General features: G+C 36.0%; 4 protein-coding genes and 1 long non-coding RNA gene across 5 annotated transcripts in view; 3 read left to right on the top strand and 2 right to left on the bottom strand.

Moving 5' to 3' along the window:
- The window catches only part of LOC120070534 (protein CHROMATIN REMODELING 25), a 17274-nt gene extending 9658 nt beyond the window's left edge, over positions 1 to 7616 (bottom strand). Inside the window, exons 1-18 of the mRNA XM_039022320.1 lie at positions 7200 to 7616; positions 6166 to 6546; positions 5742 to 5828; positions 5403 to 5643; positions 5185 to 5310; positions 5054 to 5110; positions 4800 to 4886; positions 4334 to 4429; positions 4160 to 4210; positions 3365 to 3439; positions 3177 to 3263; positions 2790 to 2881; positions 2544 to 2676; positions 2082 to 2201; positions 1816 to 1929; positions 1613 to 1696; positions 1426 to 1503; positions 1249 to 1307 (exon numbers count right to left, since the gene is read on the bottom strand). Of these exons, the coding sequence (XP_038878248.1) occupies positions 1249 to 1307; positions 1426 to 1503; positions 1613 to 1696; positions 1816 to 1929; positions 2082 to 2201; positions 2544 to 2676; positions 2790 to 2881; positions 3177 to 3263; positions 3365 to 3439; positions 4160 to 4210; positions 4334 to 4429; positions 4800 to 4886; positions 5054 to 5110; positions 5185 to 5310; positions 5403 to 5643; positions 5742 to 5828; positions 6166 to 6546; positions 7200 to 7375 (2144 nt within the window). The 5' untranslated portion in view covers positions 7376 to 7616. The remainder of the gene's footprint in view (positions 1 to 1248; positions 1308 to 1425; positions 1504 to 1612; positions 1697 to 1815; positions 1930 to 2081; positions 2202 to 2543; positions 2677 to 2789; positions 2882 to 3176; positions 3264 to 3364; positions 3440 to 4159; positions 4211 to 4333; positions 4430 to 4799; positions 4887 to 5053; positions 5111 to 5184; positions 5311 to 5402; positions 5644 to 5741; positions 5829 to 6165; positions 6547 to 7199) is intronic.
- Positions 7617 to 8579: 963 nt separating this feature from the next.
- On the bottom strand, positions 8580 to 11022 carry LOC120086663 (protein disulfide-isomerase SCO2). The gene is made up of 3 exons (XM_039043410.1): positions 10415 to 11022; positions 9902 to 10028; positions 8580 to 8837 (listed from the first exon to the last, which is right to left on the bottom strand). The coding sequence occupies exons 1-3, from the start codon at positions 10841 to 10843 to the stop codon at positions 8761 to 8763; spliced, it is 633 nt and encodes a 210-aa protein (XP_038899338.1). The 5' UTR covers positions 10844 to 11022; the 3' UTR covers positions 8580 to 8760.
- Positions 11023 to 42900: 31878 nt separating this feature from the next.
- LOC120086394 (EKC/KEOPS complex subunit TPRKB) lies at positions 42901 to 45564 on the top strand. The gene is made up of 6 exons (XM_039043024.1): positions 42901 to 43217; positions 43738 to 43804; positions 43946 to 44068; positions 44158 to 44241; positions 44363 to 44449; positions 45216 to 45564. Exons 1-6 carry the CDS (start codon positions 43150 to 43152, stop codon positions 45300 to 45302), a joined length of 516 nt encoding a protein of 171 aa, XP_038898952.1. The 5' UTR covers positions 42901 to 43149; the 3' UTR covers positions 45303 to 45564.
- Positions 45565 to 51392: 5828 nt separating this feature from the next.
- On the top strand, positions 51393 to 54354 carry LOC120084115 (protein CYPRO4). Its single transcript, XM_039040017.1, has 2 exons — positions 51393 to 53244; positions 53784 to 54354. The coding sequence occupies exons 1-2, from the start codon at positions 51562 to 51564 to the stop codon at positions 54063 to 54065; spliced, it is 1965 nt and encodes a 654-aa protein (XP_038895945.1). The 5' UTR covers positions 51393 to 51561; the 3' UTR covers positions 54066 to 54354.
- Positions 54355 to 55908: 1554 nt separating this feature from the next.
- Positions 55909 to 57207, top strand: LOC120089779. Its single transcript, XR_005485324.1, has 2 exons — positions 55909 to 56178; positions 56912 to 57207. It is a non-coding gene; the product is annotated as an uncharacterized LOC120089779 (long non-coding RNA).
- The last annotated feature ends 14882 nt before the right edge of the window (positions 57208 to 72089 follow it).

Below are 72089 nucleotides of genomic sequence, written 5' to 3'. Positions count from 1 at the left end.
TTACAAAAGGACTTCCCAGAGAGACCTTTGACTCATGTATTAGCAAGTTGGGCCTCATTGATATCTACCCCCAACTTGAGGGGGAGTATTGAAAGTAGGGTTTAAGCCCTAGAGGCATTTTTGTCCTTTCACTGTACTCTAGGGTTTCCTATTTTTCTATTTAAACGTGTAGCCTCTATGTATCCAATGTATCAATTCTAATAAAAAAAATTCTATATCGTGGTTTTTTCTCCCTATACTAGAGCTTTCCATGTATTCCTGTGTGTGCCCTATTTTCCTTCTCTCTCTACTTTTTCATCATCCCCTACTTCCAAAGAGTGTTTTCAAGCCAAGATTTGAAAACTTAAAAAAGTAGACCCCATCTAACAACGATTTTATTTCTAGTTTTCTATTTTTGAAATTTATGATTGTTTCGTTTTCAATTCCTTTACTATGGTTTTCCCCTTTCTTAACGAGACATTTGAATTCTTCGTCAAATACCAAAAACAAAATTGAGTCTTTGAAAAACACAGTTTTGTTTTGATAATTGTTATGTTTTTTATTTTTTGCTTTTGAAATTTATGATTGTTTCCTCATTATTTGTTGGCAAGCTTTTTACCCTCCTTAAAAACACATTTGAATTTTAAGCCAAATTTCAAAAACAAAATCAAGTTTTAAAAAACTACTTTCTTTTTGTGTTTTCAAAATCTAGTTTTCTTTTTGAAAACGTGTTTAAAAAGTAGATAATAAAGCAAGAAAACTATAGGTAAAAGAAGTGTTTTTCAGCTTAATTTTCAAAAATAGAAAGTCGAAGGCAAAATGATTATTAAATGGGGCCTACATTTTTTAGTTATCAAAATTTGGCTTGATTTTTTAAAATATTGGTAGAACGTGAATTATCAATCAAACAAAGAAATCTATATGTGATGGTGTTTATATGCTTAATTTTTAAAAACTTGTTTTTATTTTTAGAATTTGGCTAAGAATTCAAATGTTTCTTGAAGAGATATGAAAACCATAGAAAAGAAATTGAGAAGCTAGCACAATTTTCAAGAACATAACTAAAAATGAAATTATTATCAAACGGGACCTAAAATTTTTGTTTGTTGTACTCACGTTTATATGCATTTACATCATCCACACTATCCTAGTGAAATAGGTTTAACCATTCTCCGTGGCATACAGGCTTCTTATGTAAAATGTATATTAGATTGAAAATTACCCAACATAATGTCACATCTTGAGCAACTAAATCATAGTAGTATTTACCTGATGTTATCATGAAATGAGAATAGATCCCGTAAATCTTCAGACGAAAGGAAGTTCACCTGAAAAAATGAAGGGAGAAAAAGGACCTTCAAAGAACCTTTCTAGATTGCAAATTTGATTTAATGTTGCTATAAGTATCTACAAATCAACATCAGAAAGTAAGCAGCAATTTAAAACCTGCGTTGTAAGGTTATCTGTTGACTCCTGCTGAATAACTTTTTGTAACCCTTCTTTTGACATTTGTCGCTGGTACACCTATATAATACTAGGATATATGAGAATAGGATTGACAACATATATATATCATAAAAATATGAACGTGAATAGGGTGATTATTTTAGTCCGCTTGGCAATGAATTCGAACCTTTTCTTCAATTGTTCCGGTACTTAAAAATCTGTAAATGAATACTCTCTTCTTTTGTCCATCCCTCCACACTCTTGCAGCAGCCTATTCATGTATGGTAAGACAGATGAAAACAAGGAAAACATCAGAAGGCAGACGGCATATTCATATACAAGAACTCAACGAGTCCAAACCAGGGGTTCCACGTAGCGGTAGGTAATTACTTGCTTATCATTGGCAGGGTTCCAGTCAGGATCAAACAAAACTAAACGATTTCCTCCAATCAAATTCAGACCACATCCACCAGCCTTGCTGCTCAATAGAAAAACAAACTCATCCTGCAAAGTATTGATGCAACGGTGCTTTAGCACTATATTATCCCCGCAGAAACGTCCTTGAAAGCTTGTAAGCAGAAACCAATTTATCCGTCCAGTTTGCGCTAAAGAAATAGAAAAATAAAACCAAATTGAATCTTATAAAGGCTGCATACCTTTGACAGATCATTAAAACGGTTGACTAACTTTTGTCTTTTACTGATTGATGTGGTTCCATCAAGCCTTAAATATGGGTACCTTCTTTCACGACACAGTTGAGCAAACAAATCCAGCGTCTAATACATGAAAGTTACGTTAGTCCCCTAAGAAAGGAATTATTTTTTATTTTTTATTGATGGAAGATAATTTAATTTACCACAAAATCACACAATAAAGATTAGAAAAGACCAAAAAGTTTCATCTTGGGTATAAAACATAAAATTGTTATACTTCACCAAGGCAGAAACTTGATCTGATTCAATTGCAAACCAAAGTGAATATTTGACACCTTGAGCAATTAATTATTAGTATACTGGCTTTGTAAATACAATATACAATTAAAAAATGTTCAAGAAATATGAGAAGAGTCGTTTAGCAGAGACAGAGGGGGGGAGGGTCGGCAAAGGAACTGAAATTACTTGTGTGTAGTTTGAGACAAGGACGATGCGGTCATCAGTTCTCTGGCGTAAATGGGCTAGTAACCTAGCTAGGACATGCATTTTCCCTGATAATTCAACCCAAGCCCCATCTCCACCAGTCCATGCACCAGATCTAACCAAATTAGAAACTACTTAGTCAGTGATAACAATTCCAAACCTAAGTCAGCATCTGTACATGATTGTATGCATACAAGAGAGAGATAGAGACAGTGAAACATAGCTTACCTTCCAGAGAACATCTCTGGAGGGAAAAACCGAATACAACTCTCTAATCCTGAAGTTCCTGGACTCCCACTTTTTATAGTGTCGTATATAAGCTGCAAGAAGAGATCTTCCACTGAGGTTTATACTTATTTCTATTTTATATTGAAACAAAATGGAAGCTGAAGAAAGGAGATTGTATAGGATACTCCCATTCCAAAACATAACTACGTAAATAACACAATATGAAAACCAGAGACAATTTACACGTTAAAATTTTTAGAATGAAAAAGTTGAAAGTCTTAGAGAAATGAACTGGATTATCATCTAATTAACTAACAACAAGAAAAATCTACCGTGTACTAGATTCAAATAAAAGAAATCTCTCTTAGAAACTCGAGTAAACCATACCTTTGGATGATTGCAAAGTTTCTTAAGTGCAGTTATATAGGCCAAAATCTTAGATTGCTTTAGCTCTTCAGTAATTGCCCGCTTAACCTATATTGAGGTCACAAGATATAAGCGTAGTTTGGTTAGGCAACAACTAGAAAGATTAATTACTTCGATATATGAATAAACTACAGAGGCAGCAAGCTGACATTTTTTGACTGTACGAAATGGTTATATAGGTCTGCTTGGAGAGGAGTCAACTTGCAGCAAATGACTTCAACTATCTGCCGAAAAAAGTAGAAGCTTATATAACACGGAACTTTTGGTTTATCAAATGAAGGTAAGTTTACATAACAAGAAACAAAAACCCAATTGGGAGTGATCAAAAGGAAGAATGGTCACAAAAGTCTTCAGATAAAGAACTCCAAAGGAGACACCAAAATCAAAATTACCCTGAACTTCTCCCCAATCTCTAGTTTCATCGTGGAAATCTCTTCCACTCCTTTCCAAAGGAACTAACTAAAATAGCTTTTAGAGCAACAATCAAGGAACCATAGCATCCCATTTTTCTTTCTAAAAAGAAACTGATGCTTTCATTAATGAAAGGAGATACAAATATGGGTCATAAGAAAATCAACGCAAAAAAGATTAAAAATGTTACAAGCTTAGCCCATTGTTTTTCAAGTTTGTGTCAAAAAGGTTCTTGAACTTTCAATTGTGTATCTAATTCATCGCTTAACTTCACAAATGTCTAATAAATAGTTAAACTTTCATAAACATGTTCAATTTAACTAGTGAATAGTGAATACATATGGAACTCTTTTAAAAAAATATATCAAAAACAAGCTTTTATAGCGAGCATTTCTTCTTTTTTGTGATATACAAGAAACTTTAGGCCAATTAAACTGATTGTTTGTTAAAATGAAGCATAATTAACATTAAAAATGAAATATAAAATAAGCACTACCAAGATTCACCATGTTTATGAACACATTATGCTGTACCTTTGGTGGCAAGTGATTTGATAAGAGTGCATTAGTCCTCCGTAGTATAAACTGACAAGCATATTTTGGAATGTTATTAAGTCCACAAATAGTGTATAAAAAGTTAAGTGAAAAAGTATGTTCATATCTAACTGTCATATTTTTGGATGGCTCATCTATAACAAAGAAGATTACCTGATTAACCTTTTCACTTAGTTCTGCTGAGCGTTGAGCACCTAGCTTTTTCTCTTCTTCGGTAGCAATAGGTTCTCTTCCACAAATAATTGGTGCCTACACAAAGTCAGTGCAAGTTTTTAGTCTTATGCTTACCATAGAAATTTATCAACTTCAAGAAAAAGCATAAGCTTCAAGAACGCCTCCATTACAAGACAATATTTCAACATTGGACTCATATGGATTGGCCCAGCAAACCTTGACTTTTCTCCTCGTTAAAAGGAATTTTCCACATCTGTCATCCTTAAAGTTCACAAATGTCCTATTGAAACAAATGCATGCACTTGATTGGCTCATTTATGCTATTTTTTCTCACTCGTATGGATGTACACGTACAGACTCATAAAAATAGAAAGACCACACAGTCTGCATTCACATATTTCATTGCTTGATCCTCAAATTCCTAGATAAAATAAGAAGAGCTCACCTCATAATATCGACGAAAATGTGAAACATCACCCAGAATTCCTGGATTGGTAAAGTTAACCATGGCAAAAAACTCTTCTAGGTCATTCTGTAGGAGTATGAGTGAAGGGCGTATTACAAAAATGATAAAGAAGCTTAAAGCTTAAAGGTAGAAGAGTGCATGAAATTAAGAATTTACAAGAATTTGAGGCACACGAGTATTTCCCACGTTGGGAAGTTGGTTTTTAATTCTTATGAAAAGGAAAAGAAAAATACCTGCATTGGAGTTCCTGATAACAAAATTCTACGCCTGCAAGACAGGGCAGCCAATGCCTGAAGAGAAGATATAGAAATAATTCCAAATGAAAAGGAACCGAAATGGAAAAATAAAAGCCCACATGTTATACCCGATTTGTCAATGTCTGATCATTCTTCAGTCGGTGAGCCTCATCACATATGAGTAAATCACATGATTCACTTTGGCTGAACTTTGATGAATGCATACGAAATGTCTCATATGAAATAATCAGCACCTATGAATGAATGAATGAATTGTTATTCACTTTAACGAGTCCAGCTGAAATAATCCTTCGTAGATATTCCCAGAATAGGCACACAAATATACCTGTAAAGAACTCTTGGGATGTACAAAGCTGTCAATGCTAGAGACAACGTCCTCTCTGGAACTTTCACAGAGAGCAATAAGGTGAACCCTTTCTCCAACCCACTTCTTAATTTCAGCCTCCCAATTACTCACGAGACTGGTAGGTGTAACAATGATGGCCTTTTTAACCATTGGCTTTCCATCAAACCCTTGACATAAAAGGGTATAAAGCAAGCTGATCGACTGCAATGTTTTTCCTAAACTGCAGGATGATTACCGATACACCTTTAAGGATATAAGTACAGTGCTTGTGTATTGGTGTTTCAATCATTTAAATGTTTGCGAGAGAGGAATACTAACCCCATATCATCTGCCAGAATGCACCCAAATATGTCTGTCCCCTTATGTAGCCCTGAAACACATTCAAACATGAACTGTACACCTTCTCTGCAAAAAATTTAAATATGTCGATCTCGTCAATTACAGCCAATCAAATTGCCTAATACTTTATCCAATAATTTTTTTTAGAATTCAACTTCTTTTTTTTTTTTTTTTTTTTTGCTATTTTCCTGCTATGGTTGTCTTTCTTAATAAAAACTGAACCACAATGAGAAAGGACAGAATCTAAGTTCTATAATAAAACTGCTAAAAGAATTATAAAAAAATGTGAAACAAACTCAAGGGCCTTGTTGTCCTGCATATGTGCGGTTGTAAGACAGACTAATTACACCATTTATTAGGACAAAATACTGAAACATGCCATAAAATAAATCAGAAATTCTACCTCTGATGAGGGCGAAGGAACCGAACTAGCAATGGATCAACTGTTATTGATGCTAAATTTGTGACATTAAGCTCAGAGTCTTCAGGTTGCCACAAGACCAAAGGATCAATCCCAGGTGGTAGAGTTACACTTTCCTCCACTACATCTTTCTCAGCAGCTTTTGGGAGAAATAAAGTGTTGGAAATTACAGATGACACTGGTTTTGAAGAGCCCCAAGGAACAAATCGTTTCCGTGCCCACAGTCGACGTGCAAGCTGGTTGTTCCGTTCATCATAGCCACTTGAGCATGGAGGTTTAAAAGGTTTTCTACAAACTGCTGCGCCTTCTGCCACTGAGAGAACTCTTGGGAGCAGCGATTGTCTTCTCACAACCAGGTTACCTCTGGTAGAATATGATCACAAGACTAAATTAGTTATTTTCAAGTTAATAGAAGTTCAAAATGGTGGTGGTGGGGGGTTATTCTTGCTGTATCGTCTTCAATAACTCTGCAGCCTAGAACTCAGCTCCTCGAATGTTTAAATGTTTAAGCTTTCCTCTGCTTCCAAGCATATCAAGAATTATTAGAGGAGCAGCATTGCCAGATCTAAAAAGACCTTGTTCCATCTAAGTGTAAGATAATTCCAGATAATAATAACAAGTTTCGTAATTAAAATCATTGATTTCAAAATTATCGAAATTTCAGGATTCAAAAGAAAGTATTTCGGCAACCAAAGAAAATAACCATTGGGTATATCATGATCGACCACCATGAGCACGTAGAAACAAGATCAGCCAGTTTCCCATATCACGAACTCCTAAGCTCTTTTCTCCTCTTCTTTTCAGACCAATCAATCTAGTACAATTAGAGCCTCCGTGTAAAGAAAACTGGCACCTCCATAATCCGAGGTCCAATTCCTTAGTTTACTTTAAATTCTAAGGAATCATTAGCATTGGCAGTAACTAACAATCACTAGTTGGAAGGGGGAGAAAAAACACGCCCTAGACTTCTAACAAGCTGCGCTAGGGAATTATTTTACTTCAGTCGTGAATCATACCTCAAGAGGGCATCGACGTTCTTCGATTTTAGATCCTCGTCGGATGAAGGAGAAAGGCTGGACGATTGTTCTTCTTCTTCATCCTCACCCTCAAAGTCTTCACCATTAATACCGGTGTACTCATCGCTTGAATCGCTAATATCAGAGACTGGGACAATCTCATCTTCGTCTTCCATGGAAAAGATTTCTCAATCAGTTTGCCTAACTAACCGGAACTGAGATTGGAGATAATTGCCCAAAAATTTTTCCCGGACCTGAGATTGTTGCTTCACAATCTCAGAATGTAGAAAGATTTTCCCGACGACGGAGCAGCAATCGGCATCGGTTCAAATTTTCTGATTTTGGCGCCAAACGGCGGCGGCTTTATACTGCAGTCGAGCCGGATTTTGATAGTGTGTGCGTGAATGCGTAGATGATTCTGTCGGTAATTGTAATACCCCAATTGACTTTGGATAATTAGATTTTATAAATACAAATTAAATTATATAATATGGCTTTTTTATCCTTAAAAGTAATTTTAAAAGATTAAAATCACATTAATTATTTCCAATAACAATCTAAATTGAATCTTTGATATACTAATTTTTTAAACTCTTAAATGTGATTTTCAATTATTAAAATTGATTTTAAATCATTAAAATAATATTATAATAATTTTTAAAATAACAATGATTTCGCCTATTCCAACTCACAGTATTTTGCTTAAGATACTACAGATTTTTTTTTTTTTCTCTTTTTTACATTTGGTTGAGTTTTAACAAAATTATAAGGTACATTTGACCCTATTTGAAAATAAGAAATTTATTGAAAAAATAGAGTTATATTTCATGTTTACAATATTTTTCAATATATGTTTGGTAACAATTTATCTATTTTAAAAAAAATTTTAAAAAGTTGTAGTTAGCAACCAGGTATTATAATTGAAATCTCACTTATTACCATTTCTAATTTATGAACACATTTTATGTTATTAAATTTTGTATAATTATTATATTACAATATTATATAATTTATAAATGTATTGTGTTTTGCACGTTTTAATTTTAATAAAAATAAAATGAGTTTAATACTTAAAATAATAAATTTATCCAAGCTTTATCTTGTTTTATGTAATTTTTCATTTTAAAATTTTTGGATACATTGAAAACTCTTATACCTAAAATGTAAGTGTTAAAACACCAATTTATTTTTTATTTGTTTTTTCGACACAACAAATGTGGAGATATATGAATTCAGATTTTCGATCTAAAAAAGAAAAATACTTCAATCGTTGAACTATATTCATATTGGATCTCGACTAGACCTTCTAAATAATGATAATGACAACAAGAGTTGTGATAGGGGATTATGACAATACAAAAGATAGTAAAGAACGAAACAGAAGCTAAATCTCACTGCCAAATTAGCAGTACTTTTATTTCGCCAATGTGTTCAATATTCCGCCTATCCATCAATACACAGACTAATCTAAATAACTTCTGTGGGAAAAGTTACAACCCCTCAAAGGTGAAGTTAGAGAGAGATGAAGTATTTTCAAAACGATAGTAATTAATGCACTGAATCACAATGGTTGTCCATTATTATCCAAATCCTCCATTAGTTCAATGTCCTTTCGAGCCGTTATCTTCTGCACATACCCTGCAGGATTGCAAACAAACAGAAGAAGCAAATTTGAACTGAGATTTTGGTTTGGAAAAACAATCAAACATGTTCTCAAAAGTTACAGCACAATTTTGCCAAAATGTATTTCTTTTCTTTTATATATCCTAAGTGTCCAGGCCAACTTATGCGCAACTCGACTAATCTCACAGGATAACCTACCTGACCCTACAACATTTGGGTGTCAAGAAAATCCATAAAATGTTAAATCTTAGGTAGGTGGCCACTATGAATTGATCCCATGATTCCTTAGCCCTTTATCAAGGTCATGCCTCCATTTACCACTAAAGCAACCCATAATGGTTCAGTTTTGACAAAATGTTGGTTGCAACAAAAGCTTGGATAAATTCTCTTGAAACAAAGGGAGAAAAAACATTCAAATGCAAACAAAGAATCAGCAAACAATGAAAATTTATTGGAAGTATCAGTTTATTCAATATTAGTTAGACTAATGTTTTTTCTTTTGCAGCAAAATACATGAATATTCATTAATAGTGTGAGAGAGCCTCTGGTTGGGTATATATCTGAGATATATTCTTAACACTCTAGGACACAATTGTACAACCTATAGAACAGATATCTGTTCGAATAAGGTTGTATATCTGAGATACATTCAAAATCACAATGATCAAAGTCCTTGATCTAGACAGAAAGCAGAATAATGAAGCAACCACATTCTCAAATGTGAAGATAAAAAGCAAGAACTATTGTCCATTCATTCTTCAAAAGAACTTCAATTATGATCAGAAGTTCCTAGGAAATTCTTTTGGCTCCTAACAACATGCACAAAAATAAAAGCAAGAACTATTAATAGCATCAACCTGAGCATAAATCAGCTCAATCATGAGGTAAGAGGATCGAATCCTCCACTCCGAATGATGTTGAACTCGGTCATAATATAAGCATGTGTTACATGATATGAAGGTTTTCGGGAAAACCCTGGTAACATAACATTGTTATCCCCTACAATTTGCACTATGTGTTGATCCCCATAAGAAAGATGGAAAGAAGGAAGGAAGGAAGAAGATGAAGAAGAAGAATACCAATTCCAAGGCAAGGTATGCATTTGCAAGTAATCTCTCTTCCCCTTTTGTTATAATAGCTAACATATCCAGACCCCTGGCAACTGCGACACTTCCCGGTCCATTCATACACCACTTCTTTACAATCCTACAATTTACAACAATGGCTTAAACTCTAAAACTCCAAAATTGGGGATAACTGTAAGGTTGGAAAATGGCTTAAATCCCACCAAATGGAGCCTAAAATTGAGGTGATAAACCTCAGCTAAAGCATGCTAAGGTTGTTGGTTACATCAATGCTTGAACTGTTACCACAAATCTCCAGTTTCCAAATAATTAATCAAAATTTAACATGTTGCTTTAGAAACCAATACGAAATAGCCTTCTCAAATGAGTCAATAGCATGGCTTTTAGGGCACAATTAAGCAGGAAAATCACAACAAATCGCTTTCCACAATTAGGAAAAAGTAAAATTGTCAAAAGCAAAAGTTGATACTATGAATCAAAATTGTGAAGCGAATAACAGTAACAAACCTCCACTTGTGGATCGCACTGAAGCCGGCGGTCGATCTCCTCCGGCGTTACAGGGGAAGAATCCGGATAAGTCATAGGAAGAGGGAGGACGTCGGTATTATCGACCAAATAACTCTCTCTATCACGCGACCATTTTTTCTCCATGGCGTTCACTTTAACGCTGCCATTTCCGCTGCCAAACCTCCCCGGTCCATCGACAGCAGGGGAGGAAGCTCCGGCATCGTACTCTTGTCCAAGTCGAAAGCCGCCGGTGGCTTCGGTGGCAGAAAGAGAAGGGAAATTGAAGAGGCGGGAAAATGAGGGGCCCGGCGAGGCGTCTCCGACCGCGGCACGGCAGAGGCGGAAGGAGGGGGGGAAAGAGATGGATTGTTGACGTGCAGTAGTGGGATTGGAAGGGAAGAAAAGGGAAGTAGGATTTATGGCGAACATTACCCGAAATGTTGAACCCAATTGGATTCGTCAGCTTCTAAGGATCAGCGGAACCGTCGACGGAGGAGGGAAAGTATGAATTGTGGGCGGGCACCGTCGTGTTCATAGGCAGATGGTGATGGAGGATTGGGGTTGAGGTTCGTTTGCGCAGTCCAATGAGAAGATCACCCGGGCCCACAAGCCCCTTTTTTTAGAACGTGTTTACTTTTAGACCTAATGAAAATGAGTGTAAATGGAATTTATTGTTGAATCAACCTAATGAAATTGAATTGCAAATGTAATTAAATTTTTTTTATCTCATTTATTTAAAATTATGAATTTTATAATATTTACTATTATTAGTATCGTTATCGTTATCTCCAAAGAGCAAATGATCACCATAACGATAATGGTAACAATAAATGCATTAAAATTCATAATTTTTCTTATGGAACAGCACGATAATTTGTAACATTAATCTAACGAGTTTGTATTTTTTTTAATTATAGATTTAGAAGTGGACCGATGTAGATGGTTTATTTAATAGATCCAAAGATAATCAAATGGGACCCACTTTTCACATTACCATTGATTTATAACCTTTTCATTGGAGTAAACGTGGCCTTAATTCTTATACTTTGAAGTGTCCAATTTTACTTCTCATACATTTAATAAAGGATAGTACTTTTAAGAATGATAATTGAGTGTATGGCAACATTTTTAAATTACAAATATAGCAAATTTTATCCGTGATGGACTCAATTACTAATAGACTTCTATTTAAAGTATGGTATATCACTACTAGACCTTCAAAGCTAGATCTAAATTTTGTTATATTTACAAATTGGAAAAATTGCACAAACTACCCCTAAACTATAGGGTTGGTTACAATCACACCCTTAAGCTTTCAATTTGATTAATTATCCCCTGTAGTTTCTTAATGGTTGCAATTAGCCCTTTTTTTTTTTTTTTGCAATTAGCTTTTATTGGTAGATAAAACCACAAATGGATAAAGAGGATAAACTTGTCATATTAAAAAAGATGATTCACATTTAGGATAAAAGGCCATTTCAGTTCAATAGATCAAGTGTGAAGGTTTGCTTCAACAAATCCATTGAAACCCATCACCTATAAACCGAATCACTTACAATGGAAGTATGCAATTAGTATTGGATTTTATGCCCTAAAACTCATAGATAGTAAATGTAAATAATTGATTGTCGTCAATAAAGAGTTATTGATGTTATTTCAATAAATATTATTGATTGTGTTGTATTTTATTTTGTCTTAATAACCCTAAATCCAATTAACTAACATCCAAAGTTGTTTTATGAGTCTTGAACAGTATGTGGAGACATACAAGGATCAATATTCAAGATACATCCTAAAGGATCTATAGTATATAGATATGGTTGGGTACCTTATCCTAGTGGTACTATGGATACGGCCCACTTTGTTTTTTATACAAATGCAATGATTCAACGTGTTCGTATAGGTGATATTCGAGTGGAGGTATCCTATGCAATGAGTTTGCATAAGGCTGGATCGCGAAATAGTCACTAGATGTAACACCGTTAACTAGTCAGGTTTTTATTTCAATATGATGACCTAGGCAACTTAGGCTTAATCCTGAGTATATTATGAACTTCTATTCACGAGAGATTGTCCTTTGATTTGTATGGGTGAGAGTGGTCAGTTTGCCGACTCAATAAGACTACCATTTTGGGGACAAGACTGAGACGGGAGTTGGAAACATAATACAAGATGAAATTCACTCTTTCTTGGCTTTAGGGTAAGTAAATGAGTGTTTCCTTAAATGGTATCTCCGGGACTTGAACAAAGGGCTCTACCCTCTCACTGTCTTAAAAGGGATTTTTGTTTAATGGTTGGATCATAAACAAGTTGTTCATATGAACACTCATGAAGAACTAACTTGCTATTGTTGGTCTATATCCGTGGACATAGAAATATATCTACAGTGAGAAGAGTGCAGTTATGGGTCTCTTGTAGAGTGTACTCACACTTAACGAATATTGATTAATTTGGTTAATGAGTTTAGCCAATTAATCTCATATCGTTGGAGCTTCCGATCTGTAAGTCCATCAAGTCCCTTTGTTAGCTCACTAAAAGATAATAATGAAAATGATTTGAATTATTCAAATCAATTGAGGAAATTGTATATTAATGTGATTAATATATAATTAATTATAGATGTGATCTATAATTCAAATTATGTAAGAGAGATGTATCTGAATGAGATTCAAACATTAGATTTATATGAATTGGATTCCTAAGAGATGTATACATATAAATATCAGCAACTATTAGATTTATATGAATTGAATTCCTAAAGAGATGTATACATATAAATATGTAATTAACTCTGTATTAAATATGATTTAATGTAGCTTAATTAATAAATTAATGGTTAACTAATTGATTAAGAAATGATAGAGAGGTGGAAGAATACAAACATGTGATGTTTATATATATTAATCAATTACTTGTACATTTAATTAGATTTAATATATAGTTATTTAATTGATGTGCCAATTAATTAAATAAGATTAAATAAGTCTTATTTGATTAATTGGCATCAAGGGTGAAAAGAGAAATACTTGGAGAAGGGGTAAATCTTTCTCTATATAAATTCATCTTATTAGCTCATTTAGGGTAAGAATTGGTTTTGTGAAAATCACACCCTAGCCTCCAAAATAATTCATCTCTACATATCTCTTCAATCTCTCTACCTCTTTCTCTTCCAAAGGTTGGAGACCACTTATCCAACTTTTGGAATCCTAGTAGTGTCAGTGATCGTTGAGAAGACTTTCGTGTGAAGAACAAAAGAAATTTTGAGAAGCTTCGGAATCTACGAAGGTAAGAATAGTTCATCATTTTGTTTCTCCTTTATAATACATGCTAAGTATAATGTTTATTCTATTCCATTATGTTTTAGCTTACTACCTTTTATCTCTTTAAAATGAAAAAACTGAATGCAAGACATTCTCATGCTTTGGCTCGGGATTTGATCCCTACAATTGGTATCAGAGCCAATTTCTTGCATTTTGTTTTTCACATTTTGGAAACAAAAATTAGCGTAGAAAGATAGGTATTAATCTACACTTTGAATGTGTGAGGTTTGCAATATTGGATGTTTACATTTCTTGACACATAGTTTTACGTTTTAATCCAATGAAAATGTAAGGGCTCGTTGTTTTTTGGGCATTTGTGTTTATCTATCGGGTCTGTAAGTCCATGTCGATCGAGGAGCAAGAGTTGCTGAAGAGATCGGTGAAAGTGGAGGTTTTCGGTCCAAATTTGAAGCAAAACGAAGTAAAAGAGAGCTTTCTAGACTCTAGCATCACAACGCTGCTATCGAAACATTACAACGTTGGGGGGCCAGGCGAGATGGATAACATATGTAACATTGCAATGCTATCCCTCAACGTTGTAACGCTCCGAACTTCACAGGCACATGCGAGGAGTCCGACGGTCGTAGGTTCGAGCCTCATCTCCGATGTCTGCAGCAACTTTTCTTGCTTTTGTGTTATTTATTTTTATTAGTTAAATTAATATAAATTAATCATATTAATTTAATTAATTTTTCAAGGTGCTAAAATTTGGTCCAATTTTTGTTATTTATTTTAATTTATTATGCATCGGATGTATGTTTAAATTAATTTTTAAATTTATATTACATAATGTATGTCATATGGATTAAAAAACCTACCTTAGGATAAACATGTTCATACATCATGATTGAGTGTTATATTTTATGGATGCATGATTTTATTAGTATATCCATGCATCATAATATAAGTGTTATATTATTTTGATATATGATAAATTAAGCATGTTCATGCATCATACAATACTATAAATATTATAATGTATGGTGGAATGATGAATATGTATGTTTAATTTTCATAGATGACAAATGTAAATGTTATATTTTTCAAATGAAAATGAATCTTGCATTGAGCGTGACATTACTTAGATAAATATAACTGTTATATTTGATCAACATCATTAGATGCAAATTATAGATTTTAATATGACATTAAAATATAAGTGTTATATGTTTAGTGGGAATAGATTAAAATATATAATCAAGAGTTGCATGCTTATGACCGCTGGATGAAGGCCAATGGCAATGTCCGAGTCTATATCTTGGCAAGTTTGTCTGACGTTCTTACCAAGAAACACGAGGCCATGATCACTACACGTCAGATCATGGAGTCTCTTCAGGAGATGTTTAGACAACCGTCCTCTCAGATCCAATATAAGGCCCTCAAGTACGTTTATAACACGTGCATGAAGGAAGGCCAATCAGTTAAAGAACACGTTCTCGATCTAATAGTTCACTTCAATGTCGCCGAGATGAACAACATGGTCATCAATGAGCAAAATCAGGTGTCCTTTATTTTGGAATTTCTTCTGAAAAGTTTCCTTCAATTCTGTAGCAATACGGTTATTAATAAAGTAGAGTACATCATAACTACCCTCTTAAATGAGTTACAGACTTATCAGTCTCTTATGAAAAGTAAGGGACTGATAGAAGGAGAGGCAAATGTTGCCTATTCCAAGAAGTTCCACAAAGGTTCATCCTTTGGAACTAAGTCTGTTCCTTTATCTTCTGGTTCTAAGAAGATCCGGAAAAAGAAAGAAAAGAAGGGGAAGGCTCCCATTGTTGAGAAAGGAAAGGCCAAGGTGGCCGACAAGGGCAATGCTTCCACTGCAATGTGGATGGTCACTTGAAACATAATTGCCTCAAGTACCTCACCGAGAAGAAGAAAGAGAAGGAAGATAAATATGATTTGCTGGTCCTAGAAACTTATTTAGTGGAAAATGACCATAATGGTTGGATACTTGATTCAGAAGTCACTAATCACGTTTATTCTTCTTTACAGGGAATTAGTTCCTTTCAGCAGCTCGAGGAGGATGAAATGACGCTCAAGGTTGGAATAGGAGACACGATTTTAGCTCATGCAGTAGAAGCTACTAAGTTGTCTTTTAGAAATAGATACTTAATTTTGGAAAATTTGTATATAATTCTCAAAATTAAGAGGAACTTTATGTCTATTTTTTGTTTAATTGAACAATCATATTCTATTTTTTTTTTTTCATTCAATGAAGCATATATTATGAAAAATGGTGTCACAATTTGTTTAACTAAACTAAAAGACAACTTATATGTGTTAAGACCAAATGAATCAAGAGCACTTTAAAATCATGGGATATTTATATTGGGTTTTATGTCCTAAAACTCATGCTTTGTAAACAATAAACAAATTCTTTGTTCCAATAAAATTGTTATTGAGGTCTATCCAGTAAAGATGTTATTGAATATGTGAATTTCACTTAAAAACCCTAAATCCAATAAACTAAGAACCCATAGCTATAACATGAATACTTGTACTATATGTGGAGACATAAAAGTGGATCAAGTTCGAGTAGAGTCAAAACGGTCTATAGTATAGGGATAAGGCTAGGTACCTTATTCTAGGGACACGATGGATGTAGCTCACTTTGTATTTGATACAAACGATGTGATCTTAAATCGTTCACGTGGAGACATGTGAATGAGGTCGTCCTATGCAATGATTTTGCATAAGATCGGACTATGAAATAGTTACTTTTACTTTATAACACTGTTTACTATTAAGACTGGCTATTTCAATACGATGACCTAGGTAACTTGATCTTAATCCGGAGCTAACTATGAACTTTTGTTTATCTGGAATTATCCTTTAATCTGCATGAGTGAGAGTGGTCTGAGTTCGCCGACTCAATAAGCCCCCCATTTTTCTTTCTGGAGCTAACTATGAACTTTTGGGTAAATAGCTGGGTGAAGGAACTCGACTGAGGAGAACCTTGAGCGGAAGGGGATCGTCCAAATTTCATCAATTATTGAAAATAAAATTTACAGTAAACATACAATAGATATGCATTTAAAATAAATTACAACATGCTTTTTACAAGAAAAAAGGTTTCAAGATACATTACCTTTAAAGACCTTTTCACATGTATCCTCCCTCAAACAGAAACAACAACTTCTTGAAGACCTTATTCAAGATATTCTCAAATCAAAACCCGGACACGACCACAAAGAGTCCTTGGTATTCTCAGGGTGAAAACCCAGGAGTGGTGGACTCTGACTATTTTGGTTTGAGTGAAAGTTTGGGTGGAGGAGGAAGAATATTGAGAAAGCTTTCAAGAACAAGAACACGGAAAAATTATGTAAGTTTTCTCAATCATTCAACATAAAATAACAAATCGTTTAGGAAGAAGAGAAAACCACTTTTCTTTTATTCTTCTTGCCATAAAATTAATAACCACGTACTAAAGTGGTTGCAGAGAAAAAATGGGGAAGTTATTATCCAAATAATAATAAAACAATATAAATAAATATGATAACTAACTTATTATATTATATTTATATTAAATTATATGTTATATCAAATATAGCATATAACCTATAGTTTTAACATTGTATCACATACAATATAAACTATAGTTTCCTTTCTTTTATTTTATGGCAATTAATATAACTCATATTTATATTAAATTCAACAACTATGAATCGCATTCATAGAAAATATATTTGGATCTCATTCAAATATTTATTTCCTCCAATTAAGCTATAATGTATCAAATACATTATGAAAATTATATCATATATAATTGAAATTATTTAATTATATCATATATAATTGAAATTATTTAATTATATCATATATAATTAAACCACTCTATTAATTTGAACAATTCAAATTAACCCATAAACTGATTCTCAATTAAATCCTTTTGAGCTACCAAGAAGACCTTATGGACCTGTCGTTTGAAGCTCCAACGGTACATGAATAATTAATTAAACTTTTTGATTACATTATCCACCATCCATTAACTGTCGGACACTCTACTAAAGGCCGACAACTACACTCTTCGCACTACATATATATTTCTGTGTCCATTGGATATAGTCAATCAACAGTACGATGACCCTTCACAAATTGCTCGTAAGTACAACTAGACCAAATTACCATTTTCCCCCTGTAGTTATATCTAACTCCTTAAGTACCACTAATCCCTCTAATGAACAATAGATCATAGTCTTACTATGACAAAACTCCTCTCGGGCCAAAAGAGGGTGTGACACCATATTATTCAAAACACGGAATTAGCCTTTAAGGGGCAATTTATCTACTTACCGCTACTTTAGAGAATGAGTGAATTTCATTTTATGTAGTTGTGTTCCCAACTCCCCAATCAAACGAATCCCTAAAATGATGGGATTGTTGAGTCGGCGATTTAGCCACTCTCACCCATACAAATCAAATGACCGTCCTCATAGGCAGGAGTTCACAACTCACTCATGATTCGGGTCATGTTATCTATGATCATCCTAGTGAAATGTAAGTCTCTATTATGAATAGTGTTATATAATGAGACTTTTCGTGGTCTGGTCTTATACAAACTCCTTTGTATAGAATATCCTCGCTCGCATGTCTAATACATGAATGATCAGGATCAGATTATTTGTAGCACTTTACAACAATTGTAACCCCAACAAAGCAAGTCATACTCGTAGTGTTACCAGGATAAGATACCCAGCCTTATCCATATACTACAGACCATTTAGGTTATCACTTAAACATGATCCACCTGTATGTCTCCACATATATGTTTAAGTTACAATGATAATCTTTGATGTTAGTTTATTGGTTTGTGGTTAATGCAACTAAAATATCACATATTTTATAGATAAAGTGAATAAAATATCATATATTTTATTAATCACATAAGAGTTTGTTCATACAAAGTTTACAAACTATAAGACCCTACGAGATTTAGGGCATCAACCCCAACAATCTCTCACTTGATTAAAGCTAGTGGGGTATACAATATAATCAAAATACAAGTACACAAATAATAAACTAGGGCATAAAATGCCCAGTACAATATCTCCTACTTACCCTAGTCTAGCCGTGGTCTATCCCATAGACTCATACTCTGCAAGTGACCCTTAAACACTGTAGCCATGAGGGCCTTCGTAAACGGATCAGCAACGTTGTGCTCCAAAGCTATCTTCATGATAATCACGTCCCCTCGATGCAAGATCTCTCGGATGAGATGATACTTCTGCTCTATGTGCTTATCGCGCTTATGACTCCTAGGCTTTTGGGAATCAGCCACAACACCACTATTATCACAATAAAGTGTGATGAGCTTTGACATGTCTGGAACAACTTCTAGATCAGTCAAGAATTTCCTGAGCCAAACAGTTTCCTTAGCAGCTTCACAAGCCGCTACATTCATGATGACATGCAGAAATGCATGTCATCTTAGGCCTTTTACTTAGAATTATAAAGGTTGTTAAGCAGAATATGCGGTAATTGTGTTAGGAATTCACGAGAAAATGGGTTTGCGTCAATCAACATGATGAATCTCGGCTCACCCATTATTATGCGTTCAATGTTCTATTTTTGTAGCTAATACATGAAGTGGATGCAAATGCAAAAACTAGACCACCGCATAGACGACCACATGCGAAGAAACACTCCATCGCAAAGGCGAACGCATCGATCAACTCATGAATGTTGCGGTAATCAGCTGTATGCGTCCATCACATGGGAGTTGCGCTCGTCAAGTGATTGTGGTCATCGTGTAGAGTTGCGGTATTAACCGAATGTGATCATTGAATGATTGCGGCTACGCGATAACGTATACTAATGGGATCAACGCAAGGTTGGTGGAATGAACGCATCAACGCATCTACCTTGAGAAAATAAAAAGATGATGTTAACATTTCACCTACCATGCCATTAGCGGCAGAGGTTTAGAAAAGGACTAATACACCGAATGTCAGACTTAGAGCAGCCCATTAATACTGTCGGCGATCCAAGCTCTATAAATAGAAGCCGATGAGCAGAAATTCAAGTTATCCAAGGTTTTCATCCAAGGTTGAATCCAAGGTTTTCGCCTGAGGTTTTCCTAGGGCGGATCCTTGTGATCCAGACAAAATGCGTGAGAAGATGCTTGAGAGTTCTTCACCTTCTTCATCCATTTTGAGTGACGACCGGAGCTAGATCTCGAGAGAGTCAGCTCCACTGTCCATCCATGGCACCACCGGCAGCCTTGACGCACATCCGCTGGAAGCAAGTATTTACTTCTAGCCGATCATTTCATTTTTCTTTCTTTTCTTTTATTGTATTGTATACATTTTGTGATTAAGGAATTAATATAATTTGTTTTCAATGCATTTCTCTGTTTCCTTCGACTCCATCTCCATCTTCTTTGCTTAGCATCTTTACTTTCATTGCAACACTTAGTGAGATTGCTTGGGTATCGCATACTTAGTCATGTGGATTAGGGATATGAAGCATGTAGCAACCCACTGAGAGGTGTGCGTTGCGTGAGTGTGTGAGTAACCTTATTTGCTTAGTATGAAGCTGCAGCAACGCCTGTCTATAGGCTAACGTATTGCTTGTCCATGAGTAAAGTCAGCAACAACTAACTGCCCGAAAGGGTAAGTGGTTGGTCGCATTAAGCAACGTATGCATTGTTCACTAGAGATAGGAATAATCTTAGGTCAGCCAAGTTCATGTAGTTACCTTGTCCTATGAGCGTATCATTAATAATTTAGGCATACTTTGGAGAGTAGTATAAAACCCAAATCTAAGACTCGAGAGAGCGGACTGGAACGCATAAGCAAGAATGGGGAACTTAAAGATAAGTTTCGTTTGCCATCACACAACGTATGCGCCCTACAGATAGGATATTGCATGCGTCCAGGAAGTAGGATAAGGTGTTATGCGGCAACCATGTTCATGCGGCGAAAGCTAGTGAGCGGGTTATGTAAGTCTAGGTAGGCATAGGCTTCTCGGCAATATCGCAGATACACCACATACGTTCTAGAGTTAGGTTCACGTGTGTGTAGCATGATTGCATGGCTTGCATGGACTAAGATTGCCTTTGCGGTTACTCTTAAGGGTTGCAATGAAAACATCTATGCATTTTATCTATCTTTCTCATTCATTTGTTTCATGTCAAGAATTGTCGTGTCTCTACCTCTCATGTATATTCTCATTGCATTATCTGTTAGTTAGAAGTAGGAGTAGGATTAACTTAGCAACCCCTCCATCATTCTTTTATTTAAACTGCCACATGCACATCACCACATTCATTTTGCTACAAGTCCCTGAGTTCGACCTCGGATCACCCGAGAAACTTGCGTTCGTGTTATACTTGGCGTGAATGCAAGAAAACTTGTGACAGGATGCATGGTCATCGCATACATTCGTTAACGCATTATAACTCCAACGCATGACCATCGACGCATGACTATCAATGCATATCTTAAGAACATGCATCACATATTGCGTCCACGGGATTTTAGTTGTTGAATAATTTGACTTCTAATTTCCCGTCATCAATACACCATCTCCATGGTGGAGTCTATGATGCACCCCTGCTTGGTGCTTTGCCATACTACTGTCTCTCCATTAAGAGTGAACACTGATCTTGTTGTGGATTTCCTAGAAGTTTGTGTATCCTGTAAGGATCCAATCCTTAGAACCATACATAAGCATATAGTCCCTCATTCTCTGTAGATAATTGAGAATGTTCTTAACGGTTGTTCAGTGATCTAATCCTGGATTAGATTGATATCTACTGACTATTTCTACTGCATAGCAGATGTCAGGTCTAGTATATAACATCGCATACATTAAACTACCCACGGCAGATGCATAGGGGATCCGTCTCATATCCTCAACCTCTTGAGGTGTCTTAAGACACTGTTCCTTAGACAAAGTAACTTCATGCCTGAAAGGCAATAATCCCCTCTTGAAGTTCTGCATTGAATACTTGACAAGCATCTTATCAGTATACGATGCCTGAGATAATGCTAGCATTTTGTTCTTTCGATCTCGAAAGATCTGAATACCCAGAACAAACTGAGCCTCTTCCAAATATTTCATTTGGAATTGGGTCGCTAGCTAGTTCTTAACTGTAGTCAGTAATGAAGGAACTCTTATCAAAGAGACCAGTGAACGGAAGCGAGATCGTTCCAAACCCCATTATGACAGAACAAACACATTTACAATCAAACAGTAATAGTTATGCATAAACTCTAGCATGCTTCAAAAGGAAAATACTAAGGATCAAGAGAACTTACCCTTGAAGAACTTTTCTTCTCGTTCCCTCGATCTAACAGCATGATCGTTCACCAGCAAGAACGCCTCAATAATCTCCTCGAACAAGAACAAATAACACTTGACCCTCGAACAATAAGCAGACACCACCAGAAGGCTACCTTGGTATTCTCGGTGTGAGAATCTAAGAGTTGTGTGCTCTGAATGGATTTGGTAGAGGGTAGGAGGAATTGACAGATTGTATAGACGATCAAGTAAGTGGGAGATGCCTAAAGTCTATCATATAGACTGAGTACTCGATCATTTAGAAAATAAGTGTCTATCGTATAGCAAACTCGTTGCACGATTGTTTATGCTCTCAAGCTATCATATAGCTATTTCTTTTGTGTGTCTGATTATCAATTGCTTAATGATCGCATAGTGAAAAAATGAAAACGATTTTTATTTTATCCATCAGTTACCATAACTGATCACAACTTCCCACTAAGTTGATTATTGGGAGAAAAAACCGAAAGCAATTATCCCATAATTGATTTAATTACAAATAAACAATATATTCATAACCTATAATTTTAATATCACATCTCATGCGATACATAAACCATAATTCTTTTTCTCCTTTATAGCATTTAATAATATTTCCTCCAGTTAATGTATCTAATACATTAAGTCAGTTATATCTCATATAATTGATGCATATATAACTGATGAAATTTAATTATATTATATATAATCAAATTCCTCTTGTTAATTTGAACACTTTAAACTAACCCAAAAACCGATTCTCAACATGAATCCATTGAGCTACCAAGGGGATCTTATAGACCTATAGCTTGAAGCTTCAACGGTACGTGAATAACTGACTAAATTCTTTAATCACGATATCCACCATTTGTTAACTATTGGGCACTCCACTAAAGACCGACAATTGCATTCTTCGCGCAACAGATATATTTCTGTGTCCATTGGATATAACCAATCAACAGTACAATGACCTTTCACAAATCGCTCATAAGTACACTCAGGCCAATTTACCGTTTTGCCCCTGTAAGTACATCTAACTCCTTAAGTACCATTGATTCCTCTAATGAATAATACATCATAGTTCTACTATGAGTAAATACTTCTCAGACCAATAGAAGGTGTGGCACCACATTGTTCAAGTCCCGAAATCAGACTTTAGGGGAGCAATATATCTATTTACCCTTGAATCAGGGAAGGAGTGAATTTCGTCTTATGTAGCTGAGTTCCCAGCTTTCTAATCAGACGAGTCCTTAAATTGGTAGGTTTGAGTCGGTGATCTGGCTACTTGCACCCATACCAATCAAAGAACCGCCCTCATAGGCAGGAGTTCCCAACTCACTCAAGATTAAAGTCATGTTACCTATGGTCATCCTAGTGAAATGAAAGTCTCTGTCATGAGCGGCGTTATATAACGAGACTAAATATTTCGTAGTCCGGTCTTATACAAACTCTTTTGTATATAGCATCCCCGCTCACATGTCTAATACATGAATAGTCAGGATCAGAACATTTGTTGCACTTTACAATACTTGTAACATCTATAAAGCAGGCCACACTCGTAGCGTCATTAGGATAAGGTTTTCCTCCTTTATCCATATACTACAGACCATTTAGGTTATCACTTAAAGCACGATCCACTTGTATGTCATCACATACATGTTTAAGTTACAACGATAATCAGGGATCTTAGTTTATTGGTTTGTGGTTAATGCAACTAAAATATCTCATATTTCAAATACTGAAGTGAATAAAAATATCTCATATTATTACATCACAAAATGTTTGTTCATACAGGTGTTTACAAACTATTGGACCCTACGAGATTTAGGGCATCAACCCCAACAAGTGAACCTACATCATTTCCAATGAGTAGGATATCATCTATATACAACACTAGAAAAACTACTGAACGGTTGATGGTCTCTTTTTGACATAAGGCTCATCAACGTTTTGATCAAAGCCATAAGATTTGATCGCAGTATCAAACCTTATGTTCCAAGGCCGAGATGCTTGTTTCAGTTCATAAATGGACAATTAAGCTTGCAAACCTTTTGCTCTTGATCTTGGGTTATGAATTCCTTGGGCTGCACCATATAAATGGTTTCTTCTAGATTGCCATTCAGAAAAGTAGACATCCATTTGCCATATCTCATAGTCATAATATGAGGCAATGGATAGGAGGATCTGGATAGACTTCAGCATGCAACAGGCAAGAAAGTCTCCTCATAATCGAGTTCCGCTACTTAGGTATAACCCTTTGCCACCAGTCTAGCCTTGAAGGTTTGAACCTTCCCGTCAACACCCTGCTTCCTCTTGTAGATCCATTTACAACCTATAGATTTAACCCCTTCAGGTTGATCTATAAGATCCCATACTAAGTTGAAGTACATAGACTTCATTTCGAGATCCATGGCTTTGATTCATTTATCACTGTCAACATCCTCCATTGCCTTCTTGTAAGACAATGGACCCTCAACCCCACCATCAACTACCATATCTAGAATTTCAATTAAACCTACATAACGAATAGGTTGGTTCACAATCCTCTCATTGGCCACTACGTCGAGGTTCCCTCAATACTTAAGGTGGATTTAACCTACTAGATGAACCTACTTCAACAACTCTTGTTGAGGTACTAGGCACTTCAACACAGTTTCTTTGGAAATCTCTTCAGCACAATTTACTTCTGGGTCTGTGCTCCCTTATGAGGGTTTCCTAAAGAAAAGTAGCATCTGTCGATACAAATACTTTGTTTTCTTTAGGATCAAAGAAATAACCACCTCTCGTTCCCTTGGGGTAGCCTACAAATAGGCATAACCTTAAACGTGGTTCCAATTTCTTAGGATTAGCCTCAAGCACATGTGCTGGGCAATCCCAGATTCTAAAATGGCGTAAACAGCTTTACGACCATTCCATAACTTCAAAGGTGTTCTGACAACACTTTTGGAGGGAACACGGTTCAGGATATATGCTACAATCTCCGCTACATAGCCCCAAAACGAGTCAGGTAAAGAAGTGTAACCCATCATAGACCGAACCATGTCCAACAGGGTTCAATTTCTCCTTTCTGATACACCATTTTGCTGAGGTGTACCAAGTGTTGAGAGTTGGGAAACAATTCCATGTTCTATCATATAGTTCTGGAATGTTAAATTCGTAAACTCTCCACCCCAATCAGATCGAAATGTTTTAATCATTCTATTTAATACATTTTAACTTCAACTTTGAATTCTTTGAACTTTTCAAAAGATTCAGACTTATGTTGTATTAAATAAACGACCCATACCTTGAATAATCATCAGTGAAAGTGATGAAATATTCATAACCTCCTCTGGCTTTTACATTCATCGGATCACAAAGGTCTGAATACATTAGCTCTAGAGGTTTTTTTGGCCCTATGACCTTTTACAATAAAAGGCCTTTTAGTCATCTTGCCTTCAAGGAAGACTCACACACAGGTAAAGAATTTTCTTCTAACTCACTTAGAAGTCCCTTCTTCACCAACCTCTCAATCCTATTGAGATTGATGTTGCATTTTCCTTAGGAGAAATTCTAAGTCTTTTATTTTGAGTTACAACAGTTTTAAACATCTCTATGTTATGGAGAGCATTTGTTGCTAACGGCCTTAGCACATACAAATTGTTTTCCAATTTAGCAGAACATATATCAACACCATTCTTTGTAGTAAACACTTTATTAAAAGAAAAGTTCAATTGATAATTATGTTTTAAAAGACACTTTACAGAAACTAAGTTCATTTTTAAATCAGGAACTACAGATACATCATTCAGAATGAGAAATTTGTTCTGTAAAGTTAACCAAAGACCTCCCACTGCCACAGTTGAGACGACGTGCCCGGTCCCAACGTGCATCATCATATCTCCAGTATCAAGTTGCCACCAGGAAATAATTCCCTGAAATGAAGAACAAACATGGTTAGTGGCCCCATAATCAATAATCCATACAGAATCATCATTCTCCGCTAAACAAGTTTCCAAGATAAGCAAATCACATTTACCTTATTTGGCCTTCTTTTTTTCTGCCAAATATCTGGAGCAGTTCCTCTTCCAGTGTCCATCATGGTTGCAATGGAAACATTTTTCCTTGTTACCCTTGGTGCAACAACTCTTGGGTTAGCAACAACCTTCCCCTTTCCATCCTTCTTCTTCTACTACTTTTTGGTGCCAGGGGAAGAAGGTACATACTTAGTTTCTAAGGTCGAACCTTTGTGGAACTTTTTGGAAGATGAAGCAACATTTACTTCACCTTTCTTCTATTTTCTTTTCAACAAGGACTGGAAAATCTACAGCTCATTGAGCAGGGTAGTCAGGTTGTAGTCAATCCTGCTCAAAACAACATTGTTACGAAAGTGCAAGAAACTTTTAGGTAAAGGTTCTAGTATGATGCTCACCTGGCTAGCCTCATCGATGCTTGACTCATTTATCTTTGCCACGTTAAAGTGGATCATCATGTTGAGAATGTGTTCTCGAACAGATGCCCCTTCTTGCATACAACCATTGAAGATGTACTTGAGAGCGTTGTGCCTGAGCTATGCGGACGGTTGTCCGAACATTCCCCTCAGGGACTCCATGATTTCAGGCGGTGAGCATGGACTCATGCTTCTTGGCCAAGACTTCGTTAAGGCTTGCCAAGATATACGCTTGGGTTTTCTTGTTTGCCTTTGTCCAACGCTCATATGCTTCCTAAACGTTTCGAGGAGCAGTAGAAAGTAAAATGTGAGGACATTTCTCCATTAGGATGAAACGCAGGTCATCGATGATTAAAATCGTGTTGATCGTATTTTTCCAACTAGTGTAGTTCTCGTCAGTTAATTTATTGGTGACAAGTAAACTTAGAGTTGTGGTAGCCATTTTAAATTGCTAAAAAAGAACAAACTTAATTTAATCTACTTGCATTAAACCACTTTTATAAAACCAATCGAGTTTTAACAAAATAGTCTAGAGTACCCTAAGTGACATCTATTTTGCAATGATGCTTCAGTGAGGCAGGAAAAAAGTCATCGTAGGGTGATCAAGTGCCTCTTCACTGAAATGAGACATTCTCAACCATTAGACAGAAACAACTCCTTGTAACTATAACTAATAGTCACCATTGTTCGGTCCAGAATTTGTTAACATCCTTAACAATTATGTGTAAGTGTAACCCCTCATTTTAGGTTTTAGAGCCCCGACCCAATGAGCCAACCTTAGGGAAAAGCCGATTGGAACAAGAGACTAAAGCAACCCTATCCATTTATGAAGATCAAATAAAGCATCATGCAATACTGCCATTCTTTAGGGGGATACCCACGATGCCTTTAGGTGATGCGTGAAACTTTATCCAATCCAATGAGAGAGACTGGGGGATATGTTGTCACACGTCTCACTCCCACTTACTATAAACACTCTCTCCATTTACCTTGGTATTGACCTACCCAAATGTCACCTGTAGGGGGACACCCATGGTGCCTCGAGGCCGAGAGTAGATCTCACGGTGTGAACTTTTAAGGAGAAATGTGTAGAGGTAAAATTGAAGTATCATATACCCCATTTTTCTTTCACTGAGTGTTCTACCTATGGTTAATTAACTTAGGAAAATATGGGTACTGATTTTATCTAAGTGTTTGTTTAATTTGCTAACAAACAACTATTGTCTTCAATGATTAAACAACTTTGATTCAAGTCTTATTAAACTCTTTAACAGACTTTCATCAAACTTGCATGCATGTAACAAATCTATCTAATTCACCTTTCCATGTAGGTTCCTAGGTAGGGGTGCGACGTTTCCATCGACTTAAGTACCCCAGCCTAGCCAGAACCAGTCTTAGACAAAAGGTCCCTTATAGATATATTTGTTACATATTTAATCTTTTATTAAGAATCAATTTAATCCTATTAAACCAATTTAAAAGATTAAACTTAGATTTCTAATCTCATCAGAAATGTGATCTTAGGTCTATCTCAATCAAATTTTAAAACAATTTTAAAAAATGATTATAGCCTAAGGTTTGCATGCAACTCTTTATTATTGATTTTAATTCTAATTTCCTTTATTATAACAATTATAAGTGAATGAAGCAACTAAAACCAATCATTACATGAAAAACATACATAATTTAATCATAACATTTATAAATTAACCTAAAGTAGTGTCATGCTTCAAGCAATGTTCATTCATTACTAATATATAACATTTATATAACTAAGTAATGAACCATGTTATAGCATACATTCCACACAACCATTCAACCTTATATTATAACACTTATAATATAAATGATGCATGAATATGCTATAATGCATGCATACATATACTATAACTCTTATATTATATGATGCATAAACATGCTTTATGTAATTTAAATCATGCATACTAGTATATTATAACACTTATAATATAAAATGATGCACGAAAAATAAATGCATAACATATGGTGGGTTTTAAAGCTATATGACATACATTATGGCATATAATATAAACATACATCACATGTATATTTCATCTAAAAAATTGATGGACCAAGATAGAAACTCTTTAAACAAGAAAAACTAAGGCTAACTATTCAAATTTTGAGTCAACCGGTTTAGAACAAGTGAAGCAGGTCCTGAACCACTCGCCTCGAACCGTTCCTCAAAGAACCCTTACAGCTGATCATGTAGCAAATGCCTAATCGTCGAGTAGCGAGATGTCGAGTATATACGATTGTTTATATGCGATCACATAGCTTATGACTATGCGATGAGTATGAAAGACTACACGATCGTGTAGTTGGCATGCGTGCATCGAATATCAAATACTATATGATCACGTAGCTAATGACTATGTGATAAGCATGATAGTCTACGCGATCATATAGCACACAAACTTGCATTGAGTATCCAATACCGCACGATTGTCCACCAAGAGAGCGCCTACGTGATCATGCAACCAATGCAACATGATCGTGTAGCAAACTCTACACGATCACATAGCATTAACTATGCGATTGTTTAGCAAATGCTACATGATCATGTAGCAAATTTTACACGTTCGCATAACAACAGCTATCCGATCGTTTAGCTCTAGCTACACGATGCGGTAACCTCTGTTTCGTCTTCTCCATTGAAACGTCGAACTACAACCCTTCTTTAAAGCTTCACAAGCGACTCAAAACTTAACAAATACATACTCGATTGCAATATAATGTCCAAAAATGCAGGGGCCTTTACAAATTAACTTTGTAAAATAAACAAAAAGCCTTAAACTAAGATTTCTATCCTGTAATATCCATCAACAATACATCTACAAACATTTATCCTATAAACGCAATGCAGATTATAAAACCCACCAGTACTGTAAACGAATTCGATACAAGAATGGAATTTGGAATCAGAAACCAACAACGTATCTCTGATACCAATTGAAGGAACTCGACTGAGGAGAACCTTGAGCAGAAGCGGATCGTTCAAATTTCATTAATTATTGAAAACAAATTTTACAGTAAACATATAATAGATATGCATTTAAAATAAATTACAACATGCTTTTTACAAGAAAAGGGTTTCAAGATACATTATCTTTGAAGACTTTTTCCTTCACGCATCCCCCCTCGAACAGAAACAACAACTTCTTGAAGACCTTCTTCATGATATTCTCGAACCAAAACCCGAACACAACCACAAAGAGTCTTTGGTATTCTCCAGGTGAGAACCCATGAGTGATGGGCTCTGACTATTTTGGTTTGAGGGAAAGTTTGGGTGGAGGAGGAAAAAATCGAGAAAGATTTCAAGAACAAGAACACATAACAATTCTGTAAGTTTTCTCAATCGTTCAACATACAATAGCAAATTGTTTAGGAAGAAGAGAAAACTACTTTTCTTTTATTTCTTTTGCCATAAAATTAATAACCACTCATTAAGGTGGTTGGAGAGAAAAAATGGGGAAGTTATTATTCAAATAACAATAAAATATTATAAATAAATATGATAACTAACTTATCATATTATATTTATATTAAATTATATGTTATATCAAATATAACATATAATCTATAGATTTAATATTGTATCACATACAATATAAACTATAGTTTCTTTTCTCTATTTTATGATATTTAATATAAATCATATTTATATTAAATTTAACAACTATGAATCACATTAATAGAAAATATATTTGAATCTCATTCAAATATTTATTTTCTCCCATTAAGCTATAATGTATCAAATACATTATGACAATTATATCATATATAATTGAAATTATTTAATTATATCATATATAATTAAATCCCTTTATTAATTTGAACAATTCAAATTAACCCAAAAACTGATTCTCAACTAAATCCTTTTGAGCTACCAAGGGGACCTTATGGACCTGTAGTTTGAAGCTCCAACGGTACATGAATAATTAATTAAACTCTTTAATTACATTATCCACCATCCGTTAACTGTCAAGCACTCCACCAAAAACCGAAAGCTGCACTCTTCGCACTACAGATATATTTCTGTATCCATTGGATATAACCAATCAATAGTATGATGACCTTTTACAAATTGCTCGTAAGTACAATTGGGCCAAATTATCGTTTTACCCCTATAGTTACATCTAACTCCTTATGTACCACCGATCCCTCTAATGAACAATAAATCATAGTCCTACTATGACTAGACTTCTCTCGAGCCAAGAGAGGGTGGGGCGTCACATTGTTCAAGACCCGAAATCAGCCCTTAAGGGAGCAATTTATCTACTTATCCCTGTTTCGGGGAAAGAGTAAATTCCATCTTGTGTAGTTGTGTTCCCAGCTCCCCAATCAGACGAATCCCCAAAATGGTAAGCTTGTTGAGTCGGCGATAAGGATATACCCACTCATACAAATTAAAAGACCGTCCTCATAGGCAGGAGTTCACAACTCACTCAAGATTCAGGTCATGTTACCTATGGTTATTCTGGTGAAATGCAAGTCTCTATTATGAATGGTGTTATTGTTAAAGTTAGATAACATGCAACAGAAGTATCAAGGATCCATAAACATTCAAATTCACTAATTTTGGCAGAAACTAAAGCATGCTCTATAAAAAAAAATAGGGTTTTAAGATCATACCTTTGACGAACTCTTCAAGAACTTGATCAATTAGCAGTAGTCTTCACCAAAGATCACCGTGAACCACCTCAAGATCTTCCCCACTATCCTTTTAGAGCTTTAGACCGAGTTGTGGGACTCAAGAACAACTTGAAACGATGAATACTCACAGCAGTTCACTTTGAAGAGCATTTTCTTTTCACTGAAATTTTCTCTCAAAATTTTTGTGTTATGCATGCCTTCAATTCATTCCAATCTTCTTTATTCATTGCAGATGAACATGCAAAGAAGAGAACTGCATGGCTTGCAGCTCATGCTTGGAGTATTAATGAAGAGAAGGAAATGGGCTTTGTGTGAGCATGAAGAAGATGATATTGGAAAATCAACATTTTCCATTTTGTCCACGCAAAACAAAAATTTCAATTTTCTTTAAAATCAAAATTTGATTTCAAAAACCATTTTTATTTTTAAAACTGAAAAATAATTTCATAAATTAATTTAATATCAAATATTAAATTAATTTTTACACAATAATCATCTTCATATATTTAAATCATATTTAAATATATATTCTCTTATTTCATTTAGTTTGAACGTTTCAAATTAATTTCTCAAGCTACTCTAAAGCTTAACCATTTACGACCTAGTAGGGGGACCTCTTGGACCTACAGATCATGGGCTCCAACGATTCGAGATTAATCGGCTAAAATCATTAGTTTGATCTAACCCTCATTCGTTAACTAATGTGACACTCCACTTTAGCCCATAGTTGAACTCCCCTCACTGTAAATATATTATGTCCACTTTATAACCATAATCAGTAAGTTGATCCTTCACAGGTTGTTCGTAATTCGTAATCACAGTTAGGTCAAAATTACCATTTTACCCCTGTGAATATATCTTGTTCCTTAAGTTCCTACTTACCCTCTAATGAACAATTCTGATTCATAATCTCAATGAATCAAATTTTTTCTCTATCATGAGAAGGCGGGGCCCTGATTGTTCAAGACCTGGAATTATTACTTAAGAGAACAACCTATCTGCTAACCCTAAATAGGGTAGGAGTGAATTCCATCTTGCAAGGCTATGTCCTCAGCTATTCATCGGGTCTTATCCCTAAAATGGGAAGCTTATTAAGCAGTGTTGTTGGACTACTCTCACCGTTTGCAGATCAAAGGATAATCCCGAACAAACAGGAATTCATAGCTAGCTCAGGATTAAGATCGAGTTAACCTAGGTTATTTGATAAATGAAATAATAAGTTTTAACAGTAAACGGTCATTATAAAGAAAAATGACTATTTTCGTGGTTTAGTCTATATGCAAACACATTGCATAGGATGCCCCCACTCACATGTCTCAACATGAACGATTTGTGGATCACATCGCTTGTAGCACTTTACAACTTCTTGTAACAACTATAGAGTGGGTCGCATTCAATAGTGTTATCAGGATGAGATACCAAATTTCATCCATATACTTATTAGACCATTTAGGCTATATACTGTCAACTTGATCTTGTTTATGTCATTACATAAAGTTACAATATTCAGACTATAGCCAAGGATACGTTTATTGGATTTTCATAATAAGATACAAAATCAACAAGTCATTATTATTGATAAATAGAATGTTTAACACGAATTGCGAGTTTTAGGACATTCCCAACAGTTATATAATGAGACTAAACATTTCATGGTTCGGTCTTATACAAACTTCTTTGTATAGAATATCCCCACTCGCATGTCTAATACATGAATGATGAGGATCAGATTATTTATAGTACTTTATAATAATTGTAACACCTACAAAGTGGTGTCACAAGGATGAGGTACTCAACCTTATCCACCTACTACATACCATTTAGGTTATCACTTAAACATGATCCACCTGCATGTCTCCACATACATGTTTAAGTTACAATGATAACCTTGGATGTTAGTTTATTAGCTTGTGATTAATGCAATTAAAATATGACATATTTTATAGACAGAGTGAATAAAATATCATATATTTTATTAATCACATAAGGGTTTGTTCATACAAAGTTTACAAACTATAGGACCTACGAGATTTTGGGCATCAACTCCAACACTGGGAACATAGTTTTGCAAGATGGAATTCACTCTTACTCGGTTCTAGGGTAGTAGATTGGTTGTTCTCTTAAGCGTTAACCCAAGGTTTGCACATCCAACTCTATTTCTCCATTTTTGAACAAGCATGCTTAATCCTTAAATTAATGAAATTAGAGTGCTTTAGATCTTAATTGCTTTCATTTGCATATTTCTAACCCCAACAGTTTAAAATTGTGAATAATCAAACTGAAAGGCAAAGAATTTCTCTAAGTAACAACAATACTTATCTTTGGCATTTGAGATTATGTCACTTAAATCTCGATAAGATTGGGAGACTGGTAAAGAATAGACTTTTAAGCTAGTTAGAAGATGATTCAATAACTCCATGTGAATCCTGTCTTGAAGGAAAAATGACTAAAAGACCTTTTAGTGAAAAAGGTTATAGAGCCAAAGAGCCTTTAGAGTTTATACATTTAGATCTTTATGGTCTAAGGTTATAAAAATTAGGTTATAGAGCCCTTAGCCCTTAGAGTTCATACTTCTAAGCGGGTTACCAAGAAAGCACCCATTGCATCTTCCATCACTCAACTCAAGACAGTCGTGCAACCTTCAATCCAAGCAATGCTGGCGAAACCCTCTCAAACCCCTTCCATTCCCTAACGATCGCTTGTCTCTTCTAAAACTCCCTTAAAACCCAAACTCTCCATCTCCTTGAAACCCAAAAATCCTAAGTATCCAACTCCCCTCAAACCGATGTAGCAACCTACATTGAAAGGCCCTGCCAAAATAATTGCTGCAAAGCCTTATAAAAAGCCAGCACCTCCACCAGTTATACCAACCATCACATCCAACGTGTCGACACATGATCCTATTTCAGAACATTTGAGAACTACACCATTGTTTGTTGTGCGTCCAATAGTACCTTTAGTATCGAACCTTTAGCCACCATCTTCTTTATTGGAGCAACCCCTCTTTCTCCTGTATCCTCTCTCAGTTCGTCGCACACACCATCTGACTCCCCTCTATTATACCACCACCACCCTCAGCTGATCCACCAAGGTCTAATAACTCTGCATTAGAACCTGCTGAGCAACCTGAAGAAATGCATCTAGATCTTGATGAGCTGGCTCAAAGAGACGAGCAAGAGGTGTTTGGACCTATTTTAGCCAGCCTCGACCAAAGGGAATTTTTAGAAGTGGATAAGCTTGCATCAAGAAGCTGTTATCGCGTTGGTTGAAAATGATTTTCAGATGAAGAAAGATCACAAAGATCTAGTCATGCGGTAGTTGACCCAGATGCATCCTCATTCACAATTTTCAGATGTGAATGAAGGGTCTTCAGTACAACCTTCAAGAAGAAAAAGATGGTTAATAGTGGAAAAAGAAGAAGAGGAAAATGAAGCTGCACCCAGACCTGTGGGGGCAACGCAGGAAGGTAACTCATCTGATTCAAGTGAGCTGGAATGCATGCTAGAAGAATATAGATCTGCAAAACATGGATAGAGAAAAGAAACCTTCCAAAGAGAGCTGGAGGAGGAGACGAGACACTGGCCCGAGAGACGGAGACGCATAAGAAGAAGGAAAAGAAAGGAAAAAGGGTGGCACTTGCGTCACTTAAACAAGCAAGGGGGAGGAAGCGACAGTTTAGCGACATACTTATAGAGAAGGGTTTCTTCCCCAAATGCAACCCTTTGCTAGAGTACATCACACGTACAATCGACGCAATGGGCTGGCGTTAACTCTGTATCAGCCCATAAAAAATCTGGCCCTATCTCGTTCGCATGTTCTACAGTAGTGAATTTGATGAAGAAAGGAATACGACGTTGGGGAAGACTGTATTGTGCGCTTCTCCTCCAAAATCATTAATGAAGTGTTCGACATACAATATAACCTTGATGCTGAGGGTAAACGCATCATGAAGTAGCCAACTCCGAGCCAAATTGTCAAGGGGAAGCCATGCGAGCAGTTGTACTTTATGTGGCTCATCTATGTGTTGTGTGAACACGTTGGCATCCCTCTGGGTGATGATTTTGAGGAAGTTGATGAGCTGATGGACATAAAGCTCATACGGTGTTTGTTAAGAGGATAACAAATGTTGGGGTTTGTGCCCTTAAGTCTCGTATCCAGTAGTTTGTAAACAACTTTGTACGAACACTTGTGATGTATAATATAAATGATATTTACTTCACTACTTGACTTTGCACATTTAGATGTTTTTTCATTTTACCATAAACCAATAAACTTAATATCCTTGGTTGTCTTTATGTAACTTAAGCATGTATGTAGTGACATACAAGTGGATCATGTCTTAAGTGACAACAAAAATAGACTGTAGTATATGGATATAGGAGGGAAACCTTATCCTGGTAACACTACGGACGCGGCCCGCTTTGTGGAATTGTTACAAATATTGTGATTTGTCACAGATGGTCTAATCTGAGTCTCGTGTAATCTTGATCATTCGTGTAGTGTGGGTCCTATACAAAGAGTTTGTATAAGACTTGACCTCGAAGTGTTGATATCTTGTCATATAACACGTTCATGACTGAGACTTCACTTCATTAGGATGACCATAGGTAACATGACCTCAATCCTGAGTAAGTTCGAAACTTCTGCCATTGAGGGCAGTCCTTTGATTTGCATGGGTGCGAGTGGCCAGTACAATCGACTCAAACCTACCATTTTGGGGATTCGTCTGATTGGGAGCTATGAACTCAGCTTCACAGATGGAGTTCACTCTTTTCCCCAAAGTAGGGATAAGTAGAAGGGAACAGGAAAGTTCTTTCAAAGTATGGTTCTTAAAACTTTTGGGTTAGGCTGCGACATGGCTCTAAATGTTACATATAAATCATATACTGTTCTCAGTGTTTTACTGTAAATTTATATTCACGAAACTGGTAATTATAGATTGCTCTCTTAAGGGTTGATCCCAGGGCTTGAACGAAGTGGCGCCATACACTTTCTCATGGCCCAAGAGATGTTCACACATAGTAGGACTATATTGTATTGTTCATTAGAGGGATTAGTGGTACTTAAGGAGGAATATGTAATTACAGGGGCAAAACAGTAAATTGGCATGCTGTAATTATGAGCATCTGTGAAGGGTCATCGTATTGATGATTGGTTATATCTAATGGACATAGAAATATATCTATGGCAAGAAGACTTCAATTGTCGGTCTTTAGTGAAGTGTCTGGCAGTTAACGGATGGTGGATATCGTGACTAAAGAGTTTAGTCAGCTATTCACGTACCGTTGGAGCTTCGAGCCATAGGTTCATAAGGTCCCCTTGGTAGCTTGGATACAAGTTGAAAGTCAGTTTTTTGGTCAATTTGAAATGTTCAAATTGACAAAAGGGTATTCGATTATATATGATATAATTGAACGAGTTAATTAAATATGATATAATTAATTTTATATATGAGATACATTAATTTGGAGGAAATTTGATATAAATATGATTTATATCTAGTAGAGAAAAATATTATAATTAATATATGATATTAATTTATATGTTATGAATATGATAAGATCACATTCATTGGACGGCTATAAAGGAAATGGGAAGACGCCTCTTATGTTTTAAATAATAGATGAGTGCATTATAAATAGCTAACGGTGTGTTGATCTCGGGGTGCGTGGACATTGTGAAAAGATAGTGTCATTGTTTAGGAAATCAGTGCCTATACGATAATTACTGCACGATTGCTTACATATATGATATTGCGAACTAATTACACCGTCGTGCGCTTTTATCTAAACGATCGTTTACCTTTTTCCTAAGCGATCGTTTAGCTTCCGATATTTACTAAACGATCGTATAGATGATCACTTAGTTTTTCCTTCGCGATCGTTCGGACTATCGTTCACCCTTTTCTTACACGATCGTTTATACGATCACTGACCTTTTCCTACACGACCATTTAGACGATCGCTTACTTTTTCTATACGATCGTATACTTCACCTAAACGATCAAGCATCTTGTCTATGCGATAGACGATCGCATCTCCCACTTGCTTGATCGTTATGTATGGTCTCTCTTCTCCTTCCTTCTACCAAATCCAAACAAAGCCCACACTTTGGATTCTCACTTCAAGAATACTGAGGGCTCTGAGTGGTGTTGTCTTCTCCATTTTCTTCTATCTGAGTGGTAATTGTTCGAGGTAGATGGTTGGGTTTTAGACTCTTCATGAAGGAGAAATCCTCATATGGTATGTTTTCTTGATCTCTTTAGCATGATGAATGCATATTAGTATGTTTTGAATGTATATGTGGTAATTATGTCGCAATGAATTGGAAAGATCCGCTTCCGCTCGTAGGTACTCTTGAATAAGAGTTCCTTCAACAAAATCAATCCGACTTACCTCCCAAACCAAAAACTTTAAGACCTCAGCCTTCATAACGTGAGAAGAAGAAAGCATGCGTTGAAACTTATGATGCTGAAGCAAGCCATGAAGTTTCACTTGATGAACAAGAATCAGAAGCAAAGCTTGCATTGGATTATGAGGACACCAACCTTTTGGACCTCAATCTACCTCTCCACCCCTTAAGCCTCTCAACCCTCACATCTTCTGTTAATGAACAAATGATTTGAGACACCACGATAAAACGCATAGGGATTAGATTGGTGAAATAGATAGCCCTCAGCATTCTCCTCTTCACTCTTCTTTACCTCCTGCTTTTGACCCTTCAACAGTCATCTATAAGCCATCTGGGTTGGTAACAAGCAATGTCCACATCACTAATAGCCTAGTCGATGAGACATGTGACCACAACCGCTTCAGTCCCACGTGTCTACACCTTCTGCCACACAAGCCAACATGGATGAGCTTAAACAATTCATCCAAGCACAACCCCGACCCTTGGCCGCATCCATGGAAGCTCTTCACCTGCAACTGGCGACTTTGCAATGCCAGAATGTTGTTTTAAGGGATTACTTGCGTCAGCAAACACAGAGGAGTCAAGACCAGTTCGACTTCACAATGTAGTATATTAGTCAAGTCTTGATGGGAATGTTCTCCCCACCTTCACTGCCAAAACACTTGTGTGATCCCCTTATATTCATGGATGAAGACCCTGCTTCTGAATGCAGGGACGATGCATCGACCTCGTAAATAAATTTGGGGTGTTGGCCTTTTGATTTTAGTCTTTTCTTTATCAACTTTTTTATGCGTTTATCCATTTGAAATTTCATGTATATATATCTTTGACATGAATGAAATTTACCACACTTTGATCCTTGTGTTTGTCTTAAATATTTCTTTTATATTTCCTTTATCATTACTCTTGTATCTTGCGTCGTGCTTTGATACCTCGATGATAACATTAATATCTTATAACTCAAGTGTTTAGATAGGTGTTAGAAATCCAAGTCTAAAGACCTCACTAAATGAAACATTTTTTTAAAAAATTTCTTATGCGTTAGCCTCACTTTAAACCTCATTTTGAAATTTTCTAAGGCATTTTTGTAGCTCTTTTTCAACATTGAGGACCTTGCTGACTTCCAAAATTTGGGGGTGGGGAGGTTCGAGTTGATGCGTTCTCTAGTTTATAACTTCATAATTTCATTTAATTCTTAAAAAAAAAAAAGAGAAAAATATATTTTAGACATAATAGCAAAACTCCACTATCAACGCACAAGAGTAAACCCATCTTAATATGAGTTAAGATTGAAAATGACATTTACTTATAGTTGGATGTCTGCATGACTCCCGTGGGGGCAAGCCAAAATGAAGGTAAGTAACCAAGACCAACACGTCTTAAACTTTGCTATCTTAGCCCAAGAAAGAAAACATAAAGCTTAGATAAGAGTTTAGTCGTGAAGGACACTTACTCGTAATTGGATGTTCGCATGACACTCGTGGGGGCAAGCTAAAAAGAAGTTGAGTTACCTGAATCGACGCATAGGTAGTCTTTAAGAAATAAACACATGTTTTTTAAAGGATTTTTATAACAAGAAAACCTTCCAACGCATTATTGAACTTGAAAGATGGAAATGTTTTGGAAAGCAAAAGAATTTTTTAAGAATGTGCTTACTGCATAAAAGATTGAATATATATTTCTTTGGGAAGGAAACAAGATTATATTTTTAATGTCATTCTCAAACACTTTGAGGTTAAAAGACATGGTGAGAGTTGGAGCTAGTGCATTAAGACCATCAGAGTATGTTAAGGAATTATTTTAGGAATGCTCGAGGACAAACATTGTTCAAAATTTGGGGGTGGGATAACTTGTAGAAATATAAGTTATTGTTCTCTCAAATTTGAAATAATTAGAATTATAAGTGATGTAAACGCACCCATGATGAAGGACAACATATGAAATTGTATATATATGATAAACTCATACAAAAGTATCTTCTTAAGTGAAAAACCGTATCACTAGCAGATTTTAATGCCGGAATCAGAAAAATTCACCAAGTGTTGTAGACAAGGCCAACTTAAGGGGCATGCGCCCAGACTACCCGACGCATGAAAGATACATTTGACATGTGCAATCCTTGTCAAATCACAACTTGTAGGCATGGACATCTGATTGACGGCGTCTGATCGAAGCAGCATGGCAGGCGGTTGCCCTAGGTTATGGGATTTGATGCAATCACATCACCATGTGACTGACCTGATTGCCTATATAAGGAGGAGTTGCCTGCAAGTTAAGGAGTTAGCAGCAAGTTAGAAAATTAACCAGTAGTTAGTTAGAGAGTTAGTCATTTTTCACTTGTACCATTTGCAAGCAAGTAGGAGGGACAATAACCATTCTCCATCGTTGGTAACAAGGTGCTGCCAAAGAGAAGCTGGAGAGAGATATCTCCTTCAACCCCTCCACCGAGTTGGTCACAACAAGCATAAAAACAAGCCAAAGTGGATAAGAGATTGAAACCTGCGGCTTGACTTCTTTCTTTTACCTTGCATTTTCATTCTCCATTCTACTTGATTGAACTAAGATTATTTGTATCAAAACTTATAACATTAATTCAATTTCATTTCCGACCATTCTTCACATCTCCATCTGTTAATTGTCTAAGTTGTTTGTGTTTGTGAACTTTCTGGCTTGATGCATGCACAAATTCGATTACTTGAATCCACTTGATCAATTGATTGAAGTGAAAACACAATTAGTCACTCGAGATAGTACTTACTTGTTGAACACATCAAACTAGGCCATGAAGTAATTTTAGAGGTAAAATTATTCATGTCACTTGTCTGTTCATTTTAACCAACACATGCACCCTAGAGATAGGATAAGTGTAGCATATGCATCGAGAGATGTTGAACATGAATTAAAGAACATATCTCCAACGCATCACACATACACTGAGATTGTAGCAGACATCTGTACCATTTGCATTTCATTGTCATTGTGCTTATATAGGCTTGTTATTACCATTAGATAATCAATGCATACCATCTACGCTTAAGCCACTCATCCACGATATATTTTTCCCTCTTTCTAAACTCCTATTTTCTTCTTGCATGCATGTCAGTAGTTTAGTGTACATAACCAAAGCATTAGGGGTCTACATGGGTTGGGTTGGGTTGGATTTAAGGCGTTTTCTGGACCAACCCGAAAATCCAGGTTGGTTGGGTTGACAACCCAAAGAACCCAAATAAAGTCTCTAAACAACCCTTAAAATTTGGGTTGGGTTGGGCTGTTGGGTTATAATTTGTTTTTTTTCTTTTTAATTAAAAATATGTAAATTTATATACAACTCATAACTAATAACTAAAATCCCATAAAATTCAAATGCTAAATACCAATTATATCTTAGATATTTATTGCAAACTTCAAATAAAGACAAATATCATAACAATTTTAAAATAAAATATTTATAATTCACAAATTAATCAATACAAAGTAATCAAATTTTAAACAAAGAGAAATATATATAGTATATTTTATTTATATATATATATAATTCGGGTTGGGTTTGGTCAACTCAAAATTTTTTTAGTCAATCCATGACCCAACCCAACCCAACAAAAATAGAATAAATTTAACCCAACCCAACCCTTATATTTTGGGTTGGGTTGTTCGGGTTATTTGAACACCCCTACAACACATATCAAACAATTAGGAAACCTCTTTAATGGATCCAAAGAAAAACTTGCGTATAGTATTCTAGAGTCCCTGTATTTGACCCTGGGCTTACTAGGACATTCAGATTAAATTTATACTAAGATCTAACTTAAGAGAACTTGTATGCATTAGCAAGGTGTACATGCTCATAGATCTATCATCGTTTAACGAATAATATCATCTTCATACCAAGAGATAGATTAAACATTTTTTTCGTCATCATTCATCCTCAAAATCACAAACACAATTGAATTGCACAACGCAACATGTGGCTAGCAGCTTCTTCGCCTAGTGATTTTCCTACTGCAACTCGATTTTCCAAAGCTTAAAAACATCATTTCAATCAAATGAACTTCAAATAAATTTTATGGAACTCAAGAGGGACCTTTTAATTAGCTTATCAAAATTTTGGGTGCCAAAATATTACTCTAAGTGCCTTGAAAATCCATTCAACGCAGCAAGCTCAGATTCACCTGATTTCCATACACACTCTATTTTCTTTAAATTTTCTCAATATTCTTGATCTCAAATCATTCCGGCAGCCCTAGCTTGTCTTTTACACCCATTCAACTTTCATTTGGTTCAAAAATTACGAAAATTGCACAGATAAATTGGAAGAACTAGCATTCTAAAAATACTCTTCACAAGCTACCAAAAATTGCATTTTCTTCATCAAATCAATTTGAGTCAACCAGCTGCTTGCTTGTCCTACTACGTGGATTCTTCTCATTTTTCCTTATCATTTTCATCAATGATTATGTTTATCAAGTTAAATTAATTTATAAATTTAGGAAATTAATTTAAAAATATTTTTCAACCCTAGCAATCCTCCTCTTTACCCTCAACCTATTTGTATCTCCTACCAAGTTCTATTCTCTCTTTCTTTCTAACATTTAGCCAATCACAACTCATATTCGATTTCTTAAAAAATCAATAATATTACTAAGTTACTAAATAAATAAAAATGAACTTGCACTAAATTAATTTCCAACTACTAACTTCAACACTTAGCAACAAAACATGCTTAGGTCATATAATCAAAGTGATTCATTTAGCCTGATTCTAAACTCATTTATTTAAGTTAACCCTAAGAATAAACAAGAGGAAAAAGGACAAGGGCTCATAAGTCAGTATTTTTTTTTTTTTTTTTTTTTTAATGAATTTCGTCCTCGAAATTCAGCTAGAAGTCACCATGAGAATAACTGAGGGTATTTGGTTCTCATTTGTTGTTCACCTTTCGAGGTTGCTTCTTCCACTGCAGGTTCCTCCACAACACTTTAACAGTAGAATTGTCTTGTTCCTCCATACCTGCTCCTTTCTGTCTAAGATTTGTATGGGTTCTTCCTCATAGGATAGATTTGTTTGATTGACATGATTACAATTACCCCTAATAATAATAACTTTTATGTAAGAAAATAAAATATGTGAATATATTTTCAAAATTTATAATAAAAATGTTATATATAACAAAAATTTCCTTAAAATATCAACAATATATGAATATTAGGGACTAAATTTAATATTTAACTCTCATGAAAAGGCTGGGATTATGTACGATAATTTTATCAAACTATAAAAGTTATTCATGAGGTTTTATCAAAATTAAACGAATTATTAGGACAAAATTCTAATTTTCAAGGAACAAATTTGCAATTTAACTAATTTATAATTATCCCGTCCAAAATCCCCAAATCCAAATTCTAGGTCAGTTATTGAATCGGAGCAACAGAATTATTCATATATTCGTTTCTTTCTTCCACGCCCTTCTGTGCTGCTTCGAGCTCCTCCTCTCTTTATCCGCCTTCTATTCTCCTCATCAGCATCAATCAATACTAAACCCTAAATCAAACCTACTTCCATACTCATCTTCCCATAGTTCGTGCCTCCATCGCACTGTTGAAGGAACCTACAGCGTGTTCTGTGTCTTCGGAGCAGCCATGAAAGTGTTCGAAATCAACAGGAGTACCCTAACTCTCGCTCTCTTCACAGACGTCACCAATTCCAAGTACTCTCTCTTCTCTCTCTCTCTCTCTCTCTATCTCTCGGCTTTTGAAAGTGGAAATTTGGTCAACAGAGACTAGTGGGATAGTGATTAATCCTGGTATGGATTTGGTGCTTTTGATCTTTTTGTTTCTCTTCAGACGTTTGATTTCGTATATCCGCTAATTGTATGAGAAAAGGCCTGAACTAAGTTAGGAGAGAAATGGGGAAGATCACGTTGTAATGCATTTAACCATTGTGTCGTTAACATGATGTGATCGATCTTATTGGATAAATTTGTTAGTTTCTGATAAATGTGGTATGGGATTTCTTCAATTTTTGTAGTGCCAGAGGTATTGCTTGAACTTGGTGATTGGACAGTTGTGTTTGATTTTAAAAGCTATTTGTGAAAATTATGGTAGTTTGAATTAGGATTATGATTTATGGGCACCATTTGTATTTTGTTCTTATGTTGATGTGTGTATTTATAGAACAAACTTTGTTATTAACAAATGAAGTGCCTGATGATAGTTATCCATTTCCAGGGAACTTCTTGATTCTATGCAAGCTGGAACTCTGGAACCGGAAGTTGCATTTCTCAATGCTTCTCTTGTATGGTTATTTTATATGCCTATCAAATTTTTTTCAAATTAACATGCTGATATGCTTACGAAATCCCACCCACCAATTCTTTTATCTTTGAATTGTGTCCAAGAGTTCTCTAATATTTCCTCCATAAATAACTGAAGACAGATTCCAGATGTTTTTCCTGTGCTTGCGGCTGCTTATAAGACACTTGTTTCCAAGTCGAGAGATTCGCTGACCACCCGCACCCTTCATTCAGAACTTGTGTACAATTATTCGGGTTCAAAGCATGTAATTCTATATGACTTCTTGGATATTGCAGACTGTTGCTTATTTGTTTGTGGCATACACGAGTGATCTTTGAATTTAATCATATGCAGATTACGGAGTCTTTAAAAAGATGTGGAATTTCTGATAGCTCATCTTATGTCCTTGCTGCTTGTTTTAATGCTTCGCCTGATGAGGTTGGATCAAGATGTCGTGGAAAAATAGACTCTGTTACCTTGCTGTAAACTTTCAATTCTACATTCTGATGAACTCTTGAAAAACTCAAACTTTTTTGTGCATTCTATTTACCAATGCTAGATGAAGGCCATTGAGAAACTAGTACATGGTAACGAGATCAACCTAGAGGAATTGGGAGAGAGAGCAGACCAAGCCCAGATACAAAAGGTACAACCTATGTTTTCTTGCTATGCAATTATTTATTTATTAATTTTATTTTGGAGTTTTTTTGAGTGCTAAGACTTGATTTGATTATCATTTGAGAGGCATTTGACCTATTGAATGGAGTTAATAAGTTTGGGGTTAATATGTTGGAGTTAGTAAGTTTGTTTTTAAGGTGTAGAGTTATAAGATGAAGTTTCTCATTAATTGTGAAAACTAGAGATAGAGGGGAAGATGAAGTTCATTGGTAAATATGAAAGTATAAAAAAATGGGAAGACGTAGTTACTCGATAAATGTGCAACTTCAATATTGCTTACTATTGAAGTTGAGTTGTTTACGGTTTACAATTACACCAACTTAAAAAGTTGGTGGGCCAAACCGCCCTTTTTTTTCCTCGTTTTTTCACCATTTATTTACTATGAATTTCATCTTTCTTGAGTAAACATTGGAATTCTTAATCAAATTAAGAAAAAAAAGTTTTCAAAAAACTACTCTTTGTAGTTTTCAAAACTTGGCTCAGGGTTTGAATTCACTCTTAAAAAGTCAATACCTAAATAACGAGCTTAATTTTATAAAACCAAATGACTATCAAACAAGGTATGAGTAGTTAGGCTTTTATGCTCTTGGTCAATCTCTACCAATTTTTAGGGACCATCTCTTGCTCCAAATCAACATAGATCTAAATTATTAAAATTTCTACTTGAGCACCGAATTAGGGTATTAACGTTTTATCCTTGTCAATAGTAAAATGGTTGTTTTTTCTTCTTTCAGCATTTTAAGATCACTGGACCTGAGTTGACGTTATCCTCAGTTGGAGATGCTATAACATGTAGAATTGCTGCGCGGGATGCCTTGTAGCTGCAAAAGTTGCATCAAACTTCCCTATTTCGAGTCCCCTACAGGCGAATGTGTTAAATTGTTAAATTGTTTGCAGTATAATCACTTTTAGGTCGGTGATGTCTATTCAATTTTTATAGAATTTTCAAATTATTAAGCTGTGGATATTTGATGAGAATTGATTAATTTGCAATTAGGTTGATGATGTCTACGAAATTTTTATAGAATGTTCAAATACTTATGCTGTTGATGTCCAAAGGAAATCAATTAATTTACTAGCGCTTGTTGGGTTGTTGGCTTCTTTGTACATGCCCTTTTGGAAAATTTCACAAAATGATCGAAAACCCAAAATTTTTTCTACTAATGATCTCTTCCTAAAAACTTTTCTACCACTCACCTTTTGCTCATGCAAAATTTCAAAATTACCCTCGGTTTAAAAAAAACCTTCAGATCGTTTGGTGAACGTGCGTCTCTATGAATACTTTACAACGATAGGGTCTCCCTCCATTTCATTTATTTCCTGTTCAATGCATTTCTCTTCGAAGCGTTTTCTCTCGATTTTGATCTCGTTTTCTCTTTGAAGTCGAGCACTTCTCGTAGGTTTCTCGTTGGTAGTCTCTACGCACGTGCCACTGTCGTCGTGATCTGAAAGGTATGAGACTCTTTTCCTTGAAGAATGCATGTTGATATTTGAGGTTTGACTATCTTTTAGGGTTTAATCGTGTGTTCGTTCGTAATCGATCGTTGAAAGAATACTAACCGATCGGATAGAGAATACTAAGCGAGCATTTAGAGAATATCGAGGGACTGTTTAGATATTGGTAAACGATTGGATAGAGATTACTAAGCGATCGTAACTGTTACGCGATCGTTTAGATTTTTGTTATGCGATCGCTTAGCTAACTGTTACATGATCATTTAGATATCCGTGCGATCGTTTGACTAACTGTTACGCAATTGCTTAGTTTTTATTATGCGATTGTTTAGTTTTTGTTATACGATCGTTTAGGTTTTGTTATGCGATTATTTAGTTTTTGTTATGCGATTGCTTACTAATTCTTGTAATGTACATGATTGTTAGATTGGTAAGATGATTGTCCATGCTGAGAAATATTTTCCTGTTACAGTTGCTTGCTAGGTCCACAAAATTGCCCCTATCATTAAGAAAAAGTTGACAGAAGAACAAATGAGACTGTATAGGCAAACGGTCTTTGGTCCTCTATTGGATTTAGATCTCGTTTTCAATGGATAACTTTTGCACCACTTTTTGTTAAGAGAAGGTAGCTGATGCGAATCCAGACGTTATTTCATTCAACATTTTAGGGAAGAAGATAACATTCTCCTAAGAGGATTTTAACTTGATAATTGGGTTGTAGTCGACTAAGGAAACAGTGGACAGAGAAACAAATGGTGAACCAAGTGCATGTTGATATGGTTGCCCTGCACATGTACTTGAGGCGAATCCCAAGAAGTTGGAACCACGATCGAGGTTATGCCTCTTTGTAGGCTACCTCAAAGGTACATGAGGGGGTTATTTTTATGATCCATCAGAAAATAAGGTGTTTGTATCCACGAACGCTACTTTCCTAGAGGAGGATCATATTAGGAAGCACAGTCCACGTAGTAAAGTCGTGTTGCATGATTTCCATTGAAACTACTAGAACTTCAACAAGAGTTGTTGAAGGATCTGCTTCATCAGCAAGAGTTGTTGATGATAGTTCATCTAGTAGGTCGGTTCCACCTCAAGAGTTGAGGGAACCTCGACGCAGTGGGAGGGTTGCGAACCCGCCCGTTCGCTATCTGGGTTTCATGGAAATCCTTGCTATGGTAGCAGTTGACGACGTTGAGGATCTGTTGTCTTATCAGAAGGCAATGGAGGATGTAGACCGGGATGAATGGGTCAAGGCCATGGATCTCGAGATGGAGTCGATGTACTTCAACTCAGTATGAGATCTTGTAGATCAACCTGATGGGGTAAGACCTATATGTTGTAAATGGATCTAAAAGCGCAAACAAGGTGCTGATGGGAAGGTGCAAACATTCAAGACTCGATTTGTGGCAAAGAGTTATACCCAGATAGAGGGAGTCGACTATGAGGAGACTTTCTCACATGTTGTCATGTTAAAGTCGATCTGCATCCTCCTGTGCATTGCAGCTTATTATAATTATGAGATCTGGCAAAATGGACATCAAGATGACCTTTCTGAATGATAATCTTGAGGAGACCATTTACATGGTGCAACCTGAAGGATTCATAGCCCAAGGTCAAGAGCAAAAAGTTTGCAAATTGAATTAGTCCATTTGTGGGCTGAAACAGGCGTCTAGATCTTGGAACATACGGTTTGATACTGTGATCAAGTCGTATGACTTTGACTAGAACGTTGATGAACCTTGTGTCTACAAGAAGATCATCAACGCTTCAGTAGTTTTCTTAGTATTGTATGTAGACGATATACTACTAATTGAGAATGATGTAGGTCTACTGACTGTAGTTAAGAACTGGCCAGCGACCCAATTCCAAATGAAAGATTTGGGAGAGGCTCAGTTTGTTCTGGGTATACAGATCTTTCGGGATCATAAGAACAAAGTCCTAGTACCGTACATTGACAAGATGTTGCTCAAGGCAGGACTCCAAGAGGGGTTTAGACATGGAGTCACTTTGTCTACAGACATGTGTCCTAAGACACCTCAAGAGGAAATGAGACGGGTCCCATATGCATTTGTCATTGGCAGTATGATGTATGCGATCCTCTGTACTTGACCATACATCTGCTACGCTGTGGGCATAGTCAGTAGGTATCAGTCTAACCCAGGCCAGGGTCACTGGACCGTAGTGAAGAATATTCTTAAGTATCTTCGGAGAACGAGAGACTACATGCTCATGTATGGATCTAGGGATTTGATCCTTACTCGATACACGGATTCTGACTTTTAGACTGATAAAGACTCTCGCAAGTCCACTTCAGGGTCAGTCTTTACTCTTAACGGAGGATCTATAGTATGGCGAAGCACTAAGCAGGGGTGCATCGCCGACTCCAATATGGAGGCAGAATACGTAGCGGCTTGCGAAGCTGCTAAGGAGGCCGTCTGGACAAGTGGGAGATTGTTGGGGTTGATGTTCTAAAGTCTTGTGTCTTGTAGTTTGTAAACAGTTTGTACGAACGCTTGTGATGTATAATATATGATATTTACTTCATTTCTTGATTTTGCTCATTTGAATGTTTTATTTGCTTTACCACAAACCAATGAACTAAAATCCTTGATTGTTTTTATGTAACTTAAAGCATGTATGTGGTGACATATAAGTGGATCATGTCTTAAGTGATAACTAAAATGGTCTGTAGTATATGGATATAGGAGGGAAACCTTATCCTGGTTATGTTATGGATGCGACCCGCTTTGTGGAATAGTTACAAGTATTGTGACTTACCAGATGGTCTGATCTTGATCATTCGTGTAGAGGACATACGAGCGGGGGCGTCCTATACAATGAGTTTGTATAAGACCTGACCATGAAGTATTAACGTCTCGTTATATAACATCATTTATGACAGAGACTTCACTTCATTAGGATGACCATAAGTAACATGACCTCAATCCTGAGTGAGTTGGGAACTCCTGCCATTGAGAGCGGGCCTTTGATTTGCATGGGTGTGAGTGGCCAAGCCGCCGACTCAAACCTACCACTTTGGAGATTCGTCCAAGGCTTGAACGATGTGCGCCACACACCTTCTCATGGTCTGAGAGGTGTTCACACATAGTTGGACTATGTTATATTGTTCATTAGAGGGATCAGTGGTACTTAAAGAGTGAGATGTAACTATAGTGGCAAAATGGTAAATTGGCCCAACTGTACTTACGAGCATTTGTGAAGGGTTATCGTACTCATGATTGATTATATTCATGGACATAGAAATGTATCTGTGATAAGAAGAGTTTAGCTATCGGTCTTTAGTGGAATGTCTGGCAGTTAACGGGTGGTGAATCTCTTGTGACCAAAAAGTTTAGTAAGCTATTCATGTACCTTTAGAGTTTCGAGCCATAGGTTCATAAGGTCCCCTTGGTAGCTTGGATACAAGTTGAGAATCAGTTTTTGGGTCAGTTTGAAATGTTCAAATTGACAAGAGGGAGTTCGATTATATATGATATAATTGAACTGGTTAATTATATATGATATGATTGACTAAATGAATGAGATACATTATTTTGGAGGAAATTAGATATAAATATGATTTATATCAAGTAGAGGAGAAAATACTATAGTTGATATATGATATCAAATTATAGGTTAAGAATATAATATGATTATATTTATTATTTTATTAATTGGGCGGTTATGAGATAATTGGCTGAAGTTTTCTTCGAATTCATGCGAAAGTGGGAAGTTGAATTCAATTCTAGTAACGAAAGAATAAAATGAAAATTGTTTTCATTTTGAAAAAGACACGCTAATTCGCTCATGGTGTGAAAGTCTTGCATCACTTAGTGTTGAGAGCCTATACGATAGTGCCCGCCTACTAAATGATCGCACACCCGCGTTTCCTAAACGATCGCTCACGATTTCTTAAACGATCGTTTACCTTTGCTAGATGATCGCTTAGCGCCTGAGCATAACTAAACGATCATTTACCTTTTCATAAACGATCGTGTACCCCGACCTAAACGATCAAGCACCTGACTATACGATAGTCTCTCCTTTCTCCCACTTGCTTGTTTGTAATACACGATAGTTTTTCCTTCTCCCCTCCACTAATTCCATCAAAGTCCACCCTTTGGATTCTCATTCTGAGAATACTGAGGGCTTCGAGTGGTGGTGTCGTCCCTGTTACCTATTGTTCGTGCTCTGCTGTTCGTGTAGGCGATCGTAGTGGTGCTAGGCGATTACTTGCTGAACGAGAAAAAGTGAGAGAAGTTTGTTCACGGGGAGACCGAGATTTGTGAAGAAAGTCTTCAAATGGTACATTCTCTCGGTCTTTTGTTTTTATCTTTTATAGCATGCCAGTAATTAGTGTTTTCAATGCATATCTGTACGTTAGAATGTATGTGCGGAAATTTTGTCACAATGACATTGGAAAGATCCGCTTCCACTCATAGGTACTCTTGTATAAGAGTTCCTTCAATTGGTATCAGAGCCAGGTTTCTGATATTCTAATTTCATTGCTATAAAGAATTGCATATACATTCTCGGTGGGTGAAGCATGTCTGCTCTCTATTTAATAGTTAAATCGTTTGTGGATGTGTGGATTAATGGAGTTTTCTGGGATGAAACCTCGGTTTGATTAATTCTTTTACATTTCCAGTTAATATAGATAGATAGATATGTGTGTGTGTGTGTATATATATATATATATATATTTGAAAAATAGGTAACAAAATGATGGATTAGTATATAGATAATAGGGGGAAATATCAATTTAAGCCTTGAATTAATAATGGTGTCAATTTAAATTTTGAATTTTCCTAAGTGTAACAATTTATACTATACATTATGTTCTATTTAGACAAATATTGTGTGAGACTTATAATTTTATCAATTAAACTCTTAAAATAATCATAACTGAATTAATTTAAGCTCTCAATTCGATTTCATTTGAAAATTGTTCATGCATCCATTCTAATTATTCATTTTGTATATCAATAACTAATTATTTTCTTTACAAAATTTAATATATGAAGAACTTAAATGAAATTAAAAGTTTAGAAACTTATTGCATGCAAAATTTAAAGATTAGATAATTAATAAATATAAAAATTGAAAGTACATGGAGATATTAGATATATAGTCTAATGATTAAACTTTTAATTTAAACTTTGTTCTTGAGTTTGCTATTATTATTATGAAAAATTTTCATAGAAAATGTCAAAATATTTGTAAAAATAGTAAAAAAAAACACAAGAAGATTAAATTTTATAAATGGTTTCTTTATTTTTCTATTATTATTTTATTTTTATTATTTCAATCAACTCTAAAAAACAAATAACCCAATTAAAATACAATGAGAACTACTACGAATCAAAAGTTTCTTAGCCCACAAGTAAGCGTAAGAAGTACGCGAAGCGTGTGTAAGGTTGATCACACACGATAAATACTCAAACGAACAAACCAGAATTTCAGATTAATTAAAACAGCCCTAGAATTTGGCTCCCAAAGCTTCAAAATCTCAAAAAAGTTTTGAATCTTCATGATCAAATTTCCTTGAAATTCCTCCAGAATTCCTCTTCCCAATTCCTCAAATCCGTTCCGAAATTCGAATCTTCATTTTCTTCATCGCTGATTGAAATGGGTACCGCGCAGAGCCGCGAGGACGCTAAGCTTTCAGACTCCGATGAATATGAGGAGGAGGAGGAGGAGGAGGTAGAAGAAGAAGAAGAAGAAGAATACAAAGATGCTGATAAAGAATTGAAGCCACAATCGATCTCTACCACCGCCAAATCGACTGGTACCTCATCTGCAATTGATGATGTTGACGCCAAACTCAAAGCTCTTAAGCTCAAGTATGGCTCCTCTTCCCCTTCTCAGACACCTAATTTTAAGAACGCGGTAAAACTTTACCTTCATATCGGTGGAAACACTCCCCGTGCGAAGTGGATCGTCTCTGAGAAACTCACTTCCTACGCTTTTCTTAAGACGGCGAACGTCGACGGAGGTAATGACGATGACGAGGAGGAAGATAACGATGAGGGTTATAAGGCCAATTCCTCGGCTGGGAGAGGTCAGTTACGTTGGGTACTCAAAGTGGGGGCGAAGGTCAGAGCGTTGGTTTCGACAGAAATGCAATTGAAGATGTTTGGCGATCAGCGGCGCGTTGATTTTGTTAATAAAGGCGTGTGGGCTTTGAAGTTCCCGACTGATGAACGGTATCGGAACTTCGTGACCGAATTCCAAGATTGCTTGTTTGAGAATGTTTATGGGCTTCAAGCGACTGATGAGAACAAGGTTAAGATTTACGGTAAGGAGTTCATTGGGTGGTTGAAGCCGGAGGTGGCTGACGATTCGATTTGGGAAAACGCCGATATTGAGTTTGGGAAGAGCCCCAGCTCGTCAGTGAGGACGAAACAAGACTTGATAGAGGAGTTCGAGGAAGCTGCTAATGGAGGAGTGCAGAGCTTGACATTAGGGGCGTTGGATAACAGCTTCTTGGTGAACGACTCCGGGGTTCAGGTTTACAGGAATCTAAGCCATGGAATTCATGGGACAGGGGTCTCGTTGAAGTTTGGTGCAGGACATTCTCCAAACATCGGTCGATCAACACCGAAGAAGGGTCTTCTCATGAAGGCTGAGACAAACATGCTTCTCATGAGTCCATTGAAGGAGGGAAAGCCTCACGCATCAGGGCTAGAGCAGCTTGATATCGAGACAGGGAAAATAGTTACAGAATGGAAGTTTGAAAAGGATGGTACAGACATTACAATGAGGGACATCACAAACGACACCAAAGGGTCGCAATTGGATCCTTCAGAGTCGACATTTTTGGGGTTGGATGACAACAGGCTTTGTCAATGGGACATGAGAGACCGTAGAGGAATGGTTCAGAACATTGGTGGACCTGCCGATAATTCGACGGTTCTGAACTGGGCGCAGGGTCATCAGTTTTCAAGAGGGACGAACTTCCAATGTTTCGCTACAACAGGGGATGGTTCAATTGTTGTTGGGTCGGTTGATGGGAAGATAAGGTTGTATTCGAAGACGTCGATGAGACAGGCAAAGACAGCCTTTCCAGGGCTCGGTTCGCCGATTACTCATGTGGATGTTACTTATGATGGGAAGTGGATTTTGGGGACAGCTGATAGTTATTTGATACTCATCTGTACGTTATTCACCGATAAAGATGGCAACACGAAGACTGGCTTCAGTGGTCGTATGGGGAACAGAATTCCAGCTCCGAGGTTGCTGAAGTTGACTCCTTTGGATTCTCATTTGGCTGGAACAGACAATAAATTCCATGGTGGCCACTTTTCTTGGGTAAGAAGAACTTGTTCTCTTGTTCTGATACTGAATTTTTGAATCTTCCTCTGTTTTTCGCTGGCTTGGTTGGTTCTATTGCTTAAGATTTTATTTGTCTTTCAGCTGAATATATAATTTTGCTGTCAATTGAAGTATTTTTGGGTTAAATTCTTCTTATCGTTTTTAACCACAACAATATGCTTGTAATGTGTGGACATTGAATCGAACATTAATCCGATTCAAAGGTGCCAACAAAACTTGATGTGTTGTGGTGATCTAAAGTGGAGAAATGATGGTGATTTTCTTGTCCTTGACAACTATGTGATAGCGATCTCTTAGTAACTTAGAGAAGGTAAAGAGGTAGAAGAGTGGGTGTCTTTGAAGATATACCACCAGTTTCTTGGTTTATATTCCTGTCAAGATGTTTTTCCTAGTTCCTACATAGAATTTCCCTCATTACTTCAGTTCTTAGAAAACTGGAGTTTGAGCTTCCTTTTGTGTGCCTCTCTAGTAAGGTTCATACCCAAGATTACAATATTATCGACATTGAATTTCAGGTCACCGAGAGTGGTAAACAAGAGCGTCACCTCGTTGCAACAGTAGGCAAGTTCAGTGTGATTTGGGACTTCCATCACGTAAAGAACAGTGCACATGACTGCTACCGGAATCAGCAAGGACTCAAGAGCTGTTACTGCTACAAGATTGTGCTGAAGGATGAATCCATTGTCGAGAGCCGATTCATGCACGATAAGTTTGCTGTCTCCGATTCTCCAGAAGCTCCACTGGTTGTGGCTACCCCCATGAAAGTCAGCTCTATCAGCCTGTCTGGAAAGAGATAAGAAGCTGTTATTGTTGTCATTGACGATGGTGCGGCTGCTCGTCTCTGTTGATTGATGTGTTTGTAGCTGTACGGCTGCTACTTTCTTTGTTTATCCTCTTCATATGTACTTAGGGCTTCATCTTTTCATGTTTTTTCCCCTGTTTCTGGTCATATTTTGTTTGTATGTGCCTTCAAATTGGTTTATTCGTTACCACACTGAAAAATATGTCTGTTTGAGTGTGTTGTGTAAATAGAAAAAACGATGAAGAAGTAAACTGAGTTTTAAGATATTTATTTCTTGTGTGTTAGTGTACTTGTAAGCTTGATGGTGAGTTTGAGGAAGTACAAACTGCAGTAATGTATACGTTCTAATGTATGTTTTAACCAATTAATGCTCATGTTTGAAAATTTAATCTTAATAATTTTAACCAATTATTAGTTAGTTACCACCTTAACTAATAATTGTTGTAGGTCAAAAAAATCAACCCAACTCAAATTGAAAAAAATCCAAGTCTAACAAACTCTTACGATTTAGGTTGGATATTCGTGGATGTTCGAATTCTTAGGTTATTTGAATACCCACTCTCAATTTAGAAGATAAGGTTGAGATGATTCTCTCTCCCTCCTTTGAATCAATTTAGGCTTCTGTTTTTTATTTATAACTTTTTTCACTTGATTTCATTCCTTAATTCTTTATAAATAATTAGAAAAAAAGATAGAAGAAGAAAAACCAACTCATATTAATGAAAAGGTGCCCCTAACCATTTGGATTCCAATATTTCTCTCTATTCTATCACTAAATTAATGCATTTAAATAAGTCTTATAAACGTGAAAATGATCCATCGAAAAATTTAAAATAGAATCATAACAGATGGTCTAAATTGACTCACTTATAAAAGTATAAGATTTTGATTTTATTCAACTATTTATTTGGAGGTATAACTCTAAAAATAAAGAAGTTGTTTGGGGCACTACATTGACTTTTATAGTGTGCAAGACTATAATAGTTTGTGTTCAAGGTGGATACCTCAAATATCATATTTTATAAATATAAATAAAAACATTTATTTCACCAATTTTTCAAAAATGTGTTGGATGTTGGGTTACGTTATTATCCATTCATTTCATCATTGGATGTCATATATTTAGCGGTGCTCATGGTGCAATTCTGTATATATGAGATTGAACTAAACCGAAGTATATGTATTAGGTTTGATTTCCAGTTTTGGTTTTTTTCCCTCTTTCCTATGCCAGTTTGTTTTCTTGTATGTTTTTTTTTTTATTTCAACACTTTTGCTCCAAAATATGTGGTTTACGACTATTTTAATTTGAGAGAGGTATTTAGTCTGACAGTTTTCCTTTAATCTCCCCTGCAACCTTGAAATTGCGCTTGGTTTCACCGAGAGAGGGAGATGAGGGGCGGAGGAAGACGAGTGATAGTGAAAAAAGAGACAGAGAAGGAAACAGAGTGAGATCTGTTAGACGAGATTGAGACTGAGAGAATAAAAAAAAAAAAAAAAAGGAGTTTTTGGTGACTATGTTGTGAAAACAATATGAGTGAGAACGCATGCACATGCACTCACATACACGTGTACATGCATATACACGTGCGTGTACACATGCACATTACATACACGTACATGCACGCATGTGTACACACTTGTGTAGTAATAGAAATGGTTAGACTTGTGGAATGCAATAACTCGAAGAAAAAGATAATTGTAATGGATAGCATTTTTAGGATAATAAAGTAAGGATATACCAATATTTAAAATAAACTATAAGTTAGATTGTATATGATATAATATAAACTACAAACTATATGTTATATATGTGATATAATATATAATTCCTTTTTGTTTAATTTAAATATTAAATAAAAAAAGGAGGAAGTTATCTGATAACTTCTTTCCTCTCCCCGTCTCCCATAAACCTACTCCCTTCTCCCAAAATTAATCATTGCGAGCCTAGAACTCTGCATCGATTCCCTTCTTTGAGAATAACAGCGAAGTCTTGTGGTGGTGTTCCCTTGATTTTATTGTGTTGCTTCGCTGGTGAGACCAGAAGGGAGACAGAACGTGAACGTTAGTGAGATCGGGAGAGGAAACATGAAGAACTTTTGTCTTCAAAGGTAAGTTCCCAAATTTCTCTCTTTCCTCTCCAAAACATGTATAATTTGATTTACAATTTATCCTGTGAATTTTGTTCATGTATCTCTTAGTTTTCTGTTTTTAATCAATTGAAAATGAAAACACACGGCGTTCACAAGCTTTGACCTGGGTTTCAATCCCTTCAAAGTACATCACTGCTTCTTTCTTTACAATATTTTATCTCCATCACCGACATTAACCCTACTTTCTCTGGTGATTGCTTTCCCTTTTTCCTCTCCCCCGACAATCAAAACAATCTTCCTATTTGTGTTTTCTTCTTCTTCTTCTTCTTTTTTTTTTTTCCCCCCCCCGTTTTTTGGCTCATAAAAGTTTGGTGAAGTAAGCAGTGGAAACAAATAGATGGAGGGGGTTAAACTCTCCCACTTTGTGAAAGAAATCTAATCTTGGGTTTTTGAATTGGGGTCTTCGAATTCTAAAAGCTTTTTGGCTTTGCACTTCGTCCGGCGATTTCCGTTCTTTTTTTCCCCTTTTAAACTTGCAGAAAATTGAAATTGGAGGCTATTTCCTTCTCCCTTCCTGAAAATAAAGGTGGCTGTTTTTTTTTTTTTTTTTTTTTTTTTTTATAATTTGATCGAGAGTTGGAGCTTAGAAACTTATGGGTTTCTTCTGCTAGGCCTATATTTGGGCCTCATAACATTTTTGATTGCTCTGTGATTGTTTTTCATTAATGGTAGATTGACTTCTTATTTTCAGGATAACAATGGAGATGTGGAGTTGTTAAAGAGGGGTTGATGGAGAGTGGATTTGCTCTATTTCTTTGGATCAAACGTGCACTCCTAAAGGCAAAAGAGAGGACGAAGATCTGGATTTGTTAAACCATTCAAGATCTTGATTTGATAGATCCATTTTATTGTTCCAAGTTTGTTTGATTATTTGATGTAAAACTCATACTTTAGGAAGGTGGATTTATTGAAATTGAAATGAAATGTATATATTGGCTTATGTGAATGAAGTATGAGTATAAGTTCATCAATGTCTTTTTATGGTAAGAGTATTTGTTGATACTTTGTATAGCATGAACACAAGGTATGCCTGTTAAATCCCATCACCTACAACTACAAGTTTTTTCATTCAACTCCACCTTGTATTGGAAAATACCCCTTTCTACCTCAATCATCATGTTCCCAATTTTTTTTTGCACTCTGAGCCCAATATATATCCTTCCGAACTACTATAAAACTTAATACTTCTTCTGGCAATCTAGACAAAACAAGTTTTTGAATAGTTTCAAGCGTTTGGATTATTGGTTTATCCCTTGTAAAATATAAGAATTAAAGCATTCAGATATGTTGTTCAACAGAAGATCACATTTAACTTTTGTTGGTCTGAGATGAAAGTAAATCCCTTTGAGTGGAAGTTGCCTAGATCATCTTGCTGGAGGAAAAGAAACCATGTCCAACTGTCTTTCGTCTCTGCCTCTACCACAGCCCATGCAATACGGTATATGCCATCATTACCATCTATTCCAAATGCAGCCATCAAAGGCCCTTGGCATCGCCCCTTGAGGTGACACATCTAATCCTTTGAACGAGCGACATCCATCAAGAAACCCTTCTTTGCATGCTTTAAAGCATATATACATCCATCTAAATACAAGGTGAGAATCCTTAACTACCCTATCGCAAGTTATTTTGATGGTAGAACCTTCATTCGACAATCGCAACTCCTCGACATAGTCCCATAATCGTTTATATTGATCCAAGAGATCCCCATCAATCTTTTTCAAGATCTTTTTTCTAGCTTTCTAAGCTTGGGTCCTCAAAATTTAATCTTGATAATCATTTTTTACTGTTTCAGTGAGACCCCAATCAGGTTGGTTTCTAATACAGTCAATTTATGTCTTGGCCAACCAAGATGAGTTCATATTTCTATTATGAAACATCCTATAACATGTATGTTCATTAATCAGAGACTTAATTTGGAATGTTATTATCTTCATCCACAACGCTTGCATGCAACCTCCATTTACACCCATCATAACAAATTGCAGTGACTCTTTTCTTGTCATTCTTTTTTAGTTTCAAGTTGTAAAACTCCTTAAGTCCATAAGTATTTTAAGATTTTAGGACTACTAAATTTCATACTAACAGAAAATTGAATATGATCCATACCAGTTTCATCCGTGAACTCTAATGGTCCATCCACCTCCTCCCCATTAGAATTATGTTGATTATTTAGGAGATTCTCTGACTGACAAACTGATTCAACTTCTCCTTCAAGAGTAGTTTTGAAATATTTGTGAAAGTCTAAAGATTATATCGGAGAGAATCAACTAAGATCCTCTTATTTGCAAATGTTAAGTTAGGTTTTTAAAATATATTAGGGTTAAATCCATGTAATGTTATTATCGATTTTTTTTTTATAAAGAAAATCTTAGTCAGCATCCGTTTTTAGCACACTTATCATGCCACGTAAGCAATTTTAAATCCAATCATGTTTCCGTTTTCATTTAATAGTTGTGTTAGTGAGATGCATCTTTTAAACTCATTCTTACAAACTTGGAAACTAAAATGGTCTATTTTCAAAATTCAGGGACCAAATATACCTATTATATAAAAACTAATCGGAAAAAACATATGTTCAAATATATTATTATAGATTCAAGTAACAAGGAAAAAAGATAAGTGATTCTCAAAGCCTCAACGTTGGAATATCTGTAGGGTTGAATTGGAATGTGAAATTTGAACTTGATGAACTTTGATTAGATGGAAAATGAACATGTCACGTCATATTTCCATTATTAACTAACAGTTAAATCAACTCAACGACCATTTATAAGCATTTCTCAAACCTCATGATTTAAAGTGTCTCTTTTAAAACTTTAGAGATCAAATAGATACTAACTTCATACTTAAGGGACCAAAAGTATATTTTGTTTAAACATTTTTTTCTCCATAACTTTTTCTTTCCCTCATTCCTTCACTTTCACTCTCTTTCATTATCTTTCATCTTTTAAAACTTTTTATGCCTTTCAAGTTTTTCTTTATGATGTCCCATAATCGTCTGCCAGTAACTCCATGACCAACGATTTTATTTTCTTTTCTCTCTCTTTCTTTTATTCTCTCCTCTATTTTTCTCATCTCTCCATTATCATTGAGATACGGACTTGAATATCTTATTTTGTAAATAAAGATAAAATTTTTTGTTTCACCAATTTTTAAAGATGTGTTGGGTTTTAAATTATGTTGCTCTTCACCCATTTGGTCATTTTGAAGATGTATTAATACTGTTGGACATACACAAAATACTTTAGATTAGATTAAAAACTCATTTAATTGATTAAGTAAGAAAACTTCATATTTGGTAGTGTACAAAAGCAACCAATTCTCTAACTTTTTTAATGTTCCACAATAATGTATATTTAGGAGTGATATCTGTCAAGTATATGTCATCACCATAATGATACAAAAAAAAAAAAAACAAAAAAAAAACAGTCAACTTAGATACATGATTCCTAAAGAATTATGATGGTATGTTATCATTCAAAAGCAGCTTGAGAAGAATGGCTGATCAAGTATGTTTTTTTAGGAGTTCATAGTATTAAGATAAGCTATTATGTTATATGAGTTGAACTAAAAAGTATAGATCATCGTAAAAAGATTTATTGTCTTATTCTATAGTTTAATGACTTTTTTTCATAGATACACAATTTTTTTACTTTAAATTTTTGATAAAAACTATTTAAAATAAAAATAGTCATGTCTTTTGTTACACTTTCTCAAAAAATGTTTATATATATACAAGTTGATTTCAAATGTTTTTCCCAGACCAACTTATTTCATAAACTCATTTTTTCAAAAAAAAAAAAAAAAAATATTTAGAATGGTCGTCAAGCACTCCAACTTTATCCAAAATAATTCTTTTCCTTTTTTTTAAAAAAAAAAATAAACGCTTGAAAATGTTAAACCAAGCACACCCCAAACGGGCCACTGTTATGATTGAAAATCGATGGTGTTGATTCGACTCCAAACCAAAACAAAAGAAAATTTGTAATACACTGAAGTACTTCTATTACTATAAAAACATAGCAACAATAGTAAGTGCAGGGTCGAACCGCATGGAGGCACAAAATTAAATCCTCTCTTAAGCTAAATTTAAATGTGAAAGCGATAAAAATGGGTTTTGATTTGATTGATAGAAAAATTTAAATGCAAGACATTAAATTGCAAGGGATAAATGTAAAAATAGGAGTTGGTTCATCTAGTTCTCAGATCAAGTTAGACATTCAATTTAATTTCAATCATTGTTTTCTACCAACGTACTGATTATGCGATCGAATTATGCATGCACAACTACTCGCTTGATTCGATCTAACTAGCCTTTACAGTGGTAAACTAGCATGAATCTAACCAAGAAAGCATCCTATTTATTAATTAAGGTCAGAAAGGCCATACCCTAATTAAACTACATGCTTCTAAATTCTATTGGGTTCGATAGTGGCCAAATAGAACTAAAAACACATACATCAAAATTTAGGATTCAATTATGTCGATTAACTATCAGGAAAGCCATATTCAATTAACCAATTTTATCTTTGAACCTAGCAATTAGCACATCCTAGGAATAGCCTTCAAATGCCTAATTTACTATTGCTACTTAAGACCTTAGCAAGACTAATAATCATTAGCATGTACGATAAAGCGTGAAAAGTCAACCTCAATAATCATGCTTGGGAATTTGAATAGATTCAAAGAAAACACAATTATGAATTGCAAACATCAATTCGGGCAAAAAACTCAAGAACTAGATAGAAAATTACCTCATCGATTCATGGACAAACCCATGAGTTATGGTCCAATCGATGCTTACAATCCAAAATTAAACTAAAAGCTAACCTAATGATACTAAAAACATCAAGGGAAAGGAAGAAAAACAAGGCCTCTCCTCGGCCTCCATGGATTTCAGCATATTTTTTTACCTAAAACTGTAGAGAGACTTTTATACAAATTGATCACAGCGTTGCAATGCTGCCTTGCGATTGGGCTGAAGACGGAAACGTGCATGCGGCTGGGTTAACGCCATCTGTACCATTGCAACGCTGGCCTGCACATCAACGTTCTGTCTTCAAACATCAGGTGAGCATTGGGGCTATGTATGGGATGAGCGTTTGCGACACTATCTAGGGGCATTTTGATCATTTTTACTCATTTGAAGCCCGATTTGCTTCAAGTTAACCTCGTTTAGCTCCAAATGCTCAGTTCTACCTCTTGACTGCCCGACACCTACAAAATAGAATAATTAACATATAAAATCTAACAACGAGCCCAAACTAAGCGAGGAATAATAACTCTTTTTGAAAGCTATCAAACACCCCCAACTTAATTCTTGCTCGTCCCGAGAAAGGTAGAAACACACATTCAAACAAAAAATTATTAAAAAGTATCATGCTTGCTTTAAAATCATGCTTAGTTGTTACTCTAATATCAACAGTCAAATAGGGTGAAATTTGTAATTGAGAACGAAATTCAATTACAATCAATCAATGAAGTATATTTTTAAGAATCATTTTTAATTTATTCATGCATGAGTGAGCCTAGAGTCTTTCTAGTTAAGCTTGCACAACCCAGAAAGGTTTTATAGGATCCTCAATTCGTTTTTCCGCTACTCTGGCTCGGTTATCAACTTTGGACATACCAAACTTGCAAAAAAGAGGGCAACACTAAGACAATGATGCTTAAACACACACACAAAAAATATAAAGGGCATTTATTTTACCTAAAGAGCTAGCTTTCACACCTAACCGCTGGGAACCTATCCACTCTTTTCTCACGGGGCCCTAATTAGATACGACAGAGGTAGTGCTTTTCACATCTATCCATGCACACACACATTCTTAAAATTGCTTTTCTTTCTTTCTTTTTCTTTTTCTTTTTTTTTTCTTACACAGTAGGCCTTATTTTATTCACTTTATCTAATTTTGTTCTACAACAAGTGTGGTTACTTCTAGGTCAAAGGTGGACCTTTTTGAGGTGACAACAAAAACACAAACAAATAACCCAATTCTAATCATGAAAGACTTTAATTTTGTAAAACAATGACTTAAAGATGCATGAGAGACAAGAAAAATTCTTAAAATTGGGCTAAAATCATGATCATGCTCTCCTAACGTTCTTTCATGCAAATTTTATTACAGGAAAAGTGAATCATAAACCATTATAATAACAACAGAGCAACAAAGTAAACAAGACAATTAAAGCACAGAACATAGTCCGAGCATAGCACTCAAGGACCCCAAGCTAATATCACTACCCAACAGGTACCCCACCCCCAACTTAAAAACATACATTGTCCCCAATATATTTTAAATATAGCTCAAAAAGAAAAAGAACAAGGGAATAGAAAACCTCCCCTGAAAACATTCACGCGCACGAGATGTGGTGGTTGGGCAACTTCTCTTCGCTTTGGCTTCTTTTTGTTTTTGGCCTCTTGATGTGCAAGGAGAAACCTACAAAAGAAATAAAAAGAAAAGAAAAAGAAAAGAAAAATAAACCGAGGGCATAAAAAGGAAAGACTAGTCTCAATTGGAATATGGTGAATCTGGCTCCATCTAAAGATCACTTTGAAAAGCAATGTTGGTGTAGTAGAGACGGTTTTGCTCACACATGTAGTTCACCGTCCTCACCATGCGCCTAGCCCGGCGAGCAATGTCCTGGCTCACCCATAAGACTTCAGTAGCCAACCTTAGGGCGCGCTCTCCAAATGACTCCGCCACCACTGGTACTTCGTAATGATCCTGGGGATTAACACGGGGAAGCTCCTCAGCAGGAATACCCTTGTCCTCCTGGTCATCCTCATCCTGCTCCTCCACACCTCGAAGACGGAAAAAAGCAATTGATGACTTGCAAATGGGTGCCTGATGCCCCATCCTCTTCTCATCAGTAGGTATCTCCACCTTAGACCTTCGATAGAGCTCGGTGATCAGGTTTGGGTGCCCAAGGCTACCCATGGTGGAACAATGTCCACAACGGTGGATCGAGGCTCTAATAACCCACCCCACGTTGACTATCAACCCTTGAACGAGACAATATAGGAGTTTGGCCCTATTTCTAAAACGTCAATGAGGTGTAGTACTGGCATCAGTCTGGAACATACAAATGCATTCCAGATCTGACGAGAGACGGACATCTCCATACCCTTAAACCTAACTGCAACTCTTCTCGATTGAACCCATTCAATCTCGAGCCCATAGAGAGCTTCTATAACTTCCTACTCGGGGAATTGCTAAGAGTAGAATCTACTGTACTCATCATTAAAGTCTGTCAGCCCATAGACTTCATTGATATGGAGGGACAAAAAGGGTACTCTGATGCCTCTCACTAACGAGAAATCCCTATCCTCGTTGACATTTGAATAAAACTCCCTAACAATAGGAACAACCACCTCACCAGGATAGTTAGCCAAAGATTCTCAACCTTGTTGCTTATCTCAACAGTGATATGGGGATAGAAGTCGGCCTCTAAGATCAATGTTCTCTCAAGAACTATCTTCCTAGAGGAAACTACGTAATGGAATCTATCCAAAGCCCCTTGGGAACTGAACCTAGTGTGCTCGAATACTAGCTCAGAATCACATCCTTCTCGACTAGGGCTAGCATCATTCCTTGGACCTATAATGAATATCTAAATTAAAAACTCTTAAATTGGATCTAACCTAGGGGAAAAAACAAAAAACTCTACAAAATCTACCCAACTCATAAAAAATATATAACAAATCAGGTCAAATCCACCTATACACAAAATAATATCAAGCATTTTATTCAAATCTTCAAAAAAAAAAAAAAAAAAAATTACCATCAAATAAATCTCAGCACACTTCAAATTAAGCCAAAAATCCACACAAACTTAGAGATTCTCAACCTAACATAGTAAATCCTAAAAGAAATACAAAATGAAGCTAAAAAATTTACCTTAGGTTGAAGAAAATCCAAAGTTTGTGAGAAAAAGCCATAGAAATCGAAATGGGTAGGAAACCTATGGATTCAAGGATGAAAAGTGAAGAAAATCAAAGGTTTGATGGAATTTATAGAAGAAAAGCAAGAGATTCGATTTTTGCGTGAAAAATCAATGAGAGGAAGGGAAGAATCGACTAGAAATTGAAAAATAAAAGTTTTTTTTTTTTTATTGTGCCCTTTCGAAGAAAGATCTGCGTTGTAAGCAGATCTGTCGCACATTGTCGCGATGCTCTGCCTTTTTTTTTTTGTGAAAAACTTCTAGTTACTATTAATTACTACTAAATCTAAATAACCTAATCTAATTAAACCTAAAAAAATAAAAGAAGATAAAATAAAAAATAAAAAAATGTTATCACTTGGTTACCTTCAAGAAGCGCAAATTTTTAACGTCGGTTGCTCAATGCGACCTGTCCCCTATCAAGGCACAAAGAAATTCTTGTATTTCTTTAGTCCTTTCTTGTATGAGTTGATATAGTCTGGTAAGGCCATAAGGGTTCCCATCTTTTGAAAAGAACTAGATAGATCGAATTTTATATTTTTAAATTTTTTCAAAAAAGGGAAAAAGAAAGAATCAAAAGACTCAAGCGACCCAAAAGAGTCAAAATAAAGAAAAGACTCAACTGACTCTGACTCGACTGATTCAACTGAACTGTAAGGTAAAGATGAGTAGTATTCAAATATATATGAGATACCAAGAGAAAGAACACATCAAGGCTTGGGAGCCTCTAACTCTTTTATCTAAAGTCCATTGAAATAAAGCTTAGGCTCATACTTAACCTCACCAACTTGTTCTAGACATGGCAGGGGATAAACATCATCTTTGTAAGTCTTAAGTTCCTCCACAAATTTGGCCTCAGTGGTATGGATAGTGGAAGGCTAAGAATGACTCTCCAGAGTAAGCATGGGGGCTTGAATCTCTAGGCGAGACTCAATGGACTCCTTCACACACTGAAAGGAACCATCAGCAAGTTCATACATTTTTAGATCCAAAGTCTTACCTTGACCTAAAATTTGAGGAACTAGTTGCTCAACAGAATCATCGATGTGAGTCACTCTACTGCTCAACTCAGTACTATCAGAAGATGGTTCTGCCCAAGACTCTTTAAGTCTTCTAACTGATTTAGTAATTTGATCAATGAGGTCATTCAAATTCTAAAACTCAGTTCAAGCTTCGTGTTCGGAATAGAAACTATCTTGTTGGAAACTCAAGAGTTATTAATAACTGTAGGGTCATTCTTGCATAAACTCACTAAGGCGGTTAGAAAGTTCTCTAACAAAAAAAAGTCGACCCTTATGGATAAAAATTGGAAGCATGAGTTGCGAACCAGAGATGGAATGGCACTACGAATTGTGAATGGCGTTGCAGATCGGCAAGGATCGTGAACGGTATTGCAAGTTGGAGCTGAAGGCATAAGCAGGGCAGATCGAAGCTAGATGCGTGAGCTAGAACGGAGTTTAAGAAGAAAGGGGACTTATGAGTTGAAAGAGATATTGTCAGAACGTGAGAGAAAGAAGAAAAGAAAGAAGAAATAGGGTTTCACAAAGTGGGGGGAACTTATAAATGAGTTTTTTTTTTTAAACCTATAATGTAAGTCGAAAATTGACATTAAATATCTTTTTTTTTTTATAACTATAATGTCAGTCGAAAACCAACATTAAAGATCCACTTTTTAACCCGACCTAACATTAAACATTCGTGCCTTTTCTTTTGGACTGACATTAAAGGCCTAATTTTTTGTAGTGGAGGAAGTGACATGGTAATCAACAAGACTATAATTCCAAAATCTAGTTTAACCACTTAGGTCAAGCAAAGATGACATTGCCAGATTGCAGGGGATGCAAGAGAATGTTGGGGCCATTAGATGCCGAATCTGGATTTTGAATCTTGGGCCTGGGTCGTTACAGATGGTATAGAGCAGAAGCTCTCCCAGTAAGATGTGGTTTGGGGACGAACCAAGTGGAAACTGGTGACATGTAACGAACCGAGTGTAGGAAGGGGACATGAATGAATTTAGATCACATCCAAATAAGAAGGACCCTGACGACATGAAAACATGGTTAAGAGAGGCTTAAAAGAGTTGAAAGTTACTATTTATATCAACAAGTTCACCTTCCTTTTCGGTGGCTCAATCATAGGAACTCCAAAGTTAGTGTGCTTAGCTTGGAGTAATTCTATGTTAGGTGACCTCTGGGAATTTTTCTAGAACACATGTGAGCGAGGAAAAAGCATGCTGAAAGGACTTATATTGATTTGTGGGGACACATTTCACTCTTAGAAGAATCGTGGCAAGAAAGAATGATGTTTCTGTTGGGGTTGATGCCCTAAACTCTCATAGGGTCCTATAGTTTATAAACACATGTATGAACAAATGCTTATGATGTAATAATATGAGATATTTTATTCACTGTTGTCTATGAAATATGAGATATTTTATTTGCATTTACCACAAACTAATAAACTAATATCCCTGGTTGTCGTAAATGATAACCTACAGGGTCTGTAGTATGTGGATATAAGAGGAAAACCTTATCCTAGTGACACTACGGATGTAGCCCGCTTTGTAGATAGTCACAAATGTCATGACGTGCTACAGATGGTCTGATCCCGATCATTCATGTGGAGACATGCGATCGGGGGTATCCTATACAAAAGAGTTTGTATAAAACCGGACCACGAAGTGTTTAGTCTCGTTATCTAACTCCGTTCATGATAGAGACTTTCATTTCACTAGGATGACTATAGGTAATATGACCTTAATCCTGAGTGAGTTGGGAATTCCTGCCTAAGAGGGTCCTTTGATTTGCATGGGTGCGAGTGGCCAGATTACCGACTCAAACCTACCACTTTGCAGATTCGTCTGATTGGGGAGTTGAGAACTCAGCTACACAAGGTGGAATTCACTTCTTCCCCGAAGCAGGGGTAAGTAGATAGATTGCTTCTTTAAGAGTTGATTCCGGGGCTTGAACGATGTGGCACCACACACCTTTTCATGGCTCGAGAGGTGTCCACTCATAGTAGGACTATGATGTATTATTCATTAGAGGGATCGGTGGTACTTAAGGAGCTAGATGTAACTACAGGGCTAAAACGATAAATTGGCCCAACTGTACTTACGGGCATCTGTGAAGGGTTTTCGTGGAGTACCCGATAGTTAATAAATGGTGAATCTCGTGACTAAAGAGTTTAGTCAGCTATTCACGTATCGTTGGAGCATCAAGCTACAGGTTCATAAGGTCCCCTTGGTAGCTCAATAGATTCAAGTTGAGAATCAGTTTTTGGGTCAGTTTGATGTGTTCAAATTGACAAGAGGAAGTTTAATTATATATGATATGATTAAACTGGTTTAATTATATATGATATAGTTGACATGATGTATGAGATACATTAATTAGAGAAATATGATATAAATATGATTTATATCAAGTAAAGGAAAAAAGGACTATGGTTTAAATGTTACATATGATGTGATATTAAAACTATAGGTTATAAATATAATATGATAAGTTGGTTATTATATTTATTTATAATTAAAAAAATTATGAAATAATTGTGGGTGGTTTCTTTTTTAACCGTGCATGAAAGTAGGAGGTTGTATTTAGTTTTCATAACTAAAGCAGTGGTCGCTTCATTAAGTACACTGTTAATTGTTAATCGTTTAGCTCACGAGAGACTACACGACATCCTTCAAGTGTTTGTCTAAACGATCGTGTACACGCGCCTTTGACTAAATGATCGTGTAAAGTTTTACTAACTGATCGCGTGGCAAGCGAGATTCACTAAACAATCGTGTAAACAATCACATCTATTTTTCTAAACGACCGTGTACTTGCTGAGTGTTACTAAACGATCAAGCACAAAGTCTATACGATAGACAATATACTCTCCCATTTGCTTGGTCGTATAGTGCGATCATTGTTTCCTCCCTCAAATCCAATAGAGCCCACACCTCATGGATTTTCACTCTTAGAATACCAAGGTTACTGAGTGGTGGTGTCCGAGAGGTTACTTGTTCGTGAAGTAGTTTTTTTGTGTTTGAACAGACGAATTTTTAGACAATCGTAGTGATAGCGAGAGGTGCTGGTCCAAGTCTTCACAAGAGCGGGAGATCTGTGGAAGAAGAGGTCTTCAAAGGTAAGCCTCTCACTCCTTTTGTATTTAATTTCTATAGCATGTCGTAATTTGTTAGTAGATGCATAATTGGTTTGTACGTTTGTGAATGCTTGTAATTCTGTCACAATGAATTTGGATCGATCGTACTTCCGCTCATGTGTTCTTTTTGATAAGAGTTCCTTCAATTTCTAGGTAGTAGGGGATGCAGAGGAATGTCGGGGTCATCATATGCTGAATCCGAATTCCGAATCCTGGCCCTAGGGCGTTATAGAAGCCCACTGTAAAAGGCATGTAGGCTAACTTCACTTAAGTATAGGGGGATGAAAAGTAGGGAACTGAATATATACAATGTCAATTTAACTAATATTCCTAATTAGGCTTGTCTAGAAAAAATGAGAATAATCCCTAGTAAACAAAATTCCAAGTTCTTGTACTTATACTCCTAAGGAAAGGATAGGCACGACATAAATCTTGAACTTAACGCTACTTAATTATGATGAATGCATGCTAGGGATCTCATAGGTCTTAAAAAAAAGACCTGGTTAGATATTCCAGGCATGGCTAGCCAAGTTCAATATGGTTATATAGATATAATAAGATTGGTACGACATATAATGAGAAGGTCAGGACAATTAGAAAAGTGACGAGGATTAGAGCGATACTCCTAAGTTTGCATCAACGAATGCAGCCATCAAATACCCGATCCTTGAAAGCAAACTTAGGAGTGGGGGCTAATGTTATCGAAAATTTTGAACCTAAGGGCAACAATGCAAAAGAATGAGAATACTGATGATAGAATGGGCCAAAAAGGAAGGCCTAAAGCAAGACAGGGCCAGGAGGTGAGAAGTGGCATGGGCCAAAAGCCCATGCCACGAGGGCTAAGGTCGACTCAATGTACATATCGCCAATAGGTGCCATTCAAGGGATCCACCTCGAAGATGAGGTTTTAGCTGAAGAGATAGCCTAAAAACCCTAAAGAAGAGGGTTAGGTCAAGAAAACTCTATTAAATGGAAGAGGAATACTCCAAGGAAAGTAAGTTGACTCACATCCTAAATTTCAATACTTGTTATTATTGGGATTGGTGTCCTAATTCTCCAGGAGTCTCATAGTTTGTAAACTGTATAGATTGTTATGAATAAAATAAGAGTTATTTTATTTGGTATTTACTCATATCCAATAAACAAAGCTCTATGGTTATTGTATGTAAACTTAAGCATGTATATGAGATATACAAGTGGATCATGCCTTAAATAATAACCTAAATAGGTCTGTAGTATTAGGATTAAGGAGGGATACCTGATCCTGGTGACACTACGGATACAACCTACTTTGTAGAGGTTTACAAGTGTTGTGAACTACTACAGATAGTTTATCCTGACCATTCATGTGGAAACATGCGAGCAGGAGTGTCCTATACAAAGAGTTTGTATAAGATCGGACCACGAGATGATTCGTCTCTTTATATAATGCCATTGATACTTGAGACTTACATCTCACCTAAATGATCATAAGTGACATGACCTTAATCCTGAGTGTTTTAGGAACTCTTGCCTTTGAGGGCGATCCTTTGATTAGTATGGGTGAGAATGGCTAGATTGCCAACTCAACATGCCTACCTTTTTAGGGATTTGTCTGATTTGGGAGCTGGGAACTCAGTTACACAAGATGGAATTCACTCTTTCCTCAAAGCAGGGGATAAATAGATAGATTGTTCCCTTAAGGGCTGATTCCAGGTATTGAACATAGTGGCCATAGTTTCTCTTTGAAAGAGTGGACTCAGTCATAGTAGATGTTCATTAGAGGGATCAGTGGTACTTAAGGAGTTAGATGTAACTACAGGGGCATAAAGGTTATTGGCCCAGCTATACTTACGAGCGATCTATGAAGGGTTATCGCATTGTTGATTGGTTGATATGGACACAAAATATATCTGTAGTAAGGAGAGTGCAACTGTCGGTCTTTGGTGGAGTGCCTGACAATTAACGGATGGTGGATCCCATGATTAAAGAGTTTAGTTAGTTATTCATGTATCGTTGGAACTTCGAGCTACAAGTTCATAGGGCCCACTTGGTAGCTCAATGGAATCAAGTTGAGAATCAGTTCTTGGAAGTTGATTTGAAATGTTCAAATTGACAAGAGAAAATTTGATTATATATGATATGATCGGTGTGATGTATGAGATACATCAAGTGGAGGATTAATGTAAATGAGATTTTCATTAAGTACCATAAAATAGAAAGAAAAAAAACTATGGTTTATATGTTTCATGAGATGAAATATTAAAACTATAAGTTAAAAATATAATATGGTAAGTTGGTTATCATATTTATTTATAATAATATTAATTATTGGATATTTATATCTTTTTCTCTAATAACCAATTGACTGGGAGGTTATTAGTGGTTTTATGATAACTGTGAGATAAAAGGAAAAATGTTTTCCTAAATTTAGTAGAGTTGCTATTCTCGAAAAAGAACTCACGGATTGCTGTCAAGTGAATTGGATTCACTAAACGATAGTTGAAAGAGAGACTAAATGATCATGGAGTGACACTATATGATAGTTCACTCACCTGGTTGTAGCTAAACGATCGCGGAGAATTTGCTATACAATAGGTTGCCTTCATCTAAACGATTGAGCATTCATCTATACTATAGACTTCTTCTCATCTCCCACTTGCTCAATCGTCTACACTATTATTGTTCCTCCGGTCTCTTCCTCTAACCATGTCCACACAGAGCCCACACTTCTAGATTCTCACATCGAGAATACCAAGGTAGCCATTGTGGTGGTGTCCTCACTCAACTTGACTGAGTTTGAGGTTTTGGAGGTTGTTCGTTGGGTTTGTGATCTTGGAGATCGTTGAGTTCGTATTTGCTGATTGATCGTGCTGTGTTGCAGTCATTGTGTTTGAACGTTCGTGTATTGCTATCTTGGAGACTGAACGGGCATTCATGATTGAGGGAGTTTAAAGCATGAGTCTTCAAAAGTATGTATAATTTTTCCCTTGATTATCTAAAGCATGTTGTAATTTCCTATTGTGCATGACCTGTAAGTTTCCGTTTTGTGACTGTAATTGTTAGTGTTCAATTTCAAATGGAATTTGGAATGATCATTCTGCTTGTAATGACCCGACCTTTTGAGTGCTCTGATAATGGTTGTTACTCATAAATATACATTTAAAACATAAATATTTTGACCATAAAAATTCATTAAAATAGTAAACATAGTTTTCCAAAATAAATAACAAATAAGTAAAACCTTTGTTCGGGGCCCCTAAAATAATGAAGAAAAAAAAACTTAAACAAATAAAATTTTGACCAACATTGTGTTTCAAATCAAAACTTTTAAATAGCTTGAAAACGTAAATTGAGCGGAAGCGATTTACATGTCCCATATGGCACGATCACAGGTCCCTCTCATCCCCCGCCGGTCCGTTCCTATCATTACTTGAAAAACATAAATTAAGAAAGGTTAGGTATAAAATACTCAATAAGTGGTCCCATTACCGGGATCAGACTATGCTTCCATGAGAAAAGAAAGATGGCCCGTGGCTCATACAGCTACATCGATTTTTGATGATGAAAGAAAAACCAAACGACGTACTATCTTGCCTTGAAACACATGTCTAGCGGCCCACAGGCACACCGTCAAACATGATAATAACATGAACATGAACCCGTCGACCCACGCATGTCTAGCGGCCTGTTAGGCACTACCGTCAAACATAATAATAACATGAACATGAAACACTAAACTTGACTCACGCATGTCTGGTCGGCCCGTAGGCACACCGTTCAAACATGAT

This window comes from Benincasa hispida, chromosome 1, assembly GCF_009727055.1.
Source record: "Benincasa hispida cultivar B227 chromosome 1, ASM972705v1, whole genome shotgun sequence".
In the NCBI taxonomy this organism is placed as follows: domain Eukaryota; kingdom Viridiplantae; phylum Streptophyta; class Magnoliopsida; order Cucurbitales; family Cucurbitaceae; genus Benincasa; species Benincasa hispida.
This window is presented reverse-complemented; position numbering and strand designations above follow the sequence as displayed.

Excerpts from the sequence above, each read along its gene's own strand:
- LOC120086663 (XM_039043410.1), bottom strand. The coding sequence starts at position 10,843 with ATGTTCGCCATAAATCCTACTTCCCTTTTCTTCCCTTCCAATCCCACT. Across the intron at positions 10,029-10,414 it reads AGTGCGATCCACAAGTGGAG|GATTGTAAAGAAGTGGTGTA; the intron begins GTTTGTTACTGT and ends TGTAAATTGTAG. Across the intron at positions 8,838-9,901 it reads CATACCTTGCCTTGGAATTG|GGTATGTGCAGAAGATAACG; the intron begins GTATTCTTCTTC and ends GCAATCCTGCAG.
- LOC120086394 (XM_039043024.1), top strand. The coding sequence starts at position 43,150 with ATGAAAGTGTTCGAAATCAACAGGAGTACCCTAACTCTCGCTCTCTTC. Across the intron at positions 44,069-44,157 it reads ATTATTCGGGTTCAAAGCAT|ATTACGGAGTCTTTAAAAAG; the intron begins GTAATTCTATAT and ends AATCATATGCAG. Across the intron at positions 44,450-45,215 it reads ACCAAGCCCAGATACAAAAG|CATTTTAAGATCACTGGACC; the intron begins GTACAACCTATG and ends TTCTTCTTTCAG.
- LOC120084115 (XM_039040017.1), top strand. The coding sequence starts at position 51,562 with ATGGGTACCGCGCAGAGCCGCGAGGACGCTAAGCTTTCAGACTCCGAT. Across the intron at positions 53,245-53,783 it reads ATGGTGGCCACTTTTCTTGG|GTCACCGAGAGTGGTAAACA; the intron begins GTAAGAAGAACT and ends ATTGAATTTCAG.